The sequence below is a fragment of the Lemur catta genome, chromosome 5 (genome assembly GCF_020740605.2).
Source record: "Lemur catta isolate mLemCat1 chromosome 5, mLemCat1.pri, whole genome shotgun sequence".
Lineage (NCBI taxonomy): Eukaryota > Metazoa > Chordata > Mammalia > Primates > Lemuridae > Lemur > Lemur catta.
In genome coordinates, this window is record NC_059132.1 from 103772962 (window position 1) to 103845050 (window position 72089).

Sequence of the window (72089 nt, forward strand, 5' to 3'; positions counted from 1 at the left end):
TCAGACTCATTGCAGAGACAGAGCGGGAGAGTATGAGCAAGCACTGGTTCCCACACCGATCACAAATGAGATTTTTTTCCCCCTCTCCACTCCCTTCTCTTTTTCTCGATGCAAAACATGCACAACAGCTGTGAATGTGAGAGACAGGCCAGTGCCCTGTGCAAAGAAAAACAGTCACCAGTACTTGGAAAACATTATGGTGCCTGCCATAGTAAGCCTGTGAAACCAGGAACAATGAATACATTTAGCCATTAACAACTTTATTTCAAAAGCAAACATATGTGCTTACAATATGAGCTTGTGCTCATTGAGAATTAATTGCTCGACAAAAGTAAACGTAAGGCACAGCGTCATTGGAAAGAGGGAAACATCGAGGCAGAGTTCACAACAGACGGTTACAGGGTAGGGTATTTTTCCACAGGCCCTACTAAGGAGCCAAGAATTTGTTTTGTTAAGTTTTTAATAAATGCAGTGGTATTTTGAGAGTCTGAGAGGGGAAAAGTCTGGTCTTCTGTGGTATTTCTTAGAAAAGACTGCTAAATGCAAGATAGTAGGAAAAACTGGGATATTTGAAGAACCAACTGTGGTTTTTTTTGTGCTGGTAGCTCTTTGTTCTTCCAATTATTTTTCCTGGGGCTGCACTTTCCTTTCTCTGCTCTATATGCTATGTCTCTCCTGTTTGTCTTGAGCTGAGAAGCATGGGCAGAAATGGTGTGTCCCTGGTCACATGCCTGGGTTTCCAAGGAAAACAGAATGAATATAAGGCAATTTGGCTGCTTGGAAAATTCTCTGTGTTGTGTGCAACCAAACCACACACACACACTTTTTGACCCCTCGTGTCTTCCTTGGCAAAATGTCCTCTCCTCATTCTTTCCCTCTGAGCAATCCTGTAACTACAGGGACCACCAGATTCAGTAGGAATCTAGAGTTTATTAAGAGAGGGTAGCAAGTCTGGGTCATTTCCTGCCTGGATGAATTCTGAGCCAGATTTATGGGGCCAGTCCTAGGCAAAATGTGAACGTGAAGCACCTCTCTCTTTCTCTCTTTCACTCTCATATCACCCTAACATCTCTCCTCATGGGGGGTCTGTGACTCTCACATTTTGCCCTTCTCCTCTTCCCTAGAAAAAAGCAGTCTGATCACCATAAGCACACTCAGGTGCTGGGGGCCCTAATTCTCCTGTCTGAGCTGCTCATAGGGCTTATTTTCAAAACACCACTTATTATTAAGAGCCCCCCTCTGTGACAGAGTAATATTAATGCTTTGCACAGAGACGCTGCTCTCTCCCTGAGCTTCTGTGTGGAGAAGAACTCCTCGGACTCACGGACGGGTTGGGGTGGTGGGTGGAGGAGGCTGCTGTGCTCTGGAGCCTCTAACGAGAAAAAAGCCACCACTGTGCACTCCCTGTAAGCTTGTGGATGTTTCTGTCGGACAGCCACAGGGGCAGCTTCCCAAACATCCTCTGCACCGTGCTGGACAGGCCCCCGTCATGGGGATGTTCCTGAGCACCTTGAACTTAACCCAAGTGGGCAGGTTGAACATAAAAGAAGAAAACTTTCCATTCTTCACAGACCCAGTCTCTTCCTCCTGGAGATGGTCTGTGGGAAAACGCTACTCAGAAATTCTGGTTTAGGAATTCCCCTCAGCCTCCAGCATTTCTCGAATCTGAAGGCTACTATTATTCTGGCCATCTGTGCTTTTCTGAAAAAAGATGCTAAGTTGAAAGTTACTGCAAGGATTTGGAGATAATTTACGTTTTAAAATTCTAAGTGACCAATTTGGTATAATTATAAAGATTCACTAAAAAACCCATATCTTATCACAGTTTCTCTAGACGCTAAGACGGAATACAGTCGACCTTCCCAGCTTCTTGCCTGCCTATTAAATTTCACAAAGAATAGGAGAGTTGGAAGCATTTGGGAATATTCTAGATTTTCCAGAACCTTCTCAGAAGGGATAGTGCATCAAGGAATATTACGGGGAAAGATGGAATGCTATTCCTAGGACTTCTAAAATTAAAAATTCAAGCTAGGTATTTTTAAAAGATCAGTATGGCTGCAGTGGAGAGAGTAAGCATAGCTCTGGAGGGGGGTTGTTTAGGAGTTTAGGAGGCTTTTCACATGCAAACCTGTTTCCCTGTGGGGGATCCCTGCTGGGGGGTGATAGCTGGGTGGGCTCAGGCTCTATGCCGGTGGGTGCTGACCTTCCTCCCCCAGGTGCCTGGTGACCTGGGCTTGGCTTCTTCCTGGGACTTCCACGTGGCTCTAATGACAACAGTAAATCATGCACAGGGAAATACGGTGACCAGGAAACATAGCCACAGACAAGAGAGGGGAACATGCTTTTTCCTTTAACGATATCTCACACTTAGGGGAAGCTCACCATGTGCAGAGACTTTTTCAGTGGTTTACATGTGTTACAACTGAATTGTCCTCCGTCCCCTGCCAAATTTATATCTTGATGTCCTAACCCCCAGTAACCCAGAATGTGACTGAATTTGGACACAGGGCCTTTGAAGACGTAATGCAGGTAAAATGAGGTATTGTGAATGGGCCCTAAGCCAACATAACTGGTGTCCTCGCAAGAAGAAGAGATTAGGACAGACACACACGCAGAGATGGCCACGTGAGGACACAGGGAGAAGGTGGCCATCTGCAGCCCCGGAGAGAGGCCTCCGAAGGAACTATTCCTCCAAACAATCCTTTGACAGAGATGCAAAGTCTGAAACCCCAAGAGATGAGGACCTTGCAGAAGGTCACGTCCCTGGTAAGTGGTCTGGGCGCTGGCAGCCGGCCTCGGCACCACGCCCTGCCCTGCTGCTGGGCAGCGTCTCTCGTGGACAGCCATGGACTCACGGCAGAGGAGCCGGATGCCGACTGCTCTCCCTTCTCTCTCTCACTGGGGCTGGAAGCTGCTGCTTTTGCTGCCAGCGCATCTCAAAGACCGTTCTCTCGGGGAACCGGGAGAACTGCTTGGTGAGGAAGCCTCATCTGAGGGTCTGTGACTTTAGGAAGAGGCAGTGCAGACTACAGCTGGACTTCCATGTCGGGCCCAGAGGGAAAAAGACAAAAGAAAAGGCATCTCCCCAGTGTTCCAGGTGCCCGAGCCAACCCCTTCCTCGGAGCCCGCGGTGCCCTGGCCACTGTGCAGCGCACTGGCCGGCGGGGTGAGCAGACCTGGGACTGTGAGTAACTAACTCTCACAGACTTGCTCATTAGCTTGCAGGAAAGAGCAATAAAGCATTGGCTGACTCCTGAGGAAAACTGAAAGGATGGAGAATGAAAAAAAGAGAAAAATTGAGATATTTCCGGGAATGAAAGAGATATATTTTAAAAAATTAGAATCCCTAAATAGTTTCCAGAGGAGAGTATATACATTAAAAATAGATCAAATTGGTATTAAAAAAATGAGCAGAATAGAAAGAGCGAGCTCTTGGATATTAAAAATGTGGTCACACTCTCTCACCCCTGCCAAAACGGATAGAGCATATATAAAATATAAACAGTTAAAGACTTTGTTGGACCTCCTGAAGTACAGTTGAGGCGGTTAGTCTATCATAAATACAGTGAAAGGACAAAGGCATACAGAATGTTAGAGAAAAGCAGAGGGAAGAAGACAAGCTTTAAGAAGTTCAACCTTTATCTGACAGGCATTTTAGAAGGGGTGAACAGAGATAACACTGGGAAAGAAAATGAAGAGAAATAATAGAAATGTTCCCTTGAAGTGTTTAAATTGAAAGAACCCACCAAGTCCTGAAAAATTTTCAAACCTAGGTAGACATGCTAATGAAATTTTAGAACTCCAAGGATAAAGAGGAAATCCTACCAAAATCTAGCGAGGAAAAGAATGGTAGCCACTCTAACAAATATACTTAAACCTTATAATTAGATGTTTATTCCTCACATGCTTAATAGTTTCAAGCAGCTCTCTGGGCGTCTTTCCTTCAGAGGGATTCAAGGATCTAGGGACCTTCCCCCTGTGGCTATGCCATCTGCAGTGGCCTTACCAGCTGGTTGGAAGGAAAGAACCTGTAGAAGGACCACAGCTGCTTCATCAAAGCCTCGGCCCCTCAATGGAATCTATCACTCCTGCTGTTGATGCCTGGCCAGGTCTAACTGCAAAAGAGGCTAAGAAATGCAATCCGTCTACGTCCACGGGGGAGATAAGCAAATTCTGTAGAATAACGAGCAGTTTCTAGTATAGGATGATAATCAGTCTATCCTCAGTCTGACGTCAGACTGCTGTAAAAGAACAGTGGATGTCAGGAAACGGTAAAGCCATATTTCAAATTCTGAAGGAAAAAAAAAGAATTTGAACTCCAAATTTTATATATAGCTCAGTTATCAAAATTTATGCACTACTCAACCTAATGGAAAACCTACTCTTCAAATTCACCAATTAAAAGACTACATAATTCCAAGAAAAGAGGCAACATAGCTTGCAAAAAAAAAAAAACAAAAACAGTACAGTTGAGAATGACCCAGAATAAGCTGGAAAGAAAATAATAGAAGAGATAATATACTGGGTTGCTTACTAATATCTTTTTTAAGTGGTACCATTTGAAAGATTTAGGGTTTACTTTATTTTTTATGGGTCCAATTATTCTATTTAGTTTTAGAACCCAAAAATGATATCATCTTAGTCTTGTAAATTATGCTTATTTTATTTCAGATCAATGTACAGGTAGAACATGCAATAGTTATTAATAATTATAATATACATATAAATAAGAAGATAATTAATATATCAGAAAGTATAATTAATAAACTAAATTCTTAAAATTTTTTATTGGCAACCTATGTATTCTTCCTAAATTTCATAAATTAAAAAGAATAAAAACAAATACATAATGAAATATTATATGAATAATTACAAATGTAACCAGAAACTTAAACTCCTAACTGTCTGTGGGGAGTGGAATTAGGGGAACGGGGGATTAGGATTGGTAAAGAATTTTTACTTTATATTTTTTAAATGCATTGCAGGGTTTAAAAAAACTATTTGCATGGATTACTTTTATAATAAAAATTGCCAAAAAATTTCATTCACTTCAAAAATAATATTTAAATGACTGAAAAAACTTGATGTAGACTCCTTTAGAAACCTTAACAATGTATTTGCATCTCTATAATTATTTCCCTGATCTCTCAATTCTGTTGCAACTAGACCTTTAGTCTAGTAATTTACTTTCTCTAGGACATTTTCACTTTTGTAAAATGAAGATCTCAATCTAAACCACCCCTGAGTTCTCCCTCTCGAGTTCTAAGTTTCTCTGACTTCTATGTAATGATGCTATATTTAAAAACAGAATAATTCTAACTTTAATAATGGGAAGCAATTAATTTTATTTCCATGGTGGTGTAATAACTTATGCTCCTTTCATCTTTTCATGTGGAGTTTGTCTACTATGACCTTTATTGAACTCATTTACTTCTAAATCAATGATCATCTCCTAATAAACGAGAGAACATTTATGTGAGGGTTAAGAGATTTTTTTTTTTCTCCTTGATAGCCAAGAACTCAAGAAACGTGATTGGGCAAGAACTCCTGCAAGAATTTTTCCTCAACTGAACAGAAACATAAAAGCAGTTATCAGAGTTAGCTGTAGAATTGCTCACTGTGTATTTCATAATATTAAATCTTTGGGGAGTTTCAATTTTATTAATGGACTTTTTTTCTGAGTCCTCAATTTCTGCAGGATTTATGAATATATCTCAGAGTTTCTCAGTGTGGAAACTGTGCCCATATGATACCTTAAAGTTTTTTTTTTCCTGCCTGTAAAAGCACATTTCTTTGAATTCCACCAATTTGTAATTTGAGATATTTGGGACAGGTTCATTCTGAAGAATATACTTGCACCAGCAGCAGGCTTTGCTCAGCAAGTAGAGGGTATGAATAAGGGTATAATTTCAATGTTTGTCTGCTTTAAAAGAACAAAGTATTACAATCACTAAACAAGTATCTATTAAAAATTAAAGCATTTATTTTCTAACACAACCTAAGTTTGTTATTGGTTGGGTTCAAAGTTTGGCCATAAATTCTTCATGCATTAAGAAGAATGAAAGAGAGAGAGAGAGAGACACACGCATCTCTGCCAGGTGACACTTGGTTAGCCTTGGTCACGTTCCTGAAATATTCATTTTCTATATTTCACGCTTTCACTAATTCATATCTTATTATCAAGGATTTACAGTTTATATCATTATTACCACATAATTATTTTCTTCTCGAATAAAACAGCAATGATTCATCATCTGGCTATATCCGTTAACATGAAGATTCCTATTTCTTTAAGAAAAACTACTTAAAGAGTATATTACTTCTACCAGAGTGGTAAAGCAGTCACACGGGAACCTGAACATTTTTACAATACTTTTTTCTTTTCCTAACTGAACATAGACATATTCTTGCTTTGCAAACTGTAGTTTATTATGTTTCATATACCTTCTCATTTTTAATGTGTTCAAAAAAGAAAAAAAAGTAGCAATATTTTAAAAATAAAAATTATATCCTGTTGGGATTTTCTCCCTGAGCCACTATAGGAAGTACTGAGAATTTTGACAGGTTACTTCTCATGAGACTTCCAGCCCATTTGTTCCGTACTTTTGTTTTTAGGAAAGTTTTACTCAAGCATTCAAACTGGGAACTATGAAACCAAATCTCTAAAACTACCAGAAGTTTTCAAGTAGAAAAATGCTTATCAACTTTAATTTCCTATTTTATCAAAAACAGTGGTTTTATTTATAGTTTGCAAATTTTTGCAGCATCTCTAAGGATAAAACATGAAACTGTGCTACAGCCATAAAAGTGCCTGCTTCTCATTTAAGCCAATATGTACTGTCGAGATTCTCATAATCATGGTGGCCAAATATATAGGGATATTCTCTTCTTCTTCTTCTTCTTTTTTTCTCCAAAGGAAAAAGAAGATGGCAATAATAGTCATGGATCTAGTGAAAGTTCCATATGATATGAAGGATGGAACACAATAGTTTGTAAGTTATGTCTCATAGAAACAGAAGTTGGTATTAGAAGGGACAGATGATTTACTTCATATTATTATTTAAAGTACTATTCAAGAATAAATAGTTCTATTCACTGAAAATCAATAACAAAAATATTTTTTATAAAATCAAATAATTAAAACTATGAACAGCATTTAACAAATGTCCTGCGTACTGTGTGCCGACTCAGCAATTCCTTTCCAGTCCCTTCCCTTTCTGTCTTCCTACCTCTAGCATCCTTGAATTCTGAAGACATAAAGAAAATGCAGCACTCAGATGTCCTGCTGCGGCGAACACAACTGAGGAAGAGCACCTGCTACCTCCTACCAAGCTCTGACCTCCTTCCCAGGGAGCCCATAAATCCCTAGGACACACTGGGCCAGCATAGCAGGGGACTAACTTAGGTCCATTCCTAAAGGACACAGATTCATCAGCTGGGCAAGCTGGGCGCAATCTGCCGTCAGGCTGTCATCAGAGGGGCACTGCAGAGTAAGACACTTCTTACCCGGTGCCTGGTGCTCCTGTGTTCCCCTCCCACCACATGGCATCACAACTTCATGGTGGCTTGAGGGCCCTCCTCACCTTCTCTGCTCTGTCTCCTTTTTCCTTTCCAGGAGTTTCCTCCCGTAGATCTCTTGCAGACCTCATCCTGTCTTGGAGATCTGCTTCAGGGAGGCCCCATCTCACACCAACTCTTTTGGGCATCCACCTTAGGGAAGCTGCTACCTTTCTCTGCTTTTACCTGCCTACCAGAAGCTTCCTTTCTGATGACTACCCACCCTGTTTCTGTTTCCCAGCCCCCTTTTATCTGTATGTACCACTTCACTCCAGTATGTCTCCCTTTCTTCATCAAGTCTGTTCCGGTCTGTTTTGGTTCCTGATACATCCTGAATGTCTAAAACTGTGGCTGACCCACAGTAGGTACTCAATGATATTATTGAATAAACAAATGTCAGTCCTGAGAAAGATTAAAAAATCATAGTTCTGGAGTATGGTTCTTTTCTGGTAATGTCCATGTAAGCTGACTCTTATTATTCCTGACATCTAGTGGCAGGATGAGAAACTATCCTGACACCAGAAATAAAGTCATTGGCTGGCTAAAGTCCAAACCATAGAAAATGCCAAAAGGCCTAGCCTTCAAGACCTATAAAACTTTTTTACAGGGTTAGGACACCTCTTAGATTCCTAAGAGGTGGTGTACTCATCTGGCAGAATGCAGGTGAATTGTCACACGCACGACAGAAATCCTAAGCAAAAAAGGTAACCAGCCCCAAGTGGGTAAATGACTCAGCAAACAGGCTGAATCTGACCAGGACAGAGATTCTACAGTCCTTACATCCTATTCTATCTACCCATGGAAATCAACATGTACACACTGAAACACACAAAACTTTTGACAAGTTACAGGGTAGTGGCAACAGGATTTAGAATATGAATAAGTCAGGTTTTAACTCCCAGGCTTTTCATGACCCAATAGTGCACTTGAACTCAACAAGAAGCTTAAACAAGGACCTGGTGAAATAGATCCACACCACGTTCTTACCTTAGAGGACCAGGCAGCAAAATGAGCAAGAGCCGGGCAACAGGGGAAAAAAATGCACTTTCATTACTTTTCTCCTATTACCATTACTATACATTCAAAAAATATTTCCTTTCTAAGAGACAACTATCTTCCAGGCACTGTTCTAGGCTCGTGGTATACACCAGGTAACAGAAGAGACAACAATATCTGCCTTTGGGGAGCTGAAGTCTTTTGTTCCTCTTATCCTCCAAAGGGCAACAACTTTACAGATGCCTTGGCATGACAGATACGCTGTTTGTGTAACAGGGGACAGAGCCTGCTCTTGGGAATGGCAAGATTTGGCGTAGCTTGTAAAGCATTAGGGGAGTGGGGTCTGCTTTCTCGTGACATATACTCCAAAAACTACTCTAAAAGATGGAATAAACTGTCATATTTTCTGTGAGCGTTCTGTTGCCTGAGAAAAAATGACATCAGTGACAGATAGTTCTAGAGGGGGAAAGAAATGATCCTGAGTGCCAGATTTCCCCGAGGAGTTTGGGTGGGGTTAGGGAGGGTCACACAGGGCCTGCGAGGACAAGGGAAAGCATGCGGGCACCTGGGGCCCCAACGGGCAACACTGAGAGGAGCAGTAGGCACAAATGACCACCTGTGACCCCTCTTGTGGGGAGAACATATGCCCCAAACCTGTCCATCGTGAAAAGGGATGAGAAAGACTTCTAGATGCCTGGTAATAACTTCACTCAAGTTTTAAGAAAACCAATGAATTTACTAGTTTCTGATGGGCTGTATGATTTTTTTTTTCTCTTTTCATCTCTTGGAGAGCACATGTCTCTGCTAAGTAATTGGCTGAAGGTATCAACAGAAGATATAGTTGTAAGCTCCACCACCTCACAGTGTTGTTACTGGACAAATTAGTCCACGTTTGTGATCCTCAGCCTCCTTGTCTGTACAATAAGTAATAATAGTACCTACCTAAATCCAATATTACATGGAGAAATACTTGGTACATGACACATACGCAAACATACCAGTTTCTTTTTATTCTATGGGTTGCCTTCAACTTCTAGTTCATGAAAATGCATATACTGTGATTTTTCTCCTTTATTCTTAACTCTAACTAAAGAGATAGAGAAATATAGGACATCTCATTGTCCTACTGTTTATTTAGCACTAAGATCAAAATTTTCTTTTTATAAATCACTTTTGGTATTTTGGTAAAAACTATGAGGGAAATTAGTATTGCTTGGTTACAAGGTTATCCATTTGATTTAAAGGTATCTGCCTGATGTGGTGATTAAATGATTTATGTTAGTGTTAATAGTGTTAATGAGGCTTCACTTTTTTGCTAAAAGTATCTGAGTCAAGATAAAGTTTCTACATTCGCAAGAGACATAAACAGAATGAAAACATGCAGATACATTTTTGAAAAGTGATTTCATAAATTGTAAATTGAATCTTTAGAACTTAATAAGGGTGCAAAACTTAAAGGAGCTATACTTAAAGGTTCTTGAAGGTGATGGAGGTAATTCTTAAAGGTGACAAGAAGAGTTATACTCTACCCTGCTCACAGGTCCTGACAGTACCTCCATTGAAAATCAGTGAATATACAGTCGCTCTTATTGATCAGAGTGTGGTGCCTAAAGTGGGATCTTTGCAATCATCTCTCAAATTCCAATCCCATTACCCCACCGCTTTTCTTTAAGAGGGTGGAATGACTTAATGTCCAGGTATGTTTGGGAAGGCTAGAATGGAGATTTCCTGTTTGGAGGACAGCATTTGTATACGCAGTTCCTCCTACCAGTTGGCGTGGAGGTGGCATTAAAGGCACAGCTGGTCTTAGGCAGCTTCACCAAACCTACATTATGGATTTAGAATGAATGGTATGATGGAGCAGCATAATTTTTTCATACTTTTGAGAAAGGTCCAGAAATGACCTCAGAGAGAGTTGGCTGACCTGAAGGGGTCTCTTAATCAAAAAGAGGTGACATTGTTGTAGATGGAGTGTGAACATGTGGCTGGGGAGCCAGATGTGAAGGCAGACGTCTCAGAGAAGAATAACAACAACTGAAAACCAGATGGGTCTGTGTAAACCACAGCTGGAGCCGTGCGGACAGTTCCCAGATGACAACCATATGTCTTATTCCAACGCTATGATCCTGCATGAACTCACCAGCACTTTGATGCTACTCTGAGAAGGGCAGGGAAGAGGAAAATCTCAAACTGATGGTATTACAAACTGAAATTGAGCTTACCTGTAAATGATTACAAAAAGATATCTTCAATCGAGTAGAATAGAAGCCTGGGATTGAGATCCAATTTAGTAATAGAGTAATTTTTTTTTTTTTCAAATACCTAGTTAGAGGCAAATGTGTAGCTCACTTTCCTGAAATTTCTCCTACATTTTTCTTGTCAGAATCTCCCAAACAGTTTTTTTTGGAACAATAGTTCTGTTACATATTAGTAGGTGTTCTAGAAAAAGCAACAATTTCCCTGAGAAATACTGCATAGTATATTAAAAGTTCTAAGAAATCTTGCAAAAAAGAAAACCTTTCTAATTTTATTTCAGCTTATATTTCCCCAAATCATTTGAATACAAAACAATTTTTCTTTGCAAAACATCAATGAGAATCTTTGGGGAAACTGGTGCTCTGTGGGAATGGCCAGACAATACTGTGTTTTGCATGTAGTAGCATATGATTTCCATCCCCTTCTCTCTGAATTAGAGCAATGTGTTTGTGATTCATTTGTTTCACTTTAAATTCACTAATTCAGCAAGCATGTTGTGATTACCTACTACGTGCCATATTTTATTCCAGCATTAGAGAAACTTCTTTAAGCGCCATTAATGATTTCAACAATTCTTTCTTTCCTAAAAATTATATATAATTCCGCCCTCCTTTATTTTACTATGTAGTAACATCATGGATTTTTCTGTGTAAGAAAATCAATTAATTAATTGCAGTCTCATTTTTAATATAATTCTCTAGTATGACATTGTCCTACCTAATGTAGAAACAGAGTAACAAATATAATATTTTAGATAAAACATTATATGAAGTGTCTACATAATAGGTAGATTTTTTTAAGATTTAACACAGCTATTTCTTTCCATAGGAAGCCACCCTGTACCCATCCTCCACCCAATGACTTTGCCATGTGCCCTTCTCTGTGTCCCTACAATATCCTGGATATACTGCTGTCACTGTACTTACTATATGCTTACTGCTTTATATTCCTGTTTGCCACACGATAAGATTTGCTTTGTGATGGCCAGGATTGTTGTATAGATAGACGTATCTCTAAGACTTCCCATAATACCTGGCATATGGCAACCATTCAGTAAAATTCAATCTCTAAATATATTTCTTTTTATAACACCTGAGTTTAAATATATACATGTAACTTTGATTGATAATAGCAGACTGAAATTACACATAGTTGTTCTGGTCCGATGGAGGGAAGAGTGTCAGTCCTTGTTGCACACACTCTCCTATCCTGCAGTTTTCCTTCTGATGAAGATCATGGGATAGTTTTTGGGATAAAGAGAAGACTGTACTTTAGGGAATCATTTGACTAAAAATACAAAAAAATCCCTCTTTGGAAAAATGACATAGATGTGAACAGTGTAAACAAGCTATAAATCCTCTTGTTACAAAGCAGCATATTCAGAAATAAATAAGCAAGCTGAAATATTAACCTGACATATACAGATATGGTTGTGTCTGAGGATTTAGAGGCCGCTGGATGAAAGAATACCCTATTGGACTAGACATACTGATGAATCCCACTGTTGGCTCCTTCAGCGAGAGAACAGTTTGATCGGAATGCCACAAAGCTGCCCACTGAGATATTACAGAGAAAAAAGTGGAGATTCATTAGTACTTTAAAGGTGAACCTGCCTAATGCCAATGACTCCCACAGCAGGATACCGTGGCTTATGTAAATGGATGTCTTCATTAAGGATACAAAAATGTTTTGCAAATAATGGGAGGTCAGAGATAGTGATTGAGTGGGTTTAACTATGAACTCTTTCATTAACACTCTACACTTTCATACCAGAGATAGATGGAGGGATTGGAGGAAGGATGATGTTTTTACTGAGACCCCAATTCCTGCAAGATACTGGGTGATAAGTCACAGACACATTTTTTTAACAGCTAAACTTGTCTATAGATATTGTTGGCATCATTTCATAGTTAGGCACAATGCACACAGGATTTATCACATGGGGTTTAAAAGCTTGGGTCCTGAAGTTGGAGGCACCTGGGTTTCAACCCATGCTCTGCCACTTTTTTAATAGCTCTGTGACTTCAGGAAAGTTACTCAACCTCTCTGTGCCTTATTATCCTCCCTTAAATAAGCAAAAGATAGTGTCCCTTTCCTGTTAGTTGTGTGTTCAGTAGTCCCTGAATGTATGTGTTATTAATATCATGAATGACTCAGTCCGTTATGAAATATCTAAAATATTTACATGGTAAAAGTATAATAAAGAAGAAAAATTATGTGGTTCCAATGTATATTAGACAAGATCAATGAAATAGAATAGAAAATATGGGAAGAAAATTGATCTTGTTGGTTTCATTTTATAATTTGGCATAGTGCACATGAAATACATCACATGCTGTTTAAGAGCTTGGGTCTTATTTTGAATATAACAAAGATGTCATTTTAAATAGTGAGAAAATTTGGGGTTACTAAATGATGCTGGGAAATTGGTTTCAAAAGTTGAATAAAAATTAACTTACAGAGCTAGCTCAGATGCTGGAGTAAAATAAATTCAAGATGAATGAGACCAATAATTGGCTCCCAGTTCTAGATTCCCAAAGCCTTCCCATTGCCAAGGTAAAGACTATATTTCCAGGTTTTGCAGGTGGAATTGGCTCTGCCCATCCTCCACTCACATGTTGAAGTCCAACCCAGTACCTTAGAATGTGGCCTTATTTGGAAATAGGTTCACTGAAGATGTCATTAGTTAAGACGAGTAGGCCTTAGTCCGATAAGACTGGTGTCCCTATAAAAAGGGGAAATTTGGGGACAGAGACATCCACACAGGGAGAACACATGGAGATGAAGACAGAGATCAGGGTGATGCTTCTATAAGCCAAGGAATACCAAAGATTGCCAGCTAAGGACCAGAGGCTGGAGGCCAGACTGGGAACAGATCTCCTCACAGCCTTCAGAAGGGACCAACCCTGCTGACACCTTGATCTCAGACTGCTGGCCTCCAAAACTGAGAGACAATGCGTTTCTGCTGTTTAAGCTACCCTCCTAGCTTGTGGTGCTTTGTTAAGGCAGCCCAGGTTCCATGGCAGCTAGAGGTGGTCATGTGAATGAGTCCTAGCCCAAAGAACATGAGCAAAAGTATTGTGCACAACTTCCAGACAGACTTCTCAAATAAAAAAAAAAAAAAAAAACAGAAAGAAAGAAAGAAAGAAAAGAAAAAAAAGAAAAGCTTTTTGTTCTCTTTTTTCCCTTTCTCCTCTTTCCCCTTCCCACAGGCTGGAAAGTAGCTGTTTCATCACTGATGAGCCAGCTTTGATTCTGAGATTAATGGGGAAAGAAGAAAATGAAAATGGAGAAGCAACATGGTAGAAAATGGATGCTTGGAAGACTGCATATTCCAGACTTCTTACCTGTGTTAGATCACTGGCCTGCCTCTAGATTATGTGAGAGAGAATGAATTTCTATTACAGACTTTAAAGCGACTTTGTATTTTGGGAGCTTTGTGCTATACCGCTGTATCCTATTCCTTAGGTGATACAGTGAATTAAAAAGATAAAAATGTGAAAAATGAAATAAAAATTAAAAGTTAGTGTTCATCTGACTATATGTATATGTAGCTTTAAAGCTAAAAGCTTATGGGTAAGAAGAACTTTTAAACATAAAAACAGAGTAAAAAATTCATGAGACAGGGTTTCTATATTTGACTACAAAGAAATTTAAATATTTTGAGTGCCAAAACAAGGAAACTAAGTAACACAAAACTGGGGAAAATATCTGAAATATATAATATACAAATGTTAATTAATATACAATATTCTTAATCCGCAAAAAATAACAAATACATTCCACATGTCAACAAAATATAAAAGTGATCAACATCACAAAAACTGAAACCAGATATCAAGTAGGCAAAGTTAAAAAAGAAAACAAAATATCTACAATTAGCAAGGATTTGGGGAAACGTGCATATTCTCCCACACTGGTAGTAGGAGGCTAAATTGTTATCTCTCCAGATGGTTGACAATATGTATCAAAAGGCTTAACAGTGTTGTTCATTCTCTTTGAACCAGAAATTCTACTTTTAGGAAATAATTTTAAGGACTTTATCTGAGAGTAATAGAAGATGCATGTTCACATCAGTGTTATTAATAATAGCAAAAATTAAAAATAAAAAGTCCAACAGTAGGTTTTATAAATTGGTTATATATAAAATGCCTAAGTGAACCATAGCACATTTCTGGGATATAAAATTCATGGTGCAAAAAAAAAAAAAATACTAATCCTGTAGAGTGTTTGTGACGATTTACTAAGCAAAGCAGCAATTTATAAAGTAATAATGTACAGAAAATTTATGAAAAGTTACTATTGATTATCTTGCTAGTGAAATTATTAATGATTTTTTACCATTTTTTTTGCTTTTGATTTTTATATGTTCAAATTTTTTGCCATGAATTTTTATAAGCAGGAAAAAAATCTAACTACTCACCACAAAGAATGTAAAACCCACCCTCAATTTCAATTTCAATGTCACACTACAGAAAGCTTTTCATTCATTCACATAGCATATAGCTGAAACTCTACAAATTATACATTTAAGAATCACATAAACTACATCCTATTTGAATTTATTTATCGAAAGGGATAAAAGTTATTAACTTGTGAGAAGTCACAGCCTTCCTCCTCCCTCCCTTGTTAATGCCAATCCAAAGCCTTAGAGCAAGGCCGTCCTATCTTCCCTCTTGGCCCCGTGCTCTGAGCAGGAAAGGGCTGCTGTCTACCTGGGCGCCCCTGAGAAAAGCAGTCAGGATGCGGCAGGCGCCGCCTTCCCAGGGCTTCCTGTATCAGGGGAACTTCACCCCAGGGAATGGTTGTCCCACAGTAGAATATCATGCAGCTGTTAACAAACAGAGGTAGGTCAGCTGTGCTGCTAAGATGAAAAAATTCCAACCTACTTTTTGTGTTTAATACACAAAAATCAGGTAAAACATATTATGTTTCCTGGGTCCCCATCTGTATAAAAAGGTATGTGTGTGGACACACATGCTCACACACACACAAGCTTAGATGTGAAGATCACATCTCTAGGAAGGGGAACTGGGAGTTGGCACACGGAGAAGTGGTAGACTATGTTTCCCACCCATCATCATTAGTGGATAATTACTCCAATTACCCTTTGGAAGCACTTTGCTTATCAATACTCACTGGAATTGTGAATCATTTCTTTAATTTGAAAAGCAAATAAAATCCTTCGAGTAAATCCTTCACTGCCACCCTTCGAAATATCCATGACAGAAGGTAAACAAAGGGCGGATGGTTCAGTGTGCTGTCTACCAGAAAGTTCTACTAACCGGCACATCAACATATTTACAGGAAAGTAATGAGAAAGATTCATAATTATATCCCTGAGGCTTTGTAAGTTTCCCAAATGCTTTTGAAATGATCAAATATTAATCCATAGTTACAATATTTTTTTGCATAAATTGAATTTTATTGTATTTTAATTCCTTGAAATGTTTCCATGCATGCAAGGTATCTATTAGCCATAAAATTTGATTAACCCAAATATCTTCTGCCTGACCCACACCACATCGCAGTTGGCTATATAGATATGTTCTTCCATGCATTTGGAGAATTGCCAGGTGTTTCCCTGTTCTTTGCAGAACACTGACCATTGATAAACGTTACATCCTCACAGCATAGGCATCACAGCCACCAATAATGATCTAGAGGGGTCCTCCCAGGCGTACCTATTATATCCTAAATGCATCCATTTGGACTGACAGAAAACTGTCTGCACGGATTCTGGAATGGTTTATGAAAGAGAGTATTCATAAGTGCTTGCCTAATAGTTTACAATCCTGTATTGAATAGTTCATATACTAATTTATTACCCATATCATGATTCAAATTCATACCTTAGCAGAGCTGTGGCCAAGCTGTTTATTCATGTTCAGGAATCACATCAGCAGTGAGTTTTACAAGCCTCTTGGAATTTATTGTTGAACTCAATTGTGGAGTGATCAGTGCTTTGACAGGACATCATACTCTGTGAGTTCAAATCTATATTTTTGTCCGCGAGATCAAGTGTGTTGACAAATTTTTGGCATATAACTTCTATATTCTGTGTCAAGTGAGACTCTTGTCTGATGCTTTTACAAAGTACTTGTGAAATTGATCTTCCATATAGATTTTCTCATACACTCTTTCAATACCTGAACTTTCTCAATAGTACTTAGGAATCAAAAATCAAGTCCCTTCAAAGTCTCTAGAGGGTCACATCTCCCAACTGCTTTGGAAACCATTAAACAGAACAAATTCACAGCCTCTCATGTGAAGAGGGATACTGGAGGAACGCACGAACCACCACGCATACATTTGACTTCAACAGACCTGAAAGTTCCTTCACTCGCCTATAGCATCTTTAGTTCTGCAAATCTAGAGGGAAGCTTTGTTTTATTTGCATTTTCCAAGTTTTACTTCATGTAGAAATATTTAGAGAGGGATGTATTTTGCCTGCTGCATTCATTTTTATGGACTAACTTCCATAAATTTTAAATTACTTAAGTTCTAATATATTTTCAACATGTAGTTTTTCTTACTTTTAAGCACAGTCCCATACATAAAAGTTAAAAAAGGGTCTATTACTTTTGAATCTGGTGGCATATATAATGAAATGGCAAAGTGGGAATTGGCCTGAGGTGGCTATGCAAGGATTAGAGCCATCGTCTTTCAAATACTGATATTTTGACCCATTGACCTTGTTTCCTGAACATAGAGGGGAGATAATAATTAAGACTCATCAAATAACTCCTCCTCATTCTTATTTATTCATTAAGCAAATAATACTATGTACCTATTAGGTTTTGTGCAGTACATGATGCTATTATTATTATTCTTTTGACCATATATATTTTAAATTTTCACAAACAGGGATAATGGGAAATGAGTCCAGAATGTGGAATTTTTAATATTAGTGTCAAAATTTCAAAGATACATTTATGACTTAACCATCATTAATAACAAAAATTTTGCATCAGGGCTGTAGAGGAAAGAGTCAATGTTATGTGAAATCAAATAGTTTTGGAGAGCTTTCATAGGGCAAAAAAGGTTACATTTTCTCATTATACTGAATTTGGCATACTATGCACTTGAGATACTGCAAGTTATAAAGTCTTAACTCTAAAAATGAAGACAATGCAAAATTCCAAAGAAGAACAAATGAAAAATGTTATGAAGTCTCATGGTAATGACCCACTGAGAAAAAAATAAGATTAATCTTACCAAAAATGCATCAACATTTGTAGATGAATAATCCATGATAATAAAGAATTGAGGTGGTGGTAGAAAAACAAAGAAGGTGTATTTATGTTGGATATCTTCATATACTAAGTAATACTTTTTACTATAAATGCACATTAAAAATCAGTTGTGATAGAAAAAATGTTCAGAATATACAATTTTAAAAAATGATATAGAAACAATGAAAAATCTTGATTCTTAAAATCTAGTTTCTTAACTTACTATTAGAATAGCAATACACATACATCTATTGATGCTAATTAAATTTTATAAAATACTGCCAAATCTTCATAAAATTATGTTGTAAAATTGATATACTACACATCATTCAATTTGGAAAATGACCCACAAATTAGAATCTACTGAACACCCAATTAGTAAGCCATCAGGCATGAAATTCCACATCAATTCCATATATCAGCCTCTTACAATATAAAAAAAACAAAATTCTGTCAGGTACTAAAGATATATGTAAGGATAAAAATCATGCAAATTTCTATAATTTTAAGGAAGAAAATAAAAATTAACATAGATTTATAAAATTTTTTTCTGATTATTATCAGCCAACTTATTGACAATGCAAATTACACTGTCTACAGAGTCAGAGCTGAAAAAGAACATGTTAAGTATAAACATACTAAACCATCCCTAAGGTAATAGTAAACACATGAAAACCTGGACAATATTTTTGACCTGAATAATTTTTCAATCTATCAGTCAATAATATACCTTAAAGTCTATAAACGCCTGGCAGAGACTGGCTAGTTATTTCTTTATCAATATCCATGTTATCTCTTCTAGGTTCACTGGCAAACTTTATTACCCAGTATCCCTTGTGGTTGGGTGTGGTCAAGCAACTGAGTTCTGGCCAATAGTGTGTGGCAGAACTTTTCATTCAAAGTCTGGCCAAATGCGTAGGATATAGGGGAGAATTCCAAGGCCCTAGGGGATGGTAGAACAACAGATAGAAAACATGTCCCTGAATACTTGGAACAGACAATGGACTGACTTGCATCAGACTGAGATCTGAACTTGAAATAACCTTTGTTTTGTTTAGTCATTAAAGTGTTAAGGATGTTTGGTACAAAGTTAACTTAACTTGATTAATACACAAGGCAAAGCCCAGGTTGGAAGCAGGGGTCATTTTCAGTATAAAATGGTAAATAAACTAACTTGCTTACACTGAATAACTTTGTTTTTATTAATTAAATATGATTACCTGTTGAGTTATTTAAATTTGATTTCAAATTTATATACACTGATCATATCTTAACTAAACCAATCACAAATTAGAACACTTGAATCAGAATGTTAAGTAGTACTTTTCTGTCCACTTAGAATAAGAAGCAACTAATTTTTGGTGGCTAAGATAATATAGTCTAGAATGGGACAGAACTTCATTATTATCCCAACTCAAGCAGTAACTAGTGATGTGACCTTGAACTAGCTCATGAATCTCTACAAATCTTAATTTTCTCCTCTGTAAAGTAAAGAAAATAATAGTATTTGCTTCACGGTTTTATGAGGATGAAATGAGGCAATCCATTTAAAGTGCGTGGTCTGCCTACCACATAGGACTCACTCAATAAGTGCTAGGACTCATTACTGTTATGGTTAATAAAAACTAATACTGCTAAACAAAGGTTCATACTTTAAAAAAATATACATAGAAAATGATGAAAATATAAAATTATTACTAGTTAAATTCTATGTCTTAGAAATTTTAAGTGATGACATTTAATCTGGCTAAGATACACACTAAATGCAGACATACAAAGTTCTCAAAAGTAAACTGATTCAAAGCAGAGTGATTTTAGAATAGATGGCAATACAAAATTAAGCTGAGTGCTTATTTTGGAATAAAGCCCTTGCAGCTGGATTAGCCATTTAAGTCCTTTTCCTTAAAGACAACTTGCTTCCATACAGGCTAATACTTCAAAGTAACTATTTAACAGGTTGCCAACTTCAATAAGAAACATTTTTCACTTTGGAAGTCTGAGATTCATTATTGTACATCAGGCATTCTCCTCTCATTGGCCCAATGTTTTTAGGAAGCTAAATTAATAACAAAGAATTTGGACAGAATGGACAGAATGTCTGGCTCTGGACTATAGCCATGCAACAATAATATTTTTTTAATTCTAGGAAGAATATTTCTTAGGTTCAGAGAATTTGGACAGAAAATGGACAGAATGTCTGGCTCTGGACTATAGCCATGCAACAATAATATGTTTTTAATTCTAGGAAGAATATTTCTTAGGTTCAGAGATGAACTAGATTCTCCTTGCATTTATTCAATTTACGCTCTCATCATAAATAACAGTATCATTATAATTATCCTGCTCATCATCAAAGAATTATTATGCATGCAATTGTGCATGGCAGATAACCAATTTATTGAAGAAGCTTAACTGAGTAAGTTACAAGCAGGAAGCAAGTTTATTTTTTCTCAGCCCTCCCCATTAAACTTGCTTTGTCAATTTTTTCTTCACCTGTACATGACTGATGTATCAAGCTGGTCCCCATAGCTTTTCGGCAGACCCTTAAAAGTCCAGATCAGAGTGATTTGGACTTCATTCTACTCTAATAATGACATATGTGTTAAATATTAGTATCTATCCAACTGAAAGCTTCTACCTTTCCTCTGTTTCTCCACTGTGCTCTTACCGTTATCCTCTTCCCCTCCCCCAGTCCAAGCAAAGAACCACTAGGTTAGATTTCTATATAGTGAGAGCAGCATGGGGGAAGGGAGGGGAAAAAAGGAAGCATAAAAAGGAAGCAAAGTCAGTAGCTGAAGGAAAGTAAGGGGGAGGGGGTGTAGGAAGCTAGGAAAGAGGGAAAGGGCACCACATAGGCATCTGATAGCCGGGGGACAGTAGGATTGCTGGGCAGTGCTAAGAGACTGCTTGAAGAGAGAAGTCACGAATTTCAGGATAATCAGCAGAGTTATGAGTTCTTCTTCAGCTTCATTTAGTTTCTTGTCTAATTATTTGATAGCACAACCCTCTAATCTATAAACTCCGTGAGGACCAGGGCCATATCCAGCTCAGTCAACATTGAATTGCCCAGTCCTAGCACCATGCTTGGACACACACACACACACACAGGTATTATACATATACTTTATATATATATAAAATGGCTAAAATAGCAATCTGACTTCCCAGAATAAAGATCTTAATGGATAGATATAGGGTGAAACTTATATATATATCTTATATATCCATCTATTTTATATATAATATATAATACATATTTTTACATATTTTATATGTACTTCATATATATCATATTTTATATATTATATCTTTATAAATTTATATATATATTTAATATGTGTGTGTGTGTGTGTATGTATGTATGTATAACCTGCTTTTCCAGAATAAAGAGCTAAACGTGCTCTAAAATTCTCTAGATCTTCAGGACCTAGGGCACAGGGACCAGCACAACTGCCTTGTGGCCACTCATTAAAAAACATGTCTCTGCAAGGATGAAAGGAACAACATAACTCCAAACCAAAACGTTCAAGCCCTAAATCAAGTAAGTCTCAGCAATGCAAAAGTCAAACACGATTTGTGTGGAGATATTTCTATTCATCAGGGAAAGGGTAAAAGGGAAGCCAGGGAGAGTATCTTCAACATAACTCAGCTCATCCTGGATCACCACAGAGAAAGAATGTGTGTGTTCGTGTGTGTGTGTGTGTGTGTGTGTGTGTGTACACACGCACATGTATGGAGCTCCCTAAATTGTGAAATCAAATGAACTGGCAAACTGGTTATAAATAAGCCAGTGTGGAGAAGTGCAAATCTGAATATGAGAAGTCATCTAGTACCTTTGAAGTTTGTTCTAAGGAAGTGATGTTGCTGCCTATTCTCTCTCCTGATCCCACAATTTCTCTGCCTCAATCTCTTACTCAGTAAATCTTTCTTTTCTCAACCATAGAGAAGAATATAATAATAAAGTCCATTTTTCCCCCGTGACTAAGAACACACCAAACAGACAAAGCTAAAGCTACAGCCGATGATATGGCATGTTCTCAAAATAATAACTCATAGAAGCTTTTGGTTTATAGAAAATCATTACCAGCTCTGACAGGACTTTAGTGAGTGCTTTGAGGAAGCTCTTATGGGAGGAACTAATGAGGACTTGCAATCCAGGATTAGAGCCTCTGCATTCACGAGCAAATCGGCTTTCTATGGCACCATCACCCTCCAAACAATAAAGAAAGAGATATCGGAAAGATGCTGCTAACAATAATGATACAGGAAATGCTTATGAGATGATATGCCGTGACATATTGTATTCTGCTCTCCTCAGTATGTTTAATCATGCCATTCTCAACTTGGGAAAAATTAAGTGTAGGTTTCTGTCAGAGAACGAGGTGTTATCAATTTGAAAGATATAGTATGACTTATATCATAAGCATTTTTGAATGAAATAAGAAAGATGTATCTTATTTTTTCCCATATTTGCCAAAATGTATTGACTATTTTCTGGTTTTCAACATTAAGAAAAAAATTACTCCTTTTTTCTTTTTTTCAAGTTCACTTCAAATAGATAATGTGCCCATGTTGTAACAAGGCTTGAGGGAGGCACATCCTACACCTGTGCATGAACACCCAACACATATGAACTACAAAAGATCTAAATTACTCTTGTTATACTTAGAGGGATGTATTAATGTTCTTCACACACACACTCTGTCTCTCTCTCACCCACACACATACGTATACATGTACAAATGATTTATGGGCTAAGTATTTGAACCAATAACTAAGAACCAAGGAAAGTATCTTGAATCTTTCCAAAAACTGCTGTTATATTATTTGCTGGAAAGACTATGGACAAAATCATATATTAACTGCCAGATTTGCAAAAAAAAAAAAAAAAAAATCTAGCAATTCCAGTTCAAAGAAAGTTTAGACATTTACCACTGAATCTTTCTACTCACCACTTCCCAGCACAGTATATTGACTATTTAGGCCATCTCTTTTCAAACACTATTTGTGACAGCAATTGCCCTATATCACTGACAGAGACTATTCTCCATGAAGTTTTCTGGAGTGATTGAGATAAAAATAAAAATGTTTTGATATTTTCCCCCAGGAAAGTACCAGTGGTTTCTGAAGCTCAAATAAGCTTTAACTACATCCCACAGAGCAACGCTTCATAGTGTATTATTAGTGTGATCAAAAAGGATCAAAACATATTTCCAGGAAGGTTTAAGTACCAGTCCACGTTAACCATTATCATGTGAATGTGCCATATGGGGTGTTCAGTTTCTGTGTGTGTGTCTGCTGCAAATTGCACATTTATTTCAAGTAAGATCTTTATTAATTATAGCTAGAAAAACAAATTCTCATTCTCAAGATGCATTTTTACCTCCTTTGGAGTTTATGCTAGGTTTTCAAGAAAGAGTAGTAACAAAATACACGCTTACTCAATCCAGTGATAATTGAACCGGGGTGACTCAATATCCTCTTTTAAGAATTCTTTTCTGCTTCTCTCCAGAAAGAATGGGAACATGCTACAACAACCTGCTTCCCAGAAAAAAGGAAAATTACTCATTTCTGTTCACTAATCTTGTAAAATCCACCAAAACCCTTGATATTATCAATATATACAGATCCTCTGCTTCTTATCCAGTGATTCTGAGCTACTCAGTAGCACTAATCATCTGAAAGGTAATGGAGAAAGAGCTCACCCACTTACAGGAAAGGAGACATCACACACAAAACATACTAGTTATTAAATTATGGGTGGCTTGAAGTAGGGCATAGACTTTGCATCAGATAGATCTGAATTCAAATCCTAACCCTACTTGTCACTACCTCTGTGCAACATGGGGCAATTATTAACCTCTCCAAATCTCTCTTTATTTATCTATGAAATTGCAATAATAACAAGTAGTGCTTAGAGAAATACTGAGGAATATGAGGGATGTCCGGAAAGTATCCAGCCACTTAACTGTTCTTGTTATGTTAATAATGGCTGGATACTCTTCCAGACAGCCCTCGTATATTTTACAACATATAAAAGACTCAGACAAACACTAGGCTATCCTTAAATATCTGTCCTCTTCTTCTTCCTGATCATATTATGGTATATTTTTAATATTAGTCATTTCAGGTTCCACTGCTCTGAAGGTACCCAGGATGCATCAGTGTTTCAGTGGGAGCATGCACTGGACATCAGCAATAAAGAGCCCCAAATTCACCACCATCAATTTATAGTGTTCAATAACAAAAAGACAGTTGCAGAGTGTTTTCCTGTTAGGTTCTTTTGGTGGAGGATTTTCAATAATTCCTTAACAGAGGATTCCAACACAGAGATGGTGGAACTTGATTTGCATTTCAGTGCCACCTCTGGTTGGGACAATTTTATTTTTTTGCTGCAGATGAGTGGTACTAGTCATTGGCTATGATCAAATTAGAGACTCTTCATAAATGAGAATTTAGATTCTTCAAAAGAAAATTATTTAAATCCAGGGGATTAGTGTTATAATCCAAATAACAGGTTGGGGGAAAAATCTGTTTCTCAAGAACATTGCTATAGTTCCTTCTAAGGACTTTATGATAAGATATTTTGTGATTTCAGTTAAAACATACTGTCTTCCATACACTGCAACTCTTTTGTTTAGGTTACCACATTTTTTAGTCAATTGAAAGTGTTATCTAACACTTTATTGGAAAACCAGAAGTGCAAAATGAACCCCGAGCACTCTTGTCACCATGGGAAATGCTGACGAGACACATTATATGCATTATATCTTTAAGTTGTTAAAAGAAAAAAAAGTGTGTGGTTTTACAAAATCACATTTGGGTATTAGGTGTACCAGAATCAGAGAAATTCAGTGCTGAAAAGATATTTATAGAGTGTCTAATCCAGCCTCCTTATTTTATAGACAGAAAACAAGGGTAAAATTATTTTGCCCAGAGTTATACTAATAAATGCGCAAGTCTGACCACCCAGCACAGGGCAATTTTGAACTGAATCAGTCAAAGTATGGTTTGTGAGAACCTAGTAGAGGAAATGGGGAGCTCTCTTAGAGCCTAACATGTATTTTCCTGGAATAAGTCAGGTTACTACATAAGAATTTAGGGTATGGCAAAAAGTGAAATAATTTAAAAGATGAACGTATCTGATGATCCATATTTATAAAATACACACACAAAACCAAACACATCCATATATTAATGGATATGCCTTGAAGGGCTGAGCACAGAGCCTGGCACACCATAGACCTGTATAGAGAGAGGAGCGGTAACCCCATGGAAGTTCTGATGCATACTGCTCAGACCCACAAAGTTTCTCATTTAAAGAAGCACGATGTGAGCAGGGAAAAGTATTAATAATGATAATAATGATTTAAACAACCCCATTCCATAGTCATGTCATGAAGCTGGAGAACAAAGAGGATGAGAGTCATTCCTCCCAGCAATGGTGCCAGCAGTCCTTTGCCTCTTCAATGTCCATGCCCTGGAGCCGATGCTAAGATTTGCAGGGCAGCTGGTTTCTCATCAGCACCAGATCTCACTGGTCAGACCCACTTAGGAATCTCTGGCAGAGCAGCATCTCCTGGGCAGGAGTGCAGGAGTGCAGGGGAAGGGATTAAGGGAGGAAGTGGAGGAAATGTGTGTGCCTGGAGAGAGGAATTGGGCTGAAGTTCCAGGAGTCTTGGAGTCACTCTCGGGAAGCACAAAACTTTGTGAAGAAACTTGTGTCGCCATTGGTCCATGGCATGGATGTGGATGCTTCCAGAATGCCTTCCCAAGCTGACATGAAATCCATTTCTCTTTGGGCTCCAGTTATATTTTGTTTTTAACCTTGATTTTAAGGTAAGTAGGTTTAAAATAAATGTTAGCATTAACTTGCATATTTGTCTCTTTACACCTTTCTCAATCATACATTCAACGTAACAAATTCCCTGAAGCAAGAGCATGTCAATAAACATTGACAATAAAATCATATTTACTCCAATGACTTTGCTACTTTAAAGTGTTTACTTTCTAGGCCTGTTTCAAAATTGACATTTGGTATGTCTCTTTATTAAGATTCCAAGACCTCTCTTTTTGTTCTCTTAGGGTTGAATCTCTATTTCCCCCTTTCTTGGCTTACTCTCTTGCTTGAGTGATGCACATACTCAAAAATTTCCCAAGGAAGGCATGTGGAAGTTACTTTTCTGAGACCTCCTCTCCATTGATTTTAAACCATGTATTCTCTCAATAAGATAAAAACTAAAACAAATGTTAAAAAGTTGGGAATCATTGAAGCAAATATTTATTTTAAGGTGTTGAATAATAAAGTTAAATGCAATTAAGTCATTGTTCCCTCTTCTTAGTATTTAGTATACTAAGTGGAAAAATATGATGCTTGGCTTTCATATTAATGATCTTTACTCTCTAGAAACTTTTAGGATTATTTCTTTATTCCTAGTATTGAGAAATTCAGTAATAGTTTTACTTGTGAATGCCTTTTAATTCCTAAATGATTTTGCATTTTTTTCTAATTTTTGATTTTTTAAACTTTTTGGAAGTGTATTAGTTTGATAGGGCATGTCCTGGATTGATCCTCTAACTAACTTAGATTATTCTACTACTGATCCCTTTTTTTTTTTTCTGTGAGATTTCTTCAAGTTCATCTTCAAAGCTACTACTACTTTTTAAACTTTTGATATGTTTGTAAGAGCCATTTCTTTCTCTATAAAATGTCATCCTTTCTGTTTCTCAAGACATTAAATTTAGTTATTTTGAAGAATTCTGCTTCCTGTACTTTTTCTCTTTTCTCTGATTTTATTTTCTGATTTTGTTCTACTTTTCTGCCTTTCACATTAAGTGGTTTTCCTCCAATGTCTTAAGATTCTTGACTATCTCTTTACATTTAAGAGTAAGGTGCTAAAAAAGGAGGATTGGACCCTTTGTGTACATGGGCAGGGTTTACTGTCAGATGATTAAGGTTTTGGGTCTGAATGGCTCAAAGAAAACTGCTCGCAGAGAGAATGTTTAGGAAAAATGCAATGAAAGATGGCAAGAGCAGCAGAAATAACCCTCCCACTTCCTCTCACAAAACAAAACAAAACAAAACATAACAAAACAAAACAAAACAAACAAAAGCAGAACTAACCAAAAAAGAAATCCTGCTAGAAGGCAGGTTGGAGACACTTGGGGAAAAAAAAAGAAAAACAAAACAAAACAGTAGTGTAATATCTAACCTCTGTCTATAAAGATCTAAACATATCTAAGGTGGCATTTCAGGAGAATAGTTTTTTTGTTAAAATTATCAAGGTAATAAATAACAATGTCTTCAATCGTAAATTAATCACAAGGATGCTAATTTTTAATGATGGGTCATGCAATTGTACTGTGTGCACAAGTTTCGTAGATAACATAATACATTGTGGACTAATAAAAGGGACGAGGAAGGAAATGGAAGCTGCAACAGCTTCATGAAGGGAGAAGTATGAGCTGGCCTGAAAGAAACTATTTGAGTTGACAAGCCTCTGGAGGCCATTCACATGCACACTATCATGGTCTAAAAAAATAGATTTGCACTCAATGCATAAGAACACAAGACCTTTGCAGTGGCCACTAGAGAGAAAATGTCAGATAGGCAAACCGTGGCAATAACAGGCCATGTGTGAAGGCTTCCTGTGTGTATTCGAAGACAAGGTGAAGAGAATTGTCCTATCACCATATTTATGCATTGTACATATGTGCACTTTTTCTGCAGAACAACAGTGCTTCTCGATAGATCTTTATGCAAAAAGAATGGCTGCAGACACATGAAAAATAACACATTTATACATCTTTGTTCAAATCAATACAATAAAAATATAATGTAGTTAAGAACATGTAAGTGGAAAATGATTTAACAATATTGCATGAAATAGATTCATACATGCTAAATTTTTCATTGTTAGTCAGCTGAAATGTAAAAATAATTAAAAATTTCTTTAAACAAAATTTGGCATATGCAACATTGATCAGTTTCTGAAAAATAAAACGTGACCCAAAGGACTCTTTTTTAAACATGAGATTTAGACCTTGTCTCATAATAATTTTTTATTTCCTCTTGATTTGTCATTTAAAGCCTCTAAAAACCTCATAAGAGTATTGCATTTTCTAAATTCTACTGTTATCCTCAACTTAAAATAAAAATAGCTGGAATTTAATAAATTCTGGGATAGATGGTCCCTTAATCTCCTAATTAAGGACAAATAATTTAATTTTGCTTTCATTTGTTCCTTGACGGAATGCCAATTTGAGATGCCTCATTTTATCTGTCCTCTTTCTCAAGAAGCAAAATGTTTACAAAACCACTGACTAGTGAAATGTTTCAAATGGGAAATCTCGTTAGGTAGATGCACTGTTATAAAGGGGAAACATCTACATTCAAGTTTTACATATTTGTTTACTAGTAAAATAAGATGAGATAAACAGAACACACAGCAAGGAGCCTGGGATTAAACAAAATAAATCTCTCTTGCCTTAAACCTAATAACTTGTTCCAAAAGCTCTCATAAATTATTAGCTTCAAAATCATTCAATGTGTCTGAAACGTAGTATGTGTCACTGATGTACTTGAAGTTCACCTAAGAAACTGTATCATCAAAATGTGCCGACAAAAACTGCCAGCAGCGATGCCACCTTGCAATCAATCACATATCTGTTGCAGAATTATAAAGTGTCTGAGAGCTATAATTTCATCTGCTTCTAGCTGCATATCATTTAAAACTTCATATTCTCATGCAGAAAGAAAAAGTAAAAACATTTGTCAGCGCCAGTTCCCTCTTTATGAAGACCCACTGTTTTCACAGCACCGTCTGGCTTCCTTATTTTAATTTATGTTTCAGGAGTCATTTTTTTTTTCCCATGGACTATATGTGGTATACAGTTTATGAACACAGTAGTATAGTCAATTCTCAATTATCTGTCTGAATGGAAGCCTAAGGTGATACTGATAATCCAAAATCACTTTATATTTGACTTTAGAATACATTATGTGAATTTTCCCTGGGAGGTTTACCTTCCTGCTAATGCTTTGCTAGAACTAATATTAAAGTATGTTTGCATTCCTTGAATGCGTGCCAACTGACAGCAGTAGGGAGTAACCCAGAAGTGGGTGGCAGGGGTAAGTCAGACTGAAATTAAACGTTTCTAGGAAGAATTGTCAATGTGAGTTTTTCAAATGTGGGTAATTGAGAGTTGGTTACATATGAGGTTTTTTTTTTTAATCCTGAAGGAAAAAAAAATCACTTTGAAGTATTTGAATGCAAAAGACTGTATTTTAAAATATTAAGCAAAAGTCAGATTTTCATTTTAGCCTAACTAGTTAGCTATGGATCAGAAATTCATTTATTTTTAAAACAGAAAATATGAGACACTCTTGCAAGTGGTTATTTATAGTTACAAATTTACTATTGTTGAATAGGTATCTCTATATCATTTTACCTCAATATGCTGTTTAGAAATGGCTTACCATGATTGATTATTAACAGTCAATTTTTTAAGTATTATTTGGCATGCTGGTGTATCAGAATTAGAACTAAAGGCAATAATGAATTAATCTGCTCAATCTATTTTAAAAAATTAAACCATCTCATTGACTATTCCCTTTCTTCATTTCTGTTCTCACCACACTTTTAAAAACTGTGTAAATATTCAGTTGAATGAGTGAGTGGACTGATATGCTTTTATCACATCCTGAAATTTAAATTTCAGGAAGATAAGATCATTTTTTTCTATATAATTTAAACAGAATATATAATTATATTAAGTATTTAAAATACTGTGTTGTTCATTTATTTGTTGATACGACTTTAGTTAAGAAGGACATACACAGTTATAGTCATCAAAATATGGCTATGGTTGGCATTTGTGCTTTATCAGCATAATATGAAAACACTAAAAACCTGCTTACAAAATAATTTAAGCATTATCAAACAGGAATTTTTTTAAATAAACCTTTTGTAAGAGCAGTTTTAGATTTATAGAATTATTGCAAAAATATTTAATAGTACAGAGTTCATTCCTGTATACCCACATTCAGTTTCCTGCAGTAGTAAGGTAATTTTGTTACAATTAATGACTCAATACTGACACATCCCTATTAAGTCCATACTTTATTCAGATCTCCCCAGTATTCCTTAATGCCCCTTTTCTGTTCATCTATGATATCACATTATATTTAGGCATCATGTGTCCTTAGTCTTCTCTTAGCTGTGACAGTTTCTCAGTCTTTATTTTTGATGACCTTGTCAGGTTTGAGCAGTCCTGGTCAGGTGTTTTGTAGACCCCCCCTTAATGGAGGTGCATCTACTGTTTTTCTCATAACTAGACTGGGATAATGTGGGTTAGGGAGGAAGAGCACAGAAGTAAAGTGCCATTCTTATCATAAAGCAAGGGCACATTCTATCAACATGACATATCATTGAGGATGTTAACCTCAACTTTGGGAGAAAGTCACTATATGCAGCCTACACTTAAGTGGGGCATTATGCTCCACCTCCATAAGGGTGGAGTATCCACATACATTATTTGAAATTTTTCTCCACAAAAGATTTGTCACTTCTCCCCCATTTATTTATTACTTATTTACATTTCCTTATATCATTATGGACTCATGGATATTTATTTCTATGCTTTGCGTTATAATCCAAACATACTTTATTTTACTACTTTATTTTCTTGCTCTGATTGTTCCAGCTCGGGCCACTGGAGATCCTTCTGTTGGCTCTTTCAGCCCCTTGCCACATCCTCATCCTAGCATGTGTTTTGTTTTTAGCATCTCCTTACTTTCTGGCACTACAAGATGCTTCAGACTGATTTTTTATTATTTCCTGCTATGGTCCTGAAACGGTCATTTCTCCAAGGAGCTCTGGTTCCTTTTGTTGGAAAATACTAGAAACCAAGATCTGAGTGATTGGTATTTCAAGCAAGAATTTTGATAAATAATTTATAATATGCCCCAATAGCTATATTTATAAATAAAAAATAACAATCTATCCTGAACTATCATTTTAATATTATCAAATTTTTATAGATCATCTATAGAAATAAGAATAATTTCATCATACAGTATACAGGAACTAACCAATGTTCATTTTTGATATAAAAATCTAGGATTGTGGAAAGAAAAATTAGTGACATAAGAGTAAATTTCTCTTTTTTGCTCATGTAATGCCCATCTTCATTAACCAAACATACCAATTATTTTCCTACGTCTAAGATCTGGGACATGTCAGTTATTTCGTTCTTTACTTCTTTATTTATCTTTACAACTCAAATGAATAATAACAACTAAAAGGTTTAATATTACTAACATTGATTTTCAAAGGAATAAACATTAAATTTTACTGAATAGAAAATATTTGTCTCATTAAGAAGAGAGAATCTTATGTCCTTGCTTTGCTTCCTTGTTATTTATAAAATGAGATCTTCCCTTTCCCTTAAAATTAACTAAAATTAATTTTAAGAATGCATAATGTCTTCTGCCATCCATTAATTTGCTTTAAATAATTTTGGCAATTTTTCAAATTTTAACCATACCAAGTTAAATTTAATTTTAAATATTCTCTGTAATAACTTTTATACAGAATTGAAGAACCTCTGGGTAATTAAAACTTTATTTAAATTATACAGGCAAGTTCAACTCCATCAACACGTTCCCTCCTTTTTTGGTTTCCCCAAGTGGTTGGTTCTTCCAAAGCTAAAGAAAAATTTTAAGAGAAATAATTTGACACTATATTGCCGAAAACTCAGGGGTGACAATAGAACACAGTCCTGCTAGGATGACCTGCTGAGTGTGGAAAGTACAAAGGGAAGGACAAGTGTTGGATTTTAGCCTATTTATGGGACAATATAAAAGATTTATATCCTCCACATTAAGTCATACATAAAACATCCTAGTTACTACTCACTTTTCCCCCAATAGTAGAATAAAAAAGAAGCCAGTTGGCTTTGTATAATTTTGATAATTAAACGGCTAAACCAGCTAGATTACACCTGTTCTTGTGTTCATTCAGGATTTGCTTAGAATGAAGACATAATGATTCAGGGTCAAGATTCAAGAAAGGCAAATGGTAAGAAAAGCTCCTCCTAATCCTGTCCCCTGAAAGATGGAAGAGAATGAACATCTGAGGGAGACCACGGAGAATACTTGCTGGCTTCTGCATCAGTGAGCACTGCGCCCCGAAACAGCTGCAGCTCGAGATCTAGCTCATGCTGTATTAAATCATGCTTAGGCTTCCACAGACACTATACATGCACATTCAGTTTGCTGATCACAGCTAAGATGTGGCTTCTTCCTAGACGCCATTGTGGAACAAAGTCTGATAGGTGTTCTGGACACATGCCCCATGGCACCCTTTTGTCCCTGTGATTGTTTCTTCACTTTCTCTACCACCCGTCCTTTCCCCCTCTCCACTCATTTGCAGAGAACTCCAATACTCATCTCATTCACTTTTGTATTCCAAGTGCCTGCCAGTGCCTACTAGTCACTTAATAAATATATTTTTGACCAGATGGATGTTTAATGAAATAAATGAATTAGTGAGTAAAAGAATGAAGGACGTAAGCTTATTCTGACCATGCTTGCTGCAAGCCACTTATCAATCATGTTGTGAGAGCAGACCAATTTAATCCATTTATGAAACCAAACAAACATGGTAGACAACTGATTTATAATGCATTTTTAACATTTCAAATATTATATTTCAAAATACTGGTAATATTTCTCCTTTGCATCCTTATTTATTTATTGAAAGGCCCAGCAATTATAATTGAAAATATCATGCTCCCAAATTTTGATTCTTCTAATTATAACACACAATTATAAAACAAAAAATTCACTAAATATATCAATGTCTTCTCCATGCCAAAGCCTTCCCAACTCCCCCCCCCATCCCCAAATATATAAGGGGTCTGTTTCACATTCCTAAAGAAAAACAGATTTCAAGCAGTTTTATAATAAGCATTTACCTATAAAAATAGTTATGAATGTGTAACTTGGTAAATTAATGCAAAGACAAGATTTTTGTCTTGGCAGCTTTGGTTAAATTTAGTTTTTATGTTACCATAACTAGGAAGGCTGAGATAAATGTGGTGGTAGAAAGCATATTTTCTTAGCCACTTTCTCTTGTTAGCTATGTGAGCTTAGGGAAATTTCTCTGATTCTTTGTTTCCTAAAACAAAGTTAATAACATCTACATCACCTGGAGGTTGTCTGTTACTAATTATTGTAGCCAAAGCTGCTACCATAGTGCTTGGAATATAGAATATGCTTAGTGACTATAGCTGTTTCCTATCCTCTTTTCTCTGACTGCACTTGGAAGTAACACACAATTATAAGATCTTTTAATTCAGTCTTTTTATTAATTCAGACTGGCCCTTATTTCAATGAGTTTGAATTAGTGGGGTTTACTGACTTGTTCATGCCCGTTTCACACTGGCAAATTATAATGCATAAGTGGTAGCAGAACGTCTCATGTAGAAGCTCTTTTCAGAAAATACTTGGCCGAATTCCCAGGGTAAACTGTAGTCATAATGGCAATATAAAATTCTGACTTGACCATTGAACCAGGAGTCAAAAGACTTGAAAGTGATTTCTAACTCTTGTGTAGACTCTCTTTCTTAATCAAAGCCAACCTTACTCTGCTATAGTATTTTGGAAAAGGTCATCTTTCTCTGCCTCTTTGGGAGGACAGTGAGGTTTATAAAGGACTTTGAACTCACTTAGGAAAGACAAATATAAACATATAAAGTTTTATTACCTTTAAAAACAATTCTCTTTACTTGTTAAAGGGAAGTCTTACTTTATCAGTAGCAGTTGACCTATCTGGAGTTAGTAAGTTGATGAAGCTCTGATTAAGGTTTTATGAGGCAATCTGTAACACAGAGCAGAGTTCACCAGGGTCCCTTCCTATTTCCTCATTCCATATTTCTTATTGCAAATTAATTCTGTACTTTCATGAAACACTGCCCTTTTTAAATCCAACGGAAAAAAATTCCATGTGCCTACCATGTAAAGATATCCTTTATTGAATAGTTCTGTGCACTAGAACCTACCAGTAGAACAGAATAATGGAAGCTATTTTAAAGATGTATTAACTCCTAATGCTATGGAATGTCCTAGAAGAATCAAATTACTCCATGGTACAAGTGTCTAAAGAACTAATGACATGGCAGAAATAAAGAAAGTGACCACTTCCTCATTGGAAAGATGAGGATTTATTTCTAATTTAACAGTTTCTCATCAGACTGCCTATGTCCCAAATGGCAAGGAGCCATGGGATGAAATGCCTTTTTATATTTGATGTGACAATTATCTCTGACTCTGATGTATATATTTTTTGAAAATGTAAATCTATAGTGATGAAATTCTAGAATGCTCTTCTCTTGGAGGCACTGCAGTGATGTCATCTCAGAGAGCGTGGGCAGAATTTGTCATTTAAGATGAGGAAGAAGGGAGAAGCTCGCTCAGGATATATGAATTATTTCTGACCTGCATGATGGCAGGACACTGATTCCTCCTCTTACAGGAACAAGAACTGAAGAGGCCATCCAAAAGGCAGCAGTAACTTTAAAATTGGGAAAAAAATGGGCATCTAATTGATACAAGTGGAAAGACCCTGATGTTAAATAGGTAGGATGCTAAGATTGCATTGACTGCGCACCTATTTTACACCAGGAGCTGTGCTCAGTGTGTGGGATTCAGTAGCAAAGAAGCCAGATACAGTTTTTGGCTTACATTTCACAAAATCTCAGTGGGTGGAGGAGGCATACTGCAAGCAGTTATACATCTATAATAAAATGTTCAATGGAAAAATTTTATTATGGAAATATGGCTAAAATCCATAGTTGAGGACTGTAAAGGCAAACAGCCCTCATTTTAAACACAGCCTTCAGGAGCAGCCAGCAATTAGAGTGAGACTTCCCCCGAACCCTCAGGTTTTATAAGGGCTTCGTCTGCTATATGTAAGGAGGGAGCTGGGGAAGGAAGTGGGTGGTTGGAGCTCCTTTGCCTGTGGGGAATGCAGTGTTCACATGAGAGAGGTTCCTCCTTCCCTCCCCAGTGGAGGAGCCAGAGGCGTTCTTCCCTCCAAAGTAGGTAGATGTGAGCGTGACCAGTGCATGGAGGGAAGACAGGCATTCCATTTTCTGGGTCAGATATTTATCTGGACAATAGATTTGGTGATTAATTATTAATCAGTTGACTTATTTATTTATTTATTTATTCAAACTAAATATTTACCAAAGTCCTATGATGTATCTGCCAGGTAGTATTTTAAGAACAGAAAATACTGAGATTTATGAAGCCAAGTCCCTGACCTCCTGTGTGAAGTTTACTTTTTTATGTTTGTTTATGTTTATGTGTTTGTGTGTAGAGATGGACAATAAACACCTATATAATGTGTCGAGTGGTAATAGTTATTAAAGAAAAACAAAGCGAGATGAGGAAATGGGAGGGCTGACACTGAACATGGGTGACTGGGGAAGATTTCTCTGGGAAGGTGGTCTGTGAGTGGCGTCTGAGGAAGCAGGGACTGAGCCCGAGCAGATCCACCAGGAGAGCGTCGTGGTGGACGGAGGAAACAGGAAGTGCATGGGCCCAAGGCAGGGACATGCTTGCTATGTTTGAGGTGCCCTGAGAAGGTCCCTGTAGCTAGAGCAAAGCAGGGGCAGACCACGTGGCAGAACTGGTGAGGCTGAATCACTTGGCCTTGAAAGCCTTTGTAAAGAATCTGCCTTTTACTTGGAGTGAGGTGAGAAGCAGCCATTTAAGTGTTTTGAGCAGAGATGTGATGTGATCTATCTTTCATCATGCTTATTATGTCAATGTAGACTGTAGGGGCCAAAGATGGCAAGGGGGGATCAGTTAGAGGCTATTGCAAGAGTCTAGGAGAGAGATGACAGGTTGGCCATCATGCTGGCTGGTCTGTAGGGCTGTTTGAACCAGGGACAAGAGAACTGAGGGGTGACAGAGTGGAATAGGCTGCATGACCAATATTTGGGGTTGTGGCAAGGTTACATAAGTCCCCGAGGGGTGACACGGACACAGCAAAGCTCAGCTGGTATTGAACACCACCAAGCCCAACTCCCAAGAAAGAAGGTCGGGAACCTTCAGCAGCAGGTCGGGGAGGCAGCAGGTGAAACCCTGTCCACCCCTGACAGCTGTGCTGAGAAAAGAAGAGGTGAAAGCAGAGCTGGGACATCTGGAGACTCTGCAACCAGGAGACTCTTCCTGGCCTCTTAAGACATCCACATATTTGCCCCGTAAGAGAAATATTAATAGCATTTGAAGTCATGCCACACAAGAGACATGGCAGCCACCTAGGACAAGCCAGACAGGCTGAAATTCCCAGCAAGGAGGGTGCTAGAGCTATGGCTGCTGGGGAGAGGAAGGCTCACCCTCCTCTCTGGCCTCGTCCTCTAGAAGAGCTGGAGCCTGCAGAAGAGAGAAGGGAAGTTTTCAATCAGACGTGAGATTGAAAGTTTCAAGGAGGACTGGTCTGAATTTTGGAACCAGGAACCTGCCTATTCACAGACTGGAGAGGGAGGGAGATTCAACAGAGCCAGGGGGGAAAACAGTGAATTTGCGGGGAGGGGGGTGGTTGTTTACCCACTCCAACAGGGTTTCTGGCCTAAAATAATCCGTGTAGTAAATGTGATGAAGGAGCATTGCCAGGTACTCGGGCAATATAGCCAAAAGAGTCTTTCCTGTTCTCTACAGTCAGGAAGGCTTTCCCAAGAAATCATCACTTAGGCTCAGACGGGAAGACATGGAGTAGACAGCACCAGGGAGGGGAGGAAAGCGCCTTCAGAAACAACCAAGTTAAAGGCACCAAAGCAGGAAAGCAAAGGTATTGGCGGGTGCCGGGGGAGACCATAGGGAAAAGACCACTAAAGGAACTAAAACTGTCTTAAAGTGTTATTAATATTTTCATCACTGGGCTCCACAATTGGCTGGTAGATATATTTGACCACTTTGAACAAGTTCAGGCTTCTTGGTTTACATTTTATGCCAGTTCTGAAAAGATCTTCCTTATAACTCCAAATGTCCTGATCTAATTCTCTTCTAGCCTTTGGGTGAATCTCAGAACGAGTCAGAGTATCCACTAGATCCACTGTGATCTGATTGAATTAATCGTGTTCGAGGGGTCTGGGTTATGTTTAACAGAGTCTTTCATCTGTATCGATGACAACAAGTGGTTACAATTGTCAATGATAATGATGAACTCAAGATGGGAGTTTCTGCCAGTGGATCCGACAGGAAATATTTTGGAATAGAGGAGAAAATGAGAAAGAATTGATCGGAGGGAAGGTCTGTCTATCCCAGAAAAATTAACGGAAGATTTTTGTTAAAAGCTTAACGACAGAGATATCAACATGCAAACAAGTTGTTCTGACGATATTTCAGGAATGCACTGTGGATTTGGCAGTAGTTTATGGCTATCTCGTGCCGAGTGTGGAGGGGCCAGTTACAGAAGAGAGAAAGGGTATGAGGACAGATGGAGGGGCCAAAGGAATTTCATACGCCAGTAATGAAGTGCTGGGGGGTCCTTTCTCTCCTTGAGGGGGCCTATTAACTAGAAATCCAATCCTTACAGGACCAAAGGAAGGTAGGGGGACAGACGCTAGTGTTGAGAACAGGGAGGCAAACACTGACCCTTCCCAGAGGGTGACTGATCACCCACCCTGCCCCTGAGAAAGCATTTGTGCATGAGTGAGTGAACTTTTTTGTATCGTAGTTTGTGATATTCCTTCTTGCAAAATCAGAATCCTGTATCCACAATACAGTTGGGAGGTGATGATGGTGTGGGTACTGTTTTAAAATAAGCCAGTGGCATGTAAAGTCTTTAATCCTGAGCAGGGGTCCTGGCCTGAAATACTCCTCCTTTTTGACCCAGTGTGCTGAACTGAACCATAAGGGCCACATTTATTCCCTTGCTTTAGAAACCAGAGAAGGCTTTCAGTAGCTGGATCCTTGCTCTGCCCTTCAGGGTCCTCCCCTGGTAACTCTGAGTCCTCTGGGAGCAAAGGACTTTTATTAGGGGAGGTCACCTTTAGTCTAAAGACTTTGGCCACAAAGTTCTCTCTCCTAAAACCCTGAGTTGAAAAGCCATGTCTTTGTGTTTGTGAAATGCTGTTGGTAGTTTAAATACATAAAGGAGTTATAGAGAGAATTTTGAAAACAAAACAAAGTCTTTCACAAATCCTTATAACACCTAAAATAATTTTAATAAAATCATCAAAGATAAAGAGTTTTATGAGCAGAATGTTCTCGAAATGTATAAAAAGATGCTGAAAACAAATTTTTATACTATAAATGAAATACATGAGAGCCTAGGAGGTAGGTTATAAAATTGTAGCACTCGAAAAACTATATAACCATTAATAATCATTCTTGTAAAAAAAAGGGGTACTAGAATATAAAATAAAGGTTTCCTCCCCCTTTGGTGGATTTATAAAGCTCCAAAGTATTTTAATAGTATTGATTTCTAATCTTTGCTCTTGCTAATAGAAAGCACACTCAGAAAGTCTTGATACAAGTAGCAGATATGAATATATTCAAATAATATATTTTGCTCCAAAATTTTTATCTCCAACTAGAACCTCTTCCTTCTAGAACCACATACCATTTCCTATTTAATATTTCCATCTGTATGTCCCATTGGCACCTAAATTTTAACATGTTAAAAATTGACCACCATTATGCCGTATTTTAGGAGATGGTGCAATGCCTCACCTTCAAGCCAGGAATCACAATGCCATTCTTGATTCCTCCCTATTACCACTCACATCCAACTACTGTGCATCCTACTTCCTAAATATGGCTGAAATGTACCACAATCCTAATCCTGGAGACAAACATTCATATTATAACTTGATAAAAGTCTAAATCCTCATCTCCAAATTCAACTTTGCCCTGCTCCAATTAGATCTTAATTCTGAGTAATATTTTCAAGACATTTCATTCAAATGGCTTTCCATTTCTTTTAGGATAAAATGATAAACCCATAGCAATGTATATAAAACCCAGCCATGCTGTACTTTTATTATAACACATTTTTCTGTCCTACCTCAAAGACATAATGCTTTGCTTTCTGTAATATTTTTCTCCCCATCTAATTCTGCTTATCAGTTAGCTAACGCCTACTCATCTTCAGAGACACCAGGGGAAGGTTGCACAAAGCCTGCTTTGCAACTACAGGGGTGATCCATATATTGATGTCATGGTCTAAGCAAATGGTGCCTCTTGGAGCTGAGAACTGAACACCAGAGCAGCAGTGCTGATAACTGTTTTATCCTTCAGATTTCTGCTTAAGTGACAGTGCCTCGGGGAAGCTCCCTGTACACTCCCTTTCCCCCATCCTGTGTATATGCATTTACACACACCTGGTTAGGTCTTCCATTTTATATTCCATAGCAGGCTGGGCTTCTCCTTTACAGCATTTAACATTTGTAATTATTTGTTTAATGCCTTTCTTTTCCATTATACCGAAAGCCCCATAAAGCAAGTATCCCAGCTGTCTTGTTGCTGTACACAGCCTTTGATAGTGTCTGGAACTAGTGGGGGCTCAATAAATAATTTGCTACAGTTCACACCCTACGTGTAAACTCCTGACTTAAAATATGTCATGGAGCCGTTAATGTGCTTCCTTCTGGAAGAGGTTGAATTTAGGTTAGAAAGAACATGGGGCCGACAAAATCAGCAGAAATAGACGCTAGGACATTTATGCGTAAGTCCCTTGACATACTGATGGCCGTCATAGCGCCAAGACTAAGCCAGGAATTGAGGAAAACAGATTTTCTCTGTGACTTTTGTCTTTGGACGTCCCTCCTGCACCTATGCTTCCTTTCTCATCTCAGATGATCATTGTAAGTCTCTATTTATTTTCTCCCTTTCTTTTCTCTGTAATTTGAACCACTTTTATTCTATGGGTCAGTTGAAGTTAAAGTCACTCTAGTTCTGATTACTATCTAATCCACAGGGCAGAAAATAACCACATGACATTTAAACATGTAATTGAAGGAGAAATTGATGGTTATTTTGAACATAATAAAAATTGATGCTAATAGTCATTCATTACGGATAGAAAGGCATGATACACTCTGAAAGTCACTGGGAATGGTATCAGAGTAAGACTTGAACAATTAAGGCTGACATGAAAAGTAGAGTAGCAGAAACCACCTTCTAATTTGTGAAACACAGAACTGGCATGGATGTTGGCTTCTAGAAGCCTTATGAGGATAATTGTAACTAGAACTTCTTAGACTAGTTCATATTTTTAGAAACACATATTTAATAATATGCTTACATACATGAATGTGTGCACACACACAGCAAATTTATTCCTCCAAAGAATATTACATTTGAAAAGGCAATATCTTTGTTGGTGAATCAACATCCATTAAAGATAAGTTTTATTTTTATGGCTATGTCTGTTTTGAGGATTAAATTTTTACAGAATTTGAAAAAGAAGATGCATTATTTTCCATGTTGTGCACTGAGTATCCCCTTAAAACTCATTAACAGTTGCTGGAATCTACGAACTCTATGATTGGTACCGATGGGAACAAAAGGGAGCTTTTTATGTTCCATCAGCAAGATCTACCTTAGGATCAATTTGGTTTGTTAGAGTGAATATGAGTTACCTGAAAAATATTCTTAAGAGCAATCAGTGAAAACTCAACTCGGCTCCCTCACTCGATGTAGTAAAGGCTGGCCACCTCCTGCATGCGCTGACAGCTACTAATGAGAGATCACTTCCTAAGATCATTACTGGAAATAAGTTCCCTTGTAAAAATTAATCTATTGGTGCCACATAATGCAAAATTTCAATTATTCATTCATCTTATTTATTACCCTATATGTGGGGCTTTTAAGCATCTAGCTATCCTGACTTCAGAATGCATGTTTTTATGATCACTGAGAAAGAAATAATAGTTTAATATGCCTTTTCTATGACACATAACTTTTTAAAAAGTACTTTTTCATTTGGAGCATAAATTAAAATGTAATTGTGCACAGCTATTATTCTAGTTTACAGAGATAGTATTAAGAGAACAGTCAGTCTTTACCAGATATCAAAATGCTTCTGTATGTGTTCTATTTTGAATTATTTTTTTCTTTGTTTCATTACAAATTTTAACTGACTTTGGTCTTTTTTTAAGGCCTTGTAGGAAACTTGTATGTTAGAGAAAGAGACCTTCTGTGCATGTATGACCTCATCAAAGAGTTCAGTCCAATTCTACTTAATTCAGCAAATATTTACCAAGTACCTACTATGTACTTAGCACTGTGCCTACCGAACTCTGGCCCCAAGTAGCCATCTCACAAATGTTTGTCCCTGACCCCAGGGGAGGCTAAATGGGCCAGTGAATGGCTCAGTGTAAATGCAATACTTGTGGCCTCATGTTATCTGGTCAGTAAGTGGTATCTTCATTTCCAAGCCTTATAACAGCACCTATGCATCTGGTGTCATTAGAAATAATTTATATTACACTGGGATTAATAACAATTCCTTACCCCCACCCAGATGTGATTATATTTATCTTAGGCTGTCAGTTGTAAGTTCTCGTGTTTCCTGAAAGGATTTATGCCTCTAGTATTTACGTTACCCACTTCTATTTTCCCCGAGTTTTCTGTTTGAAGTTAATCCTTCTTACCGAAGAGAATGGAAGTAAAAAACAAATTGAGTAGTTCTTCTCTGTTATCTGTTAACACTACACTGTCATCTTTGGAGAGCAGTTCTGTCATTTCCTTCTGTTTCCTAGATCTAAATATATATAGGCAGATCATTTCTCCTTGTCTGGAGCATTTCTCATTTGTGTCTGTTCATTCCTTTGGACACGTCAGGAGTTGTGCTGTTAGGGATGAGTAAGGTGGGTAGAAGGAACATTCTACAAACAGTGGATCTAGTTTCTATTTCCCACTCAGCTTCTCCCAGCTGTAGAGCATTGGGAGACTGTTTATTCACCTGTAAAATGGGTTCAACAATCTCTGCTGTGCCTTCCTTACAGATAGAAAAATATACATAAAATCTCTTTAAATATTTTAACATATAATTATAAGTATATAATATTTTCTTATAGTTATACTACCCATATATAGTGAAATATGTATATATTCATATAATATATACACACACAAATGTGCATATATACACACGTGTGTGTGTGTGTGTGTGTGTGTGTGTGTGTGTGTTTGGTTATCAGCCCCTTCATTCCACATTTTAGAGTCTTTCTTTCTTAGAGTAGCCAACCCCTGCAGGTGAGAAGCCCTTGCAGTGTGTATGCACACTTACACTAGGGGGCAGTATTGCACAGTGGTGCAGAGCGCAGGTGCCCTAGGTAGCTAGACTTTTGAATGTACTTGGGAAAGTTACTTAACCTCCTTCAGCCTCATTTCCCTTATTTAGAAAATGAGGTGAATAATTCAATCTAACTCATAGGATTGTAATGAGGATTAAATGATTTAATGCACATAAAACTCTTCATATTCTTCCTGACATTAGTAAGAAGTCAACAAGTACTAGCTATTATTGGTGTTGTTACACAGCAAAATGCCAATAATTCAGACTTTCCTATGCTCCGGAAGCAACATTTATAAGAAAGGGTCATAACTCTTATCTCTAAATCTCTCCAATTTTGTTCACCTGAAGTCTCTAGTTCTATAGCATTATGCTAGAGGTTCCTTTTTCTAGTTATCAAAGTAGAATATATAATATGTAATTTTTTATATTTTAAAACTAATTGCATGGCAGATTATAATTTTACTAAAGGCAAGATTTTTTTTTTACAATTAAAAAGAATGATTGTATAATAATACTTGACCCGGAAGTCATTTATTGTAAACAGTGCTTTGGAAAAATTAGATGTCTTTATTTTTAAATGTCATATTGAGTGGTATACCTACTAAAAAGTAAAAGTCCAATATAAAAAAAATACAAATATTAGGCATCTTTTTAATAAAAATAGATATTAAATCACAGTATGTTTTCATTTGACAAAATAATTTCTATTTTTTCCTAAAAAAGCAATCAGAGATGTGTGTAAAGGTTTATGCCTTATATAGAGAGAATTTTACTCTCTGTGTACAAAAATAAGGAATTTTTTAGTACACTGTGGTATATCCACATAATAGAGTATTGTACAGCCATTAAAATATTTTTGAAGAACATTTAACAACTTGGAAGTATTTGTGATATAAGGTTAATTGAAAAGAAAGCTAATTTACAAAAAGCTTTATAGAGTAAAATGCCATGTGTGTATATATATTGCATTAAAGAAAAAAAAGACTGCAAGAAAATATACCGCAATGTAAGATATAATTCTCTTGGGAGAATTATGAATGTTTCTATTATTCTTTTGTTCTGAAGGTGAATACACACATTCACATATTCATACATATTATATTTGTGTTTTCTAAATTTTCATTCTATTATACTTTTATGCAAAAAAATGCTACTAAATATTTCAAACTTTTAGTCCATTATGTTTTCAGACAGATAAAAGTTTAACTGGGAATCCATTTACTCAAAGTCATTAAAATATGGTTTGCTCAGATACTTCTAAAATTATTCATTTATAAAATCACATTTAACATTTTCCAAACACAAAACTCATTTTTTTGTAGATTTTGTAGATTGGAACTTTAAGCAATTGTGGACCTAGAAGTGGAGCTGTCTCCACAAACATGACAGCTCCAGTTACAAAGGGGGCCGGAGGCAAAGTTGTGGTGGTGGTCACAGGAACCCCCAGGCTAAGTCACTGAGAGGGGGGGAAGACCAAATGGGGGTGGGGTTCAGGTTCAGAATCTCGACAGAGGCAGCACTTGGCCATGAACTTTATTTCAGACTAGAACAACAGAGATAGTAATATACACTTACTACTACTGGGAAGAGGCAAATTGAGTCAGAGTCTGACACAGAGAGAGACTCAGACAAAAGAGACAGAGACAGAGAAACACTGGCTGGACAGAGTGTGAGAGTCTCCAAGGAAGACAGAGGAAAAATTAGCTGCTATTAAACTATAAACAGCTCTCTCTAAAAATCTTGCTCAATTCCCCTAAACTAATCCTTTAGTTGTAAAGCCCCAATTACAAATGACAAGAATAACCACCATCACCACCACCATCACAGCCACCACCACCTCAACAAAAAGAATCTCACAGAATTGTTAAGAATAAGAACCTACACCTACACGGAGTGCAAAGGACCAAGGCTTTCACGCCCTGTGGCGCCCCAGATGGATAGATAAGACAAGCCCTTTTTAAAATGGCAATCGGACAAAACCTATTCCTACTTGGCAGAGCTTTACTTTTGAATCATGTAAAACTTCTCAATCTCTTCTGGCTACAAGTCAAGCAGGTACAGTGAAGTGGAATTTACACCCGAAGGGAAGAAATCATACTACTGCACCTGTCAAATATGGATTTGACAGGATCAAAATGCATAGCTGGTAGATTTTACATTTTTTGCCCTTTGAGATTGTCATTATTGACTCACCAATTTTCTGTTTCTTAAAAAATTGGTTTCTTTTGTTAAACATTATAAAGCAAAAATTGATAAAATTCCATAGAACTTGTTTTCTCAGAAGGTTGAAAGAATGATTTCCTTCAACCAGGGAAAGATGCCAATCATTTAAATTCAAAATTATGCCAAAGGAAAAGAACAGTGAAACATTCCATACTCTGATGTCTGTTTCCCTGGACTTGTAAGAGTCATGCTGCCATTGAATATTTTTTGGTTTAGGACTGTTTGGGAAAGCCTGAATGTGGAGATTCTAGAAAACATACCTCTCCCACATGTTCTGTATTTGCATTATCTAGTTAAGACCTATTGTGCTTTTCTCTACTAGAAAAAAAATCAACCCAGGCGGAGGCTGACATTTCCTTAGCAGGCTGGAGCACTACACCACTTAATTACCCACAGGGAGGTGTGAGGAGTGGCCAGTGTATGGTTTAGTTCTGCCCGAGGGCACTAACCCAGCTGCTCCCGTTAGTTTGTGGTAAAAAGACCTGCCAGGCCACAGCCCTTGACTACTACATTTGAGAATGGGAGATCAGTATTCAATAAGCTGGTCAACCCCAATTTTGTCCTAAAATTTCTATACAATAGAAACATTCAAATCAGAGAAAAACGAAAACACAGTGGTAAAGGTAAATAGGCAAAGGGTTATTGCAAAGGATCAAAGTGTCAGAATTTCTTGACATAAATGTTCCACAACATTAAGAAGAACGATACACGATAGAGGTCTACCAAGTGAACCCTGGTAATTAATCTCAACTCAGTCAGCAGCTCTTCAACCCTGTCAAAAGTCAGGGGCAGATATGTTTTGAAAGCTTTGCTTTTTTGCCCTCTGTTCTTCTGCATTCTTAATTAGCATTAACGTGTCAAACTTTTGATATCCCATTTAAAAAAAAACACTGCTTAAAAAACTGCATTAAACAATAGGTTAATGTTTGAACCATAAAAGTCATAACCAAGCAATTGCTTCTAATCATCAGATGTTGAGGAAACATATATTTAGCTCCAAATGAGAGTCATGTGCCGTGGGAATACCTAAAGCTTGGCCAGCCAGAATGAAACTGCATAAGCTCTCAAGGTTGCCAGGGCTTCAGGGTGCACGGTCCTAAGAGAAGGGCTGGCTGAGAGGAACAGTGCAAAATTCTGACCCATAGCTCTCCTCTTCTCCTCCCTCTCATTTTCCATCTACTCTTTACCCCCTACCTAGTAAACCAACCTCCAAGCACTGAAAACAAAACAGAACGGATTAATGGCTCCTGTTCTATTTCATTATTTATGCCCTTCTCATGTACCACACTAACCAAGGGATGCTCTTTGATGATTATATCTCCAAAGAACATTACTGTGATCGTGGTATGTGCTGGGGAACCATAGATAATTAATCAGTCAAACTGAGAGATATGGATAAGAATAACTTTCGGATTTTGTAAAAGTAAATTTAATGCATAAAACCTGCTAGGAACTGATTAATCAGCCTCTTTACTCATAGTTAAGTCAGGGCATATACCACAGCAGACTGCAGACCTACGCCTTCATCCCCAAGATGCTGAGCTCACTTTCGCACCATTTAAACCTTTCTATTTCCAATAGCATATTTATTTGCTAAAGAGATTTGCCTGGCGTGAGTGTTTTTGTTATCCTAATAAATCCATTAGAAAATGAGCCACCAATTTATTTGACATGTGTTCTACTTGTGACGCTGCGCCAAGTAAATTCATATTTGTAAAGTGGAGGTGAAAAAATTCCATACTCCTAAACCAATAAAACCATGGACATTACTGTAAATACTGTTCCCCCACATTTTCGTGGGTTAATCTTTTTAAAGAAAAATTTGCATGATTTTCAGGTTAGTGTTTTGTGGGTTATAAAGAAGCTAGCAACCTTTGTCTTCTCCAGCAGCAAACCATGTAGAATTCTGGGAGTGTAAGATGGAGAGGAAAAAGGAAGAGAGAATTGAATGGCCTTTTGTTTCTTAAAAAAAAGGAAACCAACAAAGACTTGTTTCCTTTTCCCTTTTTGTCAAATGAAAGCTCTTCAGAGATGATTGAGCTCTTGTATGCTACTGTTTGAATCCTGTAGGATGGTATTCTATGTAGCTTTGCTCTAAGTACACCAAAGGACGCTGATACTTTTGAAGGTTAAAACTACTTTGTGGTGCATAGGGGACCTGTCTGAAGATTTCTGATCCTTGGGAGATGAACATCATACTCTCCTCTCAGTTAGAGCTTGCTTTACGGAAACACATGTGGATGCCAGTTCATCAATTTGCTGTGGAAGTGGCTGGGCCAGGAACATTTGGGAATGTTAACTGAAGAACAGTGATACACAGAAAATGTACAATTGCATTTTCTGACAGTGCAGACTTACTTGCCACAAAAACAGCATTTACAACTGAATCTGGGCTGGGTTCTTATTTCTAGACCTTGCACTGTCCCTGTCCCTCCCTGGTTCTCTCACTTCCATCTTCGTCTTGTCTTGGAAAATGTTTTTTTTTGTTTTTTTTTAAACCACTGCTGTACCACAATCTGAGACCTCACCAAGCCTGGCAGAAAAACAGATCCTAAATTTGTTTATGTATTTCTCCAAATTTACTGGTTTTCTAATAATCAGTTCAATGCTACAAGAAATATTGGGTCCTTACATTTCTGTCCTTAATGAAAGACAGATTGCAACAGTTTTTCTAATAATTACCATTTCTAAAATGAAGATGTTTGGAGAAAAGGTTGGAGGCTCTTTCTGGAAGATTAACTTGAGTAATCAGGGTGCAACAGAATAATTTTCATAAGATTACTTTAATCATGTCAGAACATTTTAAAAACTTGAGAACAGATAATAAAAGTAATCTCATTCTTTGGCTATGTGTACAAACACAAAATGTCTTCAGTTTTAAAGAGTAATGTTCTGATTTTTACAAGATCCCATTGTTGATGTGAAATCACGTTAATTATGAGGTGGTGATGTTTTAAGTATAATGATATATCTCTTCTGTAAATAGCACCTTGCCTGAGCAATATACTCTCTCCACATTAGCCTCTCAAATTATTTCAGCAGATGCAGGATAGAATGGACCATGTCATACATGCTTGGTAAGGATAGACATGTGGAAAGAAGGGTAAAGAATTGCAAGGAAAGCAATCAAATGCTGAGGAAGGGAGAGGGTAGCTTCAAATTTACATTTAGAGACTAGTTTAGTCATGGGGATAGTCTAACTCCAAATAGTTCCAATGTTTAAGGATATTACTGTATACAATACAATCTTTTATCCTTGAGTTACAATTACACAGGCCAAGGCAGTCTATATTCTTCAGCAGAGGAAATAATATGAAGCAAAATGGGAAACTTCCGTATAAAATCTATCATTCATTACACATCTCATCAAAAGAGCTTTGCATTTTGCCTTTCCCTTTACAAGTAAACTGTTTCATGTCACCTAACTGTAAGCAAATTTTATACACCAGGCAGCACTTACAAAGCTTATATATTTAACAAGAACTAAGAGAAACAAATGACATTGTTAAGAGTTATTTTTGCTCAGAACAGCTCAGAGCAAAGAGTGAGAAACCACATCTGAATGAAGAAGCTATTGTGCTCCTGCAGGATGCACGGGCACCATCCGCAGTGAATCCTACAGGACACGGTTCAAGTACTGCAGAAAGTGCTCAAGCGACAGAGCACCAGGGTCTCAGACGCAAAGAGCTGAATCTTGCTTTTGCCCATGGCTGCTCAAATTAAGCCTTTTGATTTAACCTGAAGTATTGAGGGAAAAAGTCCTGGTGGTAACAGCTTCCCATTGAGGAGAGCTGTATTTCTGAGTGGTTGAGAGTTTGGAAGAGACATACGCACAACCCAGGAACGCATGTGGCACACCCTCTGGGATTTTCTCTTTCCTACATGTTAATGAAGATTAAAGTGTAAGAAAGTGCAGACATCAGTTGAACAGATAATTAATAATGATTGATGATTTACTTTTAATTTATGCCACATGATTAATTCAAGTAAAACATGCAGATGCTTGAAATTCTGGGGGATGGGAAATTGTTTAGCGTTCAACATGGACCAGCAGAAGTCTTACACCAAAGCCTGCATTTGGAGTCCAGTATTATTCATATAATAATTTTCATTAGATGGACAGTGATAGAGAAAATCTCTACCTGTTAAAAAGAAAAGAGTTTTTCTTTCTCTATAGGATTGGTTTTTCACCTCTGCTATTCTTTTATTTACTGAAAGTCTTTGCTGCTTTCTTGGGCAAAGCTATTTAAGCAATTTCCCTTTCTATTTTCTTAAAAACACTGTGGGTTTTTGTTTTGTTTTGTTTTGTTTTGCTTTTTGTTGACACATCATTACTTGCTTAATTCTATTACAAAATTGTGTGTCTCTCACATATCTTTTGTTCTCCTTAGGTAAATGTACACACACACACACACGCACACACACACACAGGTACTCCCTGACAGTTGCAAAGGGGAAGGAGTGACAGCAGTATCTCCTGTGCAGAAATATTCCAAAATTCAGACCACCAATCCAGCAGAAGGAAGCACATCAGCATTTTTTCCTGTTTGCTGGCACAGCACGGCTTCCTGCAGCACAGGTTGCTGCTGTATTGTGCAGGAGTGGTGTGTAAGTACCACATGAAATGATAAGGCTGTTTACAAGTGGTAAATTTAAGGCCTTTATGGTTCCTCAGATTTTATCCATCTAAGGTTGGCAAAGCTTGAAAAGAGTAGAGGATTTGGGGCTTTACCACCATATTGTGGAGAAGGTAAATGCTTCATTTGCTGACCTACAATCTTGAATGAACTTCAGTAAACAGGCAGCCTCAACGGCCTCAGTTCCATGTGGGTATTTATTGCTACATACACTGGGAAAGAAGACAGGAATTCTGACCTGAGCAACTCTAAGGCTTCCATGTGCCGAGTGAGTCATGTGGATGCTCTGTTTGATTCCTAGAGGCTTTGCTAAACTAACTTCTCACTAAGGTTTGCTTTCCAACAGCCTCTGCTTACTGTGGTATTTCTATTTTTTAGACTTTTATGCTTTAGAGGCACTGGCACTAGATCAACAGCTAATACTCCTCTTTCCAGCCAAAAACTTAAAAAAAAAATCAAAAAAGTTATCAAGGTATTACTTTAAAAAATGCATATTTTAATCTCCATAAGTGCAAAAATGATTGAATGACTGAACACCAAATAAACATGCTGCAACATAATCACCTGTAAACATAAGATTATTAAATATCCCCATCATGGTTTCTGAACAGATTATCCAACCCAATGAAATAATTATGTCTCCCTAAAAACTGTATGTATTCATAATTATAGCATTTTTATTTTTAAATGTATGTGTGCTTTGTTTTGATACAAACAGTAATGGTAAATAAAACATTTTTCTTTTGCTAGAGCTAACAGAAAATAAACAAAAAGGAATATAGGAGACTAATTTTAGTGTAAAATTGGTTTGTACTAATTGTAAGAAAAGCTATAATAGTGTTTTAATAAGTTATATTTTCAGAAAAGAAATATACATTTTTAAATCCTCATACATAATGAAGTTACGTTATGTAGCCCTGAAACACACATCTTAAAATACAGAGCACCACAGGATCTCAGCCTCACTGTTTTTCTTTTATTTTTTGCTTTAGCTTTCATTGTTGTCCTCACTTCCCGTATCCTGCTGGTACAATAAGTTTTCACAGTAAGGAGGTGGTTTAGCACTGGATGTGCATGCCCAGCTGCAGATTTCCAGGCTAAATAGCTACTGCAAGTCTCCTTTGTCAAAGCAAATATTTGCTTTTTTTTTCTATGTTAAACATATATATTTTTTTCTCACCAGTCTTGTTTAATGTAAAACAAACTCTTTTATTAATCTCTCCCCCACAACCTTGTATCTTCATGAATTACTCAATGTGTTTAAACAGATCACTGTCCATATTGTGCTACGGGCAATTAGAACCCAGACACTTTGTTACATAGCTGGCACCCTGGATGGCAGAGCAGGATTCTCACTGTGTGGCTGCAACCACCATGCTCTGTAACTCATGGACACGCAGGAATACATTTATCTGCACGGATTACATGTGGCTAGGAAGGGATTTTCTTAAACACTTTAACATTGTAAACACCAAGCCCTATCTAAACCTAAGAAATGCCATTAAGCAAAGAACATATAACATCTTGTCAAATTCTAGGTCTAATTATATTTTAAAAGGTTAAAAAAAAAAAAAACCTGTATGCTGACAGTTTACATATCCGTTAGTGAGGAATACCCAGTCTAAATTTTTACCACAAAACTAATGACCCTATTAACTCTAATTTGTTTACTCACCAGTCTGGAACAGTTTCTTCCACAGGTACCTCTTTGATGTTCAAAATTAAGCTTCCTAGAGGCTCGAGAAATTAAATGCTAAAAGAGGTCAATTATACAACAGTTGCCTTAAAGACAAGGATTGCCACTCCCATGTTGCTTTAAATTGACTATTTTTTTTTTCCTGGATGAACAGATGAACACAAATACAACAAGATTACTACTCAACACATGTTAAACCCTCCTCCTGATTTGCTTGGATGTGATGGATAGCTTTGAATGAGTGCGCCTGAGCGTGCTGGAAAGGGCTTAATTAAAATCCGGAAAAATATTCAATGCTTGTTCCTTAGGTAAAAATCTGAAATATACACCAAAATATTATTCAAATGGAAACAAATCGAAATGAAAGGGCAGGTCTGATAAAAATAGAGAATTATTTTATCATCATTTGCAGGGCCCCGAGTGGGAGAAAATTTAGTACACAGGATACCGTGTGCGAACCTTTCAGGTTTTTCCCTATGGTTCAGACACCAGCACTATTATGAAATAGTTGTGAAGTGGAAGAAGCATTCTGGCTATTGGAAAATAAATGAACAAACCAATTGTTAAACAATTGGGATGTGCTAGGGGAATAAATCCTACAAATAGATACGTGTGGGCAAAGAGAGCTTTTTGTTAATATCCTGAGTCCTGTAGCATTTCTGTAATAATGGAGAACAGAAAAGCATTTTGCAGAAGTATAGTCTTGCTCTGCAGGGCTAATGATAGCTTTTATGCTTTCTTTCCACACTTGCCACAATATCTGTGTGTCCGCCACCTTCTACGGGTACCTACTCTCTGCACTCTGGGGGCATCTCCTTCCCTGATAGGAGTTGTGTTTGACTTTATAAAAGATTAATGATTCAGAAATACGCATTGTACATATTCTTTTAGAGGCTGAAAATTGAGTAAGATAATGTAAACTCCTCATAAAATAAGAAAATGGGTCATGATTTGAAATGGTCTAATCTCATCTACTTCTAGAATGATCTTGTCTTCTCTTCCATTTCTTACTGACCCTGAGGAATATTTTTAGTTCTCTCCAGTTTCCTACTTTCCATCTGGTTACATTCATTAGGAATATAATTGTTGCTCTTTGGCTGTTGAATACATTACAAACCAGGGGATAAGCTCAGAATTTTAAGGGGGCATTAAAATGAATTGAATGGGGGATCAGTACCAAATAGGGTAGTGGTTGAGGGTAGACCCTCTGGACTCAGGATCAGGGAACAGAGAGTTGAATCCCTGCTCTGCCATTCGATAAATGAGTCTGGGTCTTAGGTCCCTTATTTGTAAAACAGAAATAATAGTAACCTTTGCTTCAAGATGTTGAATGAAATAATACTCATACAATGATTAGAATACAACCTGGCACACAGTAAGAGGCTCATAAATATTGGTATTATGACCTAGGGGACTGGGACCTAGCAATGAGCTGTGCAGTCTATGTCCTCCTTCCCACATGGGTTGGGGGATTTGGGGTCCACTTTGACTCCAGCAGCACAGTGCTAAAGCCATCTTGGAAACTGGGAGAAAAAGAAAAATCAGTAATACTGGTGCTGCATTTGTTTAAAATTGTGATATTTTCTTTATCATGGATTTGTATATTCAATTTAATTTTTAAAAAAAACAGTACTTTAAAATATTATTGATTTTAATTACTTTTTTTTAGTGCCCCTTAAATTTTGCTTCAGAGGTGAGTGCCTCACTTGCCTCCCTCTAGTCCTTTGAAGAGAGCTTTTAAGAGAGCATCCTGAGCATGAAAAAACATGGGAAGGCTGGATGCTCTCAGAGGCAGCTGAGGAGATGGCATATTCGAGTGAAGGAGTGGTTGTTATAACCTTAGTATCCAGGAACAAGTAGGTCTTCTCTAGGCTAAGAACACAGAGACTCCCAAGGTTCATATTTCCTGGTCTCCATCCTGGCCTATGGAACCTGATATACTTTCCTTAGGATGCCCCTAGCTCTGATCAACTTTCAGAATTATGCTACTTAAGGGCTGTAAGCTCAGGATTGGCATTGGTTGTGGAGAATGGGAAATTCCAAGGGCATAGAGAAAGAGCAGGAAAGGTTGCCTATGACATGATTCCCTTCGTCTTAACTCTTTCTTTTTAAGATTCAGAACAAATTCTCATCATAGTAAATGAAAATATTGAGAAGGAAATGGAAAGGCAGCAAAACCATTGAGTTATAGCAAGGAAAGGGTTATTTAACAATGTTATAGGAAAAGTATGAGAACATCAGTATTTTAAAGAGTAGGCTGGAGATAGGGAGTTATTTTCCCGCTGAGAAGAGTGCATTTAAAAGTCCCTTTTCACCATTTCAGTGGGGACTTGACTCTGACAATGGGGCAGAACACACAGGCAGCAAGCACAAAACAGGACAAGAGACAGGCCATTCCTGGGTTATTTGTGGCAGATCTTTTCAAAGCATATTGGAGAAGGGCTCTAGAAATACAGTTTAGTAGCTTCTTGCTTAAAGTGAGTGCATTGATTGAGCAAAGGAGAAGGACAGTGATCTGCAGTGAGTGCTATAAGCTCTAATACAAGACAGGACAATTGCAACCTGTCCCAATCCACTTGCAATGATGAGAGCAAAGAGAACACAGGAAGAAATGACTGAAATGGCACTTCCAAGTAGAAAAATGTGGGCAAGGAGAGAACAGAGGCAATTCCTTACTCACCTGCAGCTAAAAATGTCATATGCTTTTGGGTAAGAGAGCTGGAACTCCATGTCTAAGCCCCACTGCATAGTATAGAAAGTTGGTTATTTGTAGTTATGCTTATGAAAGTGTCATGCAATTAAAGTGTTGGATTTAATCAAAAGCTGACTTGGACTTTATCCCTGGCCCTACCACTTATTAATAATGCCTGTCCTTAGGGAATTTACTTACTAAGCAGATTGCTTTGTTCCTTTCTTAGATTTTGCCACAGTTACAGGACTGAGGATTCCTTACTCATCAACAGCAACCCTGACTGACAAGATGGAGTGGGCAGATTTGGCCAGAATCCCCTGCCCCACCCGCAACACACCTGCCCATGCTCCCTCAACAAGGCCCTTGCTGTCCAGAAGTGTTAGATGTCATGAAACTTCAAAACCATAGTCTTTTCACAAATATTTGCAAAGCCAAGGAAGCTAATGCAAACTACTCCACACATAGAAAAATCTGTCTTATACATACTTTTCAAATTCAGGGGAATAATGTACCTACTTGCTACTAATTTTATTTCACTTTTTTCTATAGAAAAAGTACAGATTAGATCAAGTTGAAGAAAAGAGTTAAATGCTCTAAATATATGACAACTTTTCCTCCAAACCTGCAATTTTCAGTATGATGTTAGTAAGGTAGGCACAGAGTAAGTCAGTGAACCAAAGCTTTAAATTTTTCAAAAAAAATTTTCACTGCCACTACAATTTTAAAAATGGAGTTGCACATCTTGTATTTCCATAGTAATATGCACCACTGCAGCAGAAATAGTCTGAGTTATAAATGAGAGTCAAATCCCTATTTTCAAAAACCTTATTTGGGTTAAGTTTTGGAAGCGATAGGAATGTTTACTGTTTTCCAAACTCTGATTTCTTATTTCATATTACAGTTAAAGAGCATATTATTTACTAGGGATTGACAGGATTATTGCTGTTGTATTTGTGGTCTTTCCTTATTTTATTTGTTTTTAATATTTATATGAGTCTCCTAGTTAATGTGGAAAATTATTTTCTAGTAAACTTTTTTAAGTCAGCTTTGCTTATCTAAAAGGAAAAGAAAAAAGAGAACTTATTTAATGCTATGGTGTGAACGACCCCCTTCCAAGAGCTAGCCTATTTCAAGTGGCTGGTTTGTAGAGTGTTGCGCTCAGGATACATTTAAACAGTAAGAACTTCAAGTAGGAACAATTATAGGAACAAGACGATAAGATGTAGGGACAACGTCCTACTAAAACCTTGGCTATTTTATAACCAGGTGAAGTTTTTCTTTTTAAATAAACTCAATTTTTCTTGTATTTGATTTTATGTACAATGTAGAAGAATATACTTAAGGCTACTTATTGTATTTTTTATTAGGCCAGAATTTTGCAATGGAATGCTCTCCTCTTATTCCCCTCTTTCTAGCCTTGCTTGTTGGAACTGTTTCCTTCATTGTATTGATATATTTTATTATGACAATGAATCCAAATTCAACTTTATCTGAGTTTCCTAGGTTAGTGTTAGTGAAGAAACTGAGCTAAACTCTGAGGGCTTCTGGTTAAGTTTTTAAGAAAATTTTGATTTAGTTCTAGTTATTCTGCTTCTAGCAATAAAAATAGAATATATAATTTCTACAGAAATTCTGAAGGATAACAATATTTTTAAAAGCCTATAGGATGGCTACATTTTTCTTGCATGTGAATATTTATGCCACTTCTGGTTTTTTTTTAATTATGAATGATTGAAAACTTGGCCATGGGGGTCCTCCAAACCGAGCATAGAGTTTAGGAGATTAAAGATGCTCAGGAACTGTAGACTAAAGGATTCCAAATGGTATGCCACAAACATGTTTTAGAGGAATGTCTACTATATACAACTTTTTTTTAAACTGTGGGGATGTCCTCCTTACATGTGTTAAGTTGCAGGAAAATCTAAGGGAACGTTATCTTTATAATAGAGATTTAATGTATTCAAATAGCCTTGCCTATTTGTTTCCTTACATTTCTGCTTGTTCCAAAAACAATTATAGTCTCAAAAAGAAAGCATAGACACTTAATTAGTATCATTCTACAGCTGCTCCTTAATAAATCAAGATGATAAATATGTGTCTACTACACATTCTGGGCTATTTCTAATCTAAATGAGTCTAGACTTGTGTACCTGATGCATTACATAGGAACTGGAGGGCAAATTAATACCATGATGGAAGAGTGAAATGTACTTCACTATTTATTATTTATGTTTGGTTGTTTGCTATAAAAACACTTTTAAGTGCAAGAGATAAGCTGGTACACAGACTCTGCAGCAGAAATAAGTTCTGGTTTCAAATGTAGGTGGAAGTACAGGAGCCTGAGTAATAAATGGGTTAGTGAAGAAGTCAGATTGAGATGTTTCTAAACACTGAGTCCCCCCCCAAGAGAAATGAACTTGCATGTTACAAATGTAAAGGAGGAAACTGTAGCTGACCCGCCAAGCAGTATGAAGATCTGAGTTACAATAATTCAGAAATACAATACACGTTTTATGTAATAAATGTATATCAATTCCCCACCTTTCTTCACTCTTGTGTGGCATTTTCTTACTAAGAACAACAACAACAGCAAAAGGTTCTGTTTCTACTTCTAGCACCTGCAAGCTACTGCACTATACTTTGGGAATATAGAGCAAAATGATATAGTCCTTGGCCTCAAGGGAACAGAATAGACTCTTCTAGAAGAGAAATGTTAGGCAACAGGCAACAACAACACAGAGCAAACACTGCCAGAGAGACAGAGGTAGTGAGGGGACAGCAGACTCCAGGGCCGCAGCCTGGAGCAGGTGGCCGAGGAGGCATCGCCAGGGGTGTCACGGGTGGACACAGCTGGGAGACCTGAGACACTGGCCCCATGAGGGTGAGTGGTGAGCGATGACGATGGAGGGGATGGGTTGTGTGTGGGCCTTTATAGGACTGTGCTGAGGACTTTGGACTTTACCCTAAAGCTGATGACAAGTTCTTCTTTGGAGATGTCAGTTCCTCCTCAATAGAGCTCCGCTTTCCTGGCTCTCAACCAATAAACACCTTCCTTTGGCTTAGTATTAATGTTACTTCTCAGATGATTCTTTCTTTTTCTTAAATGTTGCATTGATGCCATTCCTTGAGAAGGACCAGGTTCTTTCCTTTCAGTTTTCTTTCTGAGGATGCTTGACACATCTCTTTCCTTTCTGTGACACTTCTTTTTTCTTTTTGAATATGGTTTAGTCATGTATTTTTATTGAGTAATTTTAGTTTATGTATTTTTAATAGGTTTTGATTGTTTACTTGTTTAGTAAAAGTGTTTATTTTGAGGCTATTAGGTATTTTATTATTATAAAATACATAGTTATAAAACTATGTATTTTTATTCTTCTGGAGAATCTGGGGTGGATGGAGCAGAAAGTTATAGATAGCTCTGAGGGTAGCAGGGATATCTTCCACAAGGCTTTGTTTTTTTTGTTTGTTGTTTGTTTGGTTGGCTTGGGTTGGTTTGGGTTTGTTTGTTTGTTTGGACCTGAGATTATTTTTCCTACTTGTTCAAAGGGTCAGTATTCTGACTTTGGCTTTAATTGGCCTAAGTATCGTACCAATTTTAAAAAGGAGGAAGAAAATCAATTTTAAAATATTTTCTGCTGTGCAAATGAACACTAATGAATATGCTCTAACTCTGCAGTGCCTGCTGAGCTCCGTGGTGCCACTGTGTCACCATTTCCATGTCAGGCAATGAGCACTGCGCACACACCCACACGGGACACTTAACATCACGACTGAACTCGCACGGGGAGGAGATGGCGCCCAGCTCTACAGAGGGAAGTTAAATGTTGACGCAGATAAAGCTTGAAAGGAGGAAAGTGAGCATTTAATTAGGGGGTTTGCTTGCATCTGTTCTCTGGCATTCAGTTTTAGTTTTATTTTACTATCTAACTCTGATGCTTTACTCCACTGCAATAAATTATAGAGCTGCAAAACTTGCCACACTTCCCTTCACACTTCTGATTTTCAGGGAAGGACTCAGTCTGGGTACTCATATGTGCCGTTGTTGAATGAACCGTTTGATTTCATCTACTCTTTCCTAATTTGTGTCAACTTTCTCTAGATACCCCTCACCCTTAGCACCTCTATAAATTCCTTCCTCCCTAGGCATTGCTTTGACCACAACTGACATCATTCCAGTGTGAAACTTAGAGCACGGCAGCTGTCAGGTCCTGTTCAGTCCTTTTCCGTTCCTTATTGTGACCTTAATAAGGCCCACCTGCTGGGTGCCAACCACCTGCAAGAAGGTCAACTCTGTGGATGGAATCTATAAACAGTAGTGATCAGACCCTAGGACTAAACACAGAGGTTTAAAGCTTTCTTGGAGGGGACAAGGAGTGAGCAGTGTTGGAAGGAAGCCCAAAGACTTACAAAGAAATCTAACAAATACCAAATGTGTTTTTTTTAAAAAAATTACACTTCAGCCAGAAAGCCTAAGTTTCATAATTTTAGGAGAGTAATAAACTCTATCCAAGAAAACACTCATTTCAAATTTTCCATTCCACAGAACAAGTCAGACACCATCCCAGCAATTGTCTCAGTTAATTCAACCATATTCCCTTCGACAAACAACTTTAGTGCCTAATCTTGACCTCCATAAACAAAGAAGAGTTGCCTGAAGATAGGTTTTTTAAGTTCACAAAAGTTGCCTTTCAGCTTACACCTGCACTTGGAGTGTGTGAAAGTGCCACGTTTTGCGTGCAGTTGCTTTTCTGCCATGACTTTGCGTTATCGGCTTCATTTTTTTTACCTTGAAAACAAACTCATCATTCTTTCATAACAAGGAATTCCTAACCAAAGAAGGGCGGGAGGCAGGGGGGAGGTCAAATTGCCCATACATGCTGCTCAATTTTGTTAGCATTTCCCCCTTCCCAACTCCTTTTTTAATCCTGGCCAAAAAGAAGTGTTTGAAATAATCCCCATCATCACTCCTGATGTCAGAAGTGCTTTTGGATTCACTGAAAAGAATAGATTAACAGCAAGCTATGAGGGATCAAGTCAAAGTTTGACCTTCCTGGCATCAGTGAGATGACATGAAAATAGACCAGGCTGCATTCAACATGGCAAAAGTGGGCCAAAATAAGGGATCCAGCCACAGTCGGTATTTTTATCTTTCTCCCACGGGACAATTAGCAGTTTAAAATAATTCACAATGTCACTCTTCAGACCCGAGTGGACATGTGAGCACATTTCCAAAAGTGAACATACGTGTTAAGCCTTACGTGCAAATGATTAATAAAATGACAAACATGGAAGTAAACAACTAAAAGTTAAATAAATAATTCATTCCTTTCCCTCGAATCCTCCCCTACGGTCAACCTTAAAATACCGCTTGTAAGGCATAATACCCACTTCAATCATGTCAGCCGCTGATCATTAATTGCTTCAGAAAAAGACAATATTTTATCCTTCCTCTTTGGAGTTCCAGTGTGAATGGGGAGGCAAAAGAGAGTGAAACTGAGTGAAACATGAAAAGCTTGATTTGTTAGGACCCCTGCTGTCTGAAAAGAGATCAAAGCTCAGAGGGAGGCTGTAAAACAGCCGAATGCACAGCACTGAAACATGGCCTGTGGCAGCTGCTCTGGGCACTCACTCGCAGCCCAGGTGTGCCTCCAACTCCACTCTGCCAGCGGAATCATGGGAGTAGGCTACCTCTCCTCTTCCTTCATTATTTCCACGGCAGTCACGGAGGAGATGCGGGCTCCATCCATCACAATGCACAAATTCACAGTGCGCAGATTCAGCACGGGCCTAATTAAAGCTTTTCCTTTCATTTGTGGAGATAATTAGACTTTCATCTCACCAGGAAGCTTCAGAAAGATCTATTTCTTTCTTCAATAAAAGCTACATCAAACAAAAGCAGATTTTAATCGCCTTTTCTTTGGGGCATGAGTCAATAATGAAAGATGTCATGGGTAACAAAAAATTGTGTGCAGAAAAAAGAGAGGCGAAAGGAAAAAAAAAAAAAAAAAACGCCTGAGCAATGTTCTTTAATTAACATCATGTTTGCAAACACCATTAATTTCTCTCATTAAAATGATTTTTATCTGCAACTGATTGTTGATAAAACAATCGATTTGAGCATCTCATCTGTTTCACCGCTATCCAAGAACCCATCTGCTGTGCTGTAAAGCAGTAATCACGCAGGCTGTTAAGCAACATGTGAGAACAATAAAAAATGCATGCGTGTGTGTCAGGGGTTTGTGAGGTTGACTGCAGGGCAAGGGCCACCTTTCCACAGGACATGTATAAAAAATGACTTGGTGTCAGGCTAAAGGACAAAACGTCACAAAGATCAGAAGTGCATAAATAAAAACACAAATTAATATGTGCAGGCAGAAAAGGCTCCATCTGTGTTTAGAATCATTTCGTAAACAGATTCTGAAGAGGAAGGCAGGGAATTTAGACGCATTTAATAGTGTGCCATTGGCTGGGATGATGTAATTTCAGATGACGCACGTGTGACTTGCCGACCGTTTAAGACAGTCTTAATTTTTCAAAAGGAAAAATTCTCACCCTGAACACTTTTTGGAAAGTGTTGATTTTAGCTTTTTCTCCCCCCAACTTTAGCCATGTGAAAATAAACACTTCTGTGGGCTGCAGATGAATCAGTGGAATCAGTTGTGGAATCCACAGTAAAGGCAGAGGAGTTGGGAGCAAACGTGCCCTGAACGTGTAGGGCGGGACCAGGAGCCACAGCGTCAGGAGAGGACACCAAAATATATTTGGGCACAAGATAAAGGATTTTCCCAGATTCACCTGGAAGAATAAAATGTGGTCTTTTGGAAGGGAATTTCAAGGTAATCTGGCCCAGGTTCCCGCACCCCCTACTCTGATACTGTGGAATGTTGCCTGCTGCTGCTTCAGGATCGTTGGTCACAGTGACCAAGACCACACAATGTTGGAACACGCATGATTTCTACTAGTTCCAAGAATGAGTAACTTCATTCTTTAATTGAATTAAAGACTGTCTCTCTCTCTCTGACTTCCAGTCTTTGGTGGTAAGTCTATCTTTTGGAGCCACTGTCTAAAGTTAGAGACTTCCTCATGGTGGACGGTCCTTCAATCCCTGAAAGCACGTCCAGGTTGTCCTTACCGCTTGACTTCTCCATGGTGAATCCCTAATTCCTTCAAGCATTCTCCATATTATAATTTTTCCTAGCTTTTTCAAAGTCCTAGTCTTTCCCTCTGAATATATTCCAGGGTGTCAGTTTCCCAATTAAGACACAGCAGCCAGTAACAAACATCTTATCCCGGGAATCAGCACAGCAGTGCCTCACCATGCAATGTCATCAAGTAAAAATGTCCAATATTTAAAATGGATTTTTCTTTTCTAAGAAATAAAAATGATTTTGTGATAAATCAAAATAATGTTCTATCCCCAAAAGTCCCTAAACTTTATGGTAGAGTTCAAAGTTCTCAGGAGAAATGCTGTTCTCCATTGATACAGTCAGTAAGTTATAACTATTGCTGTTAGGTCATTATTTACAGAATATATTTGTCTTTAATATCCTGTACTTTAAAATCTCATATTAAGGAAAGTTTCTGTGGATGATAAAATCTTGTCTTTATATTATCAATCCAACTGTTTAAAAGTAAACATTTTTACCAATCCATCAATAATTCTATTCCCAGAAATGGAAATAATTTTTGACCTATTAAGTATGTGTTTGAAAACTGATAAAAGTATGTGATTTTAGTGTTGCATAAATTGAGACAGAGAAATAAGTCTCTCCATTTGTTAGTTTTATGATATGAGTGTGATTTTGGCTGTAAGTTTCATAATATTTAAGCAAAGTATAGAAATGTACTAAAATCAAGCTGGAAAATTGGTAGAGTATCCTAATTGAATTTCTAGTACTTTTAGAAGTACTTCTAAAATTCCTTGTCTTTGGATCATTAAATTTAGACAGCTCAAGCCTCTGGTTCTTGTAATTTTCTACGTAAAGAAATATAGACATCTTCTTCACACAACCTGTCCTATTACAAGTTATAAGAAGTTCACTAGAAATAAATGCAAAGGTTATTGAGTCATCACTATTATTCACTGAATAGAAAATAATGCTGTGGTATATCATTGCAAATTTACTTTAAGATTTGACATGAAAAAAAATAACAAACAGCTTTTTGGGGGAAAAAAGGGAAGAAAGAAAAGAAATGGATATCAACAGTTGTTCAAACAAAAATTAAACTCAATCCTTGTGCATTTGTAGGAACCCCGAATGGTATTATTTACTGTTGGGTGCCAAAGTTTCAACCGAAAACATATTTGCAATTATCTACTCAGGATACACTGCCACACCTGCTGCCTGCTAAAGCTACCAGCATTTTAACAATTTCTTCCTGTTGGAAGAGCAAACAGTGCCATTTCCAATGAGAGTGCTGTCCATTAGCCCGCAGATGAGAAGTGCTGAAAAGTGGTGTGAGCGGTCCCCAGAGACAGGGCTCCTCACAGCACACCTGATATCGAGCAGAGCAAATTGGTGTCTCGAGGTCACTTCAGAAATCAGATTATGTGCATGACAACACAAGGCACCGCTGCTATGCCATCTGCCTTGCCCACACCTGGCACATTTAACCCCAAATGCTTTTTCTGGAGTCAGATCAGTGTGTTGTCTTGAGCCAGTGTTTGGGGCTCTGTCAGACAAAGATCAATTGCGTGTCATCATTCAGGCTGGCAGGGCTAAGTAAACAAATTTATGATGTTATTAGAGATTAATATGACTAAGCAAAATGCACACCAGCTTGATAACATTCGTATACTTCAGGGAATGTCTTGATTTCTTAACTATAGGAGGCAGCTGTCCAAAATGCTGTACCCAACGTATAAGAGTGGGATGAGGTCTTAACATGTTTGGATGGTTTGGAATTTAAAGTGTATTTCCCAAGTCAACACCTGATACAAGGCTGTTTGGTTCCTAGCCTGTACCCCAAAAGCCTGTTTAGCTCATTGCTTTATAGCTGAACTATCTGACTGCTAGCACCCTCCAGAGTTCTGGGTCTTGAGAATGGGAAGGGCATGTAGTGGGAAAGGAGGAAGAGGATGGAAATGGGGGAGAAGGGAAGGAGAGGGAAAGAAACAGTAGGAGAAGAGGTGAAGATGTGAAGAAGAGGAAGAGGAGGAGGAACTTCCTTTGCGTTTTCCTACAAAAGCAATTCACACCAGTCAAGTTTCCCTTGCCTTCTGCCTCGGTCCCTGACTCTGTTAGGAGAGGCCTACTCTGGGGAGCTAGGTCAGAAGGGAGAAAACAAAAGAAGGTTGGGGGAAATGCAGCTGAAGCCAGGCTGGCACAGGGGCTCATTCTGCACTCAGGAGCTGCTGGAGGTCACTGCAGGCCATCTGAATGGAGGGGCTGCTTCTATTCAGAATGGCTGCTCCAATTTCATTGCACTTGACAGTGAAGGCCGCAAGGACAGACCCTGAAAACGCCCGGTTAACAGCTCCCAGCCCCCCTGCTCAAATGTAAGCCAGGTAACCTAAAGGATGATTAAGGCACAGTGCTAAAGCGGAGACTGTTTTGTCACTAAAACCTTGGATTAAACAGCAGGAAAAGTGGAAGGGCTGCAGGCATTTAGGAAGGAATAGGAAATCAACAGTGTACTCCACTGCTTGGAGACATTTCCAGCCAAGGAAGGGGTGGTTTCTAAAGAGCCTGACAGCCTCCTTCTGAGCGGAGCAGGAATGTGCAGCAGATACAGCTGCTGCTCGTGGAGAGGAAGGGAGGGAAGGCTTGCCATGCTACAGTCCTGGTGGGGAAAAGCTTCTGCCCCCACTAATGCAGACAGATCTTTTGGTGGTCACTGGTGTGGAGTGGAGAGAGCTCTCTGGATTTTAGTTAAAGCAGGTAGAGAACCAGGGAGCCCTGATGTTTGAGGCTCCCCTTCCTCTGCTTGCAGCCCCCACTCTCCCTTCCAGTCACACTAGTTTGCCGAAAGAGGAAACCTGACACATGCCTCACGCATAATCTGCTTGGCAGGTAGTGTCAGACCCCTTTCATCTTTGCAGATCTCTTTCTGAAGGTCATTTTAATCATTTGTTTTTGCAATCTATGAATAAAGAGGAGGAAAAGCAGAAACAAATTTTATAACTGTAAGAATATATGTTACTATACGAGTGATCATATTTTATATTTGTACTAGAGTTTCTGAAGTGTCTTCACATTTCAAAGAAGAAACTGAATGTCAGAGAAGGGAAGCTGTCAGTGGGCAGGGCCAGGGAGTGGCCAGACTAAACGGTGGCTAGAGGTCTCATGACCATGTGGCATGTACTTTTGCTACTAATTATGGCCAATGCCAAGAAAACATTGTCTTTAGGCTGTTTTGTGAAGATCTGGGACACTATGGATCTGCCCCTTCATGGGATCCTCTCTCTTACCGGCAGCATGCCAGTGAACCATACCCCAGTCTTGGATGGGTTTGTGTAGCAACCAAGCTTTCCCACATGGGAAGCAGGGACTGATGGACTCAGTCATGCTCCTGCCTCCCCCACTTTCCCATGGGCCAGGGAAGTGCTAGAAGCTGGGCCCATAGCAATAAATGACACCCAGTCTCAGTTAGAACCAAGCTGTGCCCACTCAGGCCAACGGCGATGTGGTGCAGCCTCCAGGACACGAGCTGTGTCATCCCCACCCACAAACCGAGGGAGCAGTTTGGAGAACTCCCACCAGCTCTGTTCTCACGTTACCATGGGAAGCCTCAGAAACCAGAACAGCCATTCCCCTGGATTCCTTGATTTTCTTACTTTACTCCAGACCCTGCCAGTAAGAGGGGAGCCCTGCTTGATTGGGGCCCACACAGCTTTCTGTCCTGCCACCTGTCCCCAGAGCTAGATGACTAAATTGTTGTTGTTGTTGTTTTTACTAATGGGCATTATTTTTCAGGGTAGTTTTAGGCTCACAGCAAAGTTGAGTGGAAAGTACAGAGAAATCCCATGTACCCTGCCTACTGCCTAGCCCCTCCCTAACCACCAACATTCGGCACCAGAGTGGTCCATTTCTTACAAGGGATGAACCACCACTGACAGTCATTATCACTCAGAGTCCACAGTTGACAGTAGGCTTCACTCTTGGCATAGAACATTCCATGGAATTTGGCAAATGCATAAGGTCATGTACCCACCATTACAGCATCACGCAGGAGAGTGTCATACGTTATAGTATCATACAGAAGAGTTTCACTGCCTAAAATTCCCCTGTGCTCTACGTACCAAATGTCATTTTGCTTCAAACTGAGTGAGTTTCCCAGAACACTAACACTTTTACCCTCTGACCCTAGGAATCAATGATGCCCTGAAATCCCACCCTCTTGAACTCTATAAAGTATCCGTGTGGGCCTGAAACAGGTACTGTTACTCTGAATGCTTGTGCCTGGGAGGGGCTAGCCCTGCAGCTGCAGCCGCTGCACACCCTGCTCTTTCTCTTCTTACTCATGTCCCAGCTTGCTCTGTAGCTGAACCTGCATGGATCATGGCCTCTGTGTCCTCAGACCCCATAGCCAGGACTTACAATAACTGAGCTCATCATCACAGCCCAATTTATCTTTATATTGGTGGAACTGGACTGTCTGGTCAATTCACTAAATGACCCTGTTTTTGCCTTTGAACTCACAAGTTTTTAGCAAGATGTTTATGGTCATGAGTGGCCCTGTGCATAGAAAGAACCATCAGTTCCTGTACTGTCATTAAGAGAAGGGGCAAGAAAATCAACTTTCGGTGGGTTGTGACATCTCCTAGATCTTGCCTGCCTCTGTGTCCTACAGCCATCCCTGACGGAGGTCTGAAACAGCTGCCTTCGCTACCACCTGCCACCACGACATGGTGCCAAGCCTTTAAGTTGCCACTTGCAGCCAAGCCCCTGAGTCATTTTCTGCTAGTGGTAATTTCTTTTCTTTGATTGGCCCAGAGGGGGCAGCTGGTGACTCTATGAGGAGGGCGGTAAGCCAGGCGTGGGCAGGTGGACAGTCAGGTCATTAGCATTGGACCCCCAGGTAGAAAGTGCCGACAGGAGCTAAAGAGGTGCTGAAATTGGGGCGGGGGCTCCCCTCCCTGTAACCACGTAGCCAGGCTGCCCTGCACATTTAGATTTGTCTCTGAAAATAAATCTAACCTCAATGACTAAAGAAGGGGCAGCCCCTGCCAGGGTTGTATGAGCTTGAAAGAACAACCCAGCAGTTATTAGGAAGATACTCTCAACAATTCTGTTCTAACCTTTGCTGAGAGAATAAAAAATACATTTCTGAGTTGAGCAGCTGTCCATTATTACCCATAAAAGTAAATACAAATGGGGACAGAGGATATAAACACATGAATATGATATCTCTGAGTGCAAATTTGATTACGCTAAGTAAACCAGAGAGGATGAGTGCTTTATGTTTCCTTTCTACCTATATTTCTCAGTAATATACTATAAACATTTGATTTACAAAATGGAAGCAACTGAAATTTAAAGCATGTAAACATCTCAAGTGTATGAACATCTGATTGATGATACAGAGAGACCAACTTGTCCAGATTTGCAGTTTCTTCAGCCATGGCACGAACACACAGTGACTTGGGAGTGCGTTTCTGTGTGTGTGTGTGTGTGTGTGTGTGTGTGTCTGTGTGTGTCAGAGCTATCTGCTTCAGATAATCTGCAAAATTGTTTCCTATGAGGAGTGGATCTTGTTTCTTCAAAAGTTTCAGTGAAAAAATGGTCTCCTAAAAGAAACAATTCAAAATCACTAATACCAAATATAGAAAGCATCTGGAAAGATGTGTTCAAGTCCTATGATGGGCCTAATTTTCTACACTGCATCACTTCTATCAGTTTACTTCTCTCTTGTCTGAAAAATCTCCCACCTGAGAAGTTGCTTCTCCTATATCCCAAGGATAAAGATGAGGTCTATAAAGGATCCATCCAAGCCTCTACTCCTTTTTACAATGTCCTTAATATACAGCAATTACACCAACTTCCGATTATATGGCTTTGGGCACGTCCCTTTATGTCACCAAGCCTCTTTTTCATTGTCTGAGATATTTCATGTAGGGTCATTGTGAATATTGCGATAAAGTATGTAAATCCCCAGGCACTTGTTGCTGGTACAAGTCGCAGGTAGATTTTTAAGTCTTACGTTCTAGTTCTCCTCTAATTCTTATTCTAGAAATAAGATGCTTATAGCCACTAATCATTTTCCCCCTGACTGTAGTCCTGCATGTCCAGCAGCCACAGATTCTAATTATCCCACACTGGCCGTGTGAGTGATAAGAATTATTACATGGAATTACTAAGAAGTTACTAAGACTGCCTGTTAGATCCCTTGCCTTCAGGTGATAGGCTTTATAGGCAAACATTATCATTGATTAAAAATAGGTAATGCACATGTACCCTAATATAGTATCCCAAATTGTTACATTTGTTATTATAGTTCTAAATTTAAATTGAAGTCAAAATAGTAAGAGACAGCCCAGGAAATCATGACATTTGCTCTCTGTTTGCTATTTCTGTCAGTCACATAGAGCACCCATTTCCAATCATGGGAGATGTTTGCCCCCTCCATCCCATCCACTGGAATGCTAGAATCACAGAGTCAGAAGAGGGCATCCGATCCAGAGTTTTCCAAACTGTGGGTGATTATCCATTGTTGGGATATGACATCAATCCATTGAGCTGCAATAGCACTGAAAAAAATAGTTTAGTTAAACTAGACTAGAACAGATGAGTGGATTGTGTATAATACGGGTAAGCATTATTTTGTGAAAATTCTATTTCAGTTATATATACCTCTGTGTGTAAATACTTATAAAATTAGAAGAAAAGAAGTTAGAAGCTATCTAGTCCCTCCCTCTAGTTAATGCCTTATGAATTAATACTTACTAGTTAATGCTATAGAGTATCCCCCTGCCTTCCTCCTCCCCATACAGTGGTACTTAGACATCTGCTTGACTCCTATCAATGGGGATGAGTTTACCTATTCATGAAACAGTCAATTCTAGTTTCAGCCCTAATGGTACAGTTGTTCTTACAGTGAACCAAAAATCTGTAGTTGTATCCTGGTAGGTGTGGTTCTAATCTTCGGAGCACCACAGACTAAAATTTTCTCCCTTCCATGTGTTAGCCCTTTAACTATTTGACAATAGCTATAATTTTCCCACTGAATTTTATCATCTCTATTTTCTTCAGCAACTTCTCATGTGGCATTTTTTATAATCCTCTTAAACTTATCACTCCTTTTGTCTGGAAGCGGCAAGTGTGCAAATGCCTTCTTGAGATAGGATGTTTGGAACTGAGTACAGTCCTTCATGTTTGACCTGCTAAACAAGGGTACACAGGGATTATCATCTCCTTGCTTTTGATACCATACTTTCATTAATATGGTCCAAGAGTATGTTAGTATGTTTTAGTCTTATCACATAGTTGACTATTACTGAATTTATGATCCACTCAAATGTAATTTTTACAGACATTTCTGCCAAGCCTTATTGACCCCCCCCCAAAAAAAATGTACTTATCTTTTTTTGAGGGGAAAAGATATAGGCTGAGGACTCCATTCTTGTTAGAATGTGTACCTGTTGTTCAGGCTGGTGCAGATCTTTTTTGAATCTAGATGCTGCCATCCTCTAAATTATGTCATAGCTTTGTATCACCTACGTACTTGAGAAGCATACCATTTATGACACTTAAACAACGACTGAGATTTCGAACAGGAGAGAGAGTACCCAGGTTTGAATTGCTGTATTGCGAAAGAATACTCTCAAGAGCGACTGGGTGAAACTTAAAATGTTTTCTACTAGAAAAACCATTCTAAATGTTGGGTTTTCAGATCATCTGGTTTCTCTTTAGTGAAATACCTACCACTGAAATAGAAATAATATTTATTGGACATGTTCTTGGTTATCAACAAGAAATATAAAATAGTAATTAATAGAAAGCAAGGAGTGGGGAGAGAGGTTGCAGAGTTATTAAGTTTGCTCATTAAAATAAGCAAAAATCAGCTATTTATTGAAGTATAAAGGATATTAGGTACTGATGCTTCAAGACAAAAGAACAAGATTGTACTTTGCTTTCCTTATTTCCTTTTCATAGGATTTGAAGACCCTTCCTTCATTTATTTTTTCTTTCTCTGTGTTTGAGAAACTGTGCTTGCTCAGGCATTAAAATATGATTTATCCATTACTCATTGCTGTACCTCTAAACAAACTTGGGTTTTCTTTCATTTCAACCTTTCCTCTTCATCCATCCCCAAGCCTACCCACCTGCACCTCCAACCAATTAGCACTGGAATGAAAAGAAAAGGCTTGGTTAGGAGTGGGAGGAAAGAGAAGTATGTGCACCTCCAAATACTAGTGGCCAGAGTGTTTCCAAGCTTATAAAAAGCATGTGATAGGTAGTTTCATTATCATTTTGTTGATAAGGAAGCAGCTTCCAAAGATATAATTATTTCAAAGTCAAGTAATTGAGACACAATGAGTGTATGTGTCTACGTGAGTGCCTCTGTCTGTATATGCTTATTAGAATATTTATTTAAATATGCATGTATGTACATAGGTACCTCTATAATATGCTGTCTACTCTCAAGTAAAGAAAAGTACAAACACCTAGAAAAAGTCCTGAGCAATTTATATTCTTCATTCTAAATACTGGTCATAGAAAAAAATATGTCTAAAGGCTGTAACATTTCAGTGAAAGTGTGGGAGGCTTAATATAAATGCCATTTATAATTGGAATCTAAAATATCAAATCACTCTTCAATGAAACTTATAAATAATAGTAATTTCTCCACATATGGGGGTCTAGAAAATTTTGCTGCCCACAAGATTGTTAGATCAATCTTTGATTATCAAGAAACAATTAATATACAAGGGTAATATGTGAGTGTCATTTAGCCTCAGGGCTCATAAGTATAAAAACAGTAACACACTGTGAAAGTAATGGTAACACTTAGAGGTCCCATTATTATTAATTCATTTGACATTCACTGTAATCACACTGGTCTTAATGAATTCAGTTGGCATGTGCATATTACATGTACCTCAAACACACGCCATTGTAAATCAGTGCTAACGGAATGTGTTGAATTCAGAAAAAACTATGGCTTTTTTTAAAAGAGCATTTAAAATTATACATGGAAAAGTGACAGATTGATATTTTATTTTGATGGCAAGAAATAGTCTATATAAAGAGCAGTAAACTAATTTTATTTTATCATAAAAATATATTGTACTAAATCTTTAATTACATGTGGCCTGTGGGTGACTGATCTCTGAAGAAGCACACTTAAACAGGTCTACATATGTAGAACATTCAGAAAAAAACATTAAAGTAATATATGGATGAATAGTGAGGATATTTAATCACAAGTGGGCAAGCAACATTGAAGGGAAAACTAAGTATTAAAAAGCTCTCAAATATCACATAGCCAAAGATTTAATTTTGTCTACAAAATAAATAGCTACCATGTCTGCCCAACCAGCCTCTTTTTCTGCCAAGTTTAGGTTCTTCAACTTTCTGTTATTTTGTTCCTTGGGCTTGTTCAGATTTCTTTGAGGCTCAGGGTTCATTTTTGTGACAGCTCTAAGTTATCACAAAATATATTCAATACCTGCTCGTTAATGATTGGGACTTAATATCTGTGGCTTGTCATTTTCTGGTCATTTGCAGTGGCAGCTTGCTGATGTTTTGCTGGTAGCCACTCTGAATTCATTTGGGGGATATTTTTTTTTCCAATAAGCACCCTAAGTAAATCAGGTGAGCAATGTCTTGTGAGTTTCTTCTTTATTTGTCTCTTCCTACCCTTCCATGGTGCCTGAAATATTGTTGAGGATTTTCTAGTTTTTCATTAGTTCCATATTCCTTGTGTGATAGGGATTTACACTAAAAAGAAAATTCTCTCAAGCACATCCATTTTTTTCCTATGAGAAGTTTACTCTTTATTGCTAACCTTGATCCCTTTAACACATTCAGCTCCTTCCTGAATGTTCCACATGCACATATGGGCATGCACACAACATCTATTTACCCTCTCTACCTTCGTAAACCTGTTGTTTTATTTTTATTCTACATCACTTTTATACACAAAGCCTCATCATCATATAGCACTGCTGAGATTTCAATATCCTTTAAAATAAATGCATGTATTTATCTCCCTAATATCTACTAAATGTTTGCAAAGGGCCTGCCCTGAGGAGTTTTAGATTTAGTGGGCAAGGAAGCAATTACTTTCTATAGTGATCCTTTCTCATGATGGAGAGAAACAAGGGGTGTTTTGGGATCTCACTGGGCACAAAAGAAGAGAATGCAAAGCAGTGTTCCTAGAGAGATTTATTTCTGCATACATGTATTCTCTGAACTACTAGAACCCTCCAGAACATTGTAGCATTGTTCCTGATGCCTGAAGGGCTATTTTCTCAATTCCTTCACTAATTCCTATTACTGCTTTAGTTTGTAGCTCAGACTTAACTTATTCCTGTAATCTTCAACTTCTCCTCCTAAATCTGTATTTAAAGAACATGGTTCTTCTACCTTTTAACTCTTGTTCTCTAAAGACCTGTTTGTCTTGAAAATTAAACTATAAACTGAGGGAAGAAAACACCTGTGTCTTATCTTTGGGTTCCTAATCTTTAACTCAGCCCCTGAAAATTATTACTTTCCCAATAATGATTACCTTTTGAATGGATGAACAGATATAGGGATGGTATTGGAGTTGAACATCCAAGAAAAAAGAGAACTGGTCAGAACAACAGGGCATGTGAGGTTGAGGACAGGAAGGCGATTGGAATTGGGGAACAATTTGGAAAGCTGGCACCAGAGTGGCAAGCAGGAGTTTCTGATGAAGTTTCAACAGTGTCTTGAAGATGAAGGGGAACAAGTGAAGAATTTTATTTGGGGTAATGGCATGCGGACACTTGCATTTTATAAAGATGACACCAAGCATGGGTATAGAAAGCACATGGGGGAAAATAAGTGGCTATGTGGTGACAAATTGGAAGTCTATCTTACTGGTTCAGATGAGAAAATATGAAGCTCTTCAATGACGAGGCAAGGGAAAGAACAAGATGAGATGAGATAGTGGAATTATTTGAGAGGGAAACTCATCAGTGTCTGATTAGATGTTGAGGATAAGGAAAGGGAGGAAAACATATTTATGCACAAGACCACGGACTAGCACTGATGGCAAGGACAATTAAGAAAAGAGAAGCTGACTGCGGCAGGTTTGCGTGTTCAACTATCGGACTTTTAGTTGCCCTACCTAACAGTTAAGTGGGCAATCCAGACAGCCAAGAGAGTATATAGTACAGTCATTAGTAGCAAATATTCCAGAACCAGATTGTTTGATTCCACCACTTATTCAGTGTGTAACCTTGGGCAAGTTACTCAACTGTTGTGAGTCTCAGTTTCCTCACTTATATAAAGGAAAAAAAATAAAAATATCTACCTCCCTGGGCCACTATGAGGATTAAATGAGTTAACG

At 37.9% G+C, this 72089-nt stretch overlaps 1 pseudogene; it reads right to left on the reverse strand.

Moving 5' to 3' along the window:
* Positions 1–22592: 22592 nt before the first annotated feature.
* On the reverse strand, positions 22593–22689 carry LOC123639092 (annotated as a pseudogene).
* Between the last annotated feature and the right edge of the window lie 49400 nt (positions 22690–72089).